The sequence below is a fragment of the Haliotis asinina genome, chromosome 15, assembly GCF_037392515.1.
Source record: "Haliotis asinina isolate JCU_RB_2024 chromosome 15, JCU_Hal_asi_v2, whole genome shotgun sequence".
NCBI lineage: Eukaryota > Metazoa > Mollusca > Gastropoda > Lepetellida > Haliotidae > Haliotis > Haliotis asinina.
The window spans coordinates 22,291,637-22,349,297 of record NC_090294.1 but is presented as its reverse complement, the minus strand read 5'-3'; the positions used below and the strand labels follow the sequence as shown (position 1 = coordinate 22,349,297).

Sequence of the window (57,661 nt, the reverse complement as noted above, 5' to 3'; positions counted from 1 at the left end):
CAGCCCAAAGTTTCATGTACGGGGAGGGATATCCTTATTAGGAACGACCCCGCTGTGTGTGTTTGAGGGAAATCTGACAAGTCAACGCTACACTAACATATTAGATAATTTTCTCCTTCCAAGTGCACATGTGTTTTATGGAAATGACTGGATTTTGCAGCAAGATAATGTTCCTAAACACACCGCAAAACATGCCAAGCAGTGGTTTCAGGAGAAAAATGTGACTGCATTACCATTTCCTGCATATAGTCCTGACTTAAATCCCATTGAGAACATTTGGGGGATGATGAAGGAATGTGTGAATCAAAAGGGGTTGACAAAAATTGAAGACATGAAGAGAGAAGTGGTCCGATACTTGGACAGCATAACTCACGAAACACTAACCTCTCTGATAGGAAGTATGCCTACCCGTCTTAGACTGTGCCGTGAAGCTCAAGGAGACTTGATAAAATATTAAATTGTTACCTACACGACATGAAAAGGTCAGTTCACTTTCACAATACATTCAATTTTATCTGATTTGTTCTCGTTTAATAATATGAAATGCTTTAGCTATTCTCAATAATTTTGAACCATACTGTATATGAGTGGATGTTAGTCTAACGCCGCTTTTAGCAATACTCAAGCAACGGTGGAGAAATCAAGAAATGCGGCTTCACACACTGTACCCATGTGGGTAACTGAACAAGAGGTCTTAGGCGTGACGAGCGAACGCTTTAACCACTAGGATACCCGTCCGCCACACATCCAAATCAGTAACCATCAGTGATGGTGAATCAGACTGAATCAGATGAACCAGTGATGGAGATAACTGAATTAACATCAGGGTAAGATCTTGGGAGAATGATCTGACCATCAAGCAGAGGTCCTGCAACGAACAAAAATATAGTTTGTGTCTTCCTTACAGCAACGTGTTTAAAGACAGAAGTGAAATTTGGTTCAAACACTCGACATCTCATCAGCATATATATCAAATTTTGGAATGGTGAAGTTACAGTCTAAGTAAACTTAGTCTCAGTGTATTTCGTTACACTCCTCCACTGAGTAACAAAACCTAGTAGAAGGTGGCGTCAGGTAACCCTTGAGCAACCAATGACAGTCCAATCAAATGCGAGACGGTTAAATAGATCTAATCAATCAGACAACGGTTACTATTTAGGGAACGGAGGGGCTTTCAAAATATTCAGGTCACCGACACAGATCTCTCCACAAACCAAAATCAGCATACAACACAGCTATTTGACCTGCATGCGCAGTATATACGCTTTGGGGTTTCTGTTGACATGGTTACCATTAGCAAATATTTCCGCAAGATAACATCCTTGAATATTGTCAAAAACACTATTTTCAGCGACTGTTTACTCACCGTTGTCATAGCAGTACGTACGCCGCGTGCATCACCCAGAAGTGATCGTACGCTAAATAGCATTCGGAATCGTTCAGGTACGAACCTTTTCGAGACAAAAAGTTCATAAGGGATGTGCGAATGTGCACTTTCGCGATTTAGTAAGCAGTGTTCTGTTTGGTCAATCTCAAAGGTTATCTGACGCGACCTCCCATAAGGTTTTGTTAGACTTAGTGGTGGAGTGTAACGAAAAGTACTGAGGATAAGTTTACTTAGACTGGGTGAAGTTAAATACCTGTCTAGAAGTCGCTTCGCTAGCAGTACGATAGAGAAGAGGGTCAGTGAAAAAGTGTTGGGGACAGGGTTGGGTACAGTTTTTTTTTTTTTTAGAAAGGGATGGGGTAGGGTGCAGGGAGTGCATAGTCTTGAGAAAGTAGGGGTACCCGCTTCATTTTCATGAGTCTCAGAGGTCATTTAATATACTTTCACGACAAAAGGGCACCCCTGCACCCCTAGTAAGTGAGTGAATGAGTTTAGTTTTACGCCGCACTCAACAATATTACAGGTATGTGGCGGCGGTCTGTAAATAATGGTGTATGGACCAGACAATCAACAGCATGAGGATAAAATCTGCGCATTTGGGTTACAATAACATATCTCTACCCGATCCCGTCAGTCGACTCTTACGACAAGCATGGGTTACTGAGGACAATTCTAAAGTGGATGTGCACGTACAGAATGACCGTGTAGTCGGTGACGCCGGACCTTGAAATACGCTCGTCTAGCCCATATCTGGCGTTCGTTATCCCCATCATTTGTAACTATGATTACTTACATAGCTTCATTATTGTAATCACCGACACTAATTAAGGAGAAGTATTTTCTGTAGATCAGTTCTCGTATTATTGCGACCGTCAAACAGATGAATCAGTCAAAGCTATTGCCTCTCAGTGACGAATGAGATCATGCATTTTCAAATTTGTACAGTATTTAATTAATAGGTATTTGTTCAGCCAAACCGAATGTCCGAGATATTTTTCAATTTGGAATTGAGAAAACATACAAGTGTGCAAACGTCACGAATAGCACTGAGTTAACCCTCACTGAATACATGTTATGTGATGAGCTTCGTCAATATTTTAAAACCGTATTTGGTAGGTTCATGTGCGGCAATTTCAGACTAGCCGTAGGAAGGGGCAGATATTCCATTATTAACTAGAATTAAAGGTACTGTCTATATTGAACATCTAATGGCAATTCATTAATTGAAGATGCATGACATGTATTTTATGTGTGTGAAGCTTACTCTAGTATCAGGAATAAATATATTAAGACATGTTGTAGTAACTTCCCCACAATTGAAAAATGTATGTTTATTCTTATATCATGTATACAGGAGACACAAACTGTAAATACTGTAAAAAAGCGTTGATTATCATGATTGTATTCTGGGCCGGAGGTTTGTTATTGATTACAGTGTCTGTCTGTCTGTCTGTCTGTCTGATCCTGTAATGCACTTACAGCACAGGCTCAATGAGAAAAATGATTCCCTTCTTAAAGTATTGGTGTTCCCTTCACATCCCGACTCACTCTTGGGCGTAGCTACCATTATGACAAAAAAACAGGATTGTCGCTCAAAATTCTGAACAGGCACTCAGTACTGTCTCATAAGGCTTTGCAACATATCGGGCTTTCACGAAATTGGCTTGCTACTCGTCTCTGTAACGCAAACGATTTGATAAAGAAATAAAATTTCAATTTCCCGTTCCATGGGGTTGACCCTTGGCAAAGTTATTACAGATGATATAAATAGTTTTGTGACTAAAAAGACTTAATCACGTTCAAGGTGGGGGTCGAACCAGCGACCTTCTGATCGCTAAATCCTACTGAATATCCGACATCCGGGTAACGGTGCATGAAAATCTAGGACACAATTAACCCTTGTTTTACATGATACTCCGTCTTTCCGTTATGTACATTTAATACTGTTCTTAAGTTGTTAAAAGCATAGCGCAAGGATTTGAGACCTGTATGAGTTCAAATTGATGTTGCCTATTATTCTTTTGAATTTGCACTGAAGATAAAGATAGTGTCTTGAAAATATTTCAAAGCGTACATAAAATCTCCTTGAAGTCCCTAAGATGTGCTGTGTGTGTCGCCTCACTTTTGAGGTATACAATTATTGTTTACTTGATATTTTCTTTTTTCTCACAACATTAATATCGCACGGATTTGAAAAAAAAACTTTTTAAAAAATATATTCGCAGTGATGTAGATATTGCCGTTGATACGGCTGTGCATGGAGAAAAACAGCCCCCTCTGTCTAGTATAGTGACAGGTTATAATATGAGTTATATTATGTTAAGCACAAATATTCATGGTAAATAAACGCGAAATAGGTGTTCGTGTAAACACCAAAGGGGTTAGTATCGCCTAATGCGTCAGGCATCATCAGCTGGTGGTAGACAACCCGCACATGACGTGGTGAATAAACCTACTTTCGTTTTCGTTTTAAGGAAAGGTAACATATATTTACTGCAATGGCGAACGCAGGCAGTCGCTCTTAGCTCCAGCACAAACAAGGGACGTCCCTAAAGGTGAGATCAGTCGTGTAATCGCAGTTCCATGAACTCAGGCTTCGTATATTTATAAGATTATACACATCATACGTCTTGTTATTAATCGTGAGCAGGACTTCCCGTAGCCAAGAGGACCGTCATATGATGATACTATTTGATAGCATCCGCCTAATGTAACTGGGGATGTTAGCTGGAGAACCTGTCATTCCAATTATACGTTTTAGGAGCATTGTGTGTATGTGTAATGGCTGACTTAGTTTCATTTCATTACATCCTTGTTTATCATAAGGTTGATTCATGTGGCGGTAAGTGAATGTTGGATGTCTGTGCTCTGCCTGTGGTTGGTAGGTTTCATTGACAGGGTTTAAGGGTTTAAGATGAAGGTTTAAGTTTAAAGGGATACTTTTTTGTGTGGACATTCTCTTATATTATATACTGCCCACCTTTCTCTTTGGCTACGTACCGCTATTAACAGACTAAACGCCAACTTTCACTTTCGCTTTCCATACCGATTAACAGTAGATCTCGGAGAGATGAGCATTCTTAAATAATCGAATAATTACCATCCTTGCTAGACGTGAGCATAAATGAAGTAACATTTGTTTCAATCGTAGAAACTTTGCATACCTTTGATTTTGTTTTAATTAAAAGTATTATCATAAATGTTATTTTCGAATACGATTTTAGAGGTTAGATTCTTATGTTTGTTTATCCGAGGAAAATGGCAGGAGAGGACAAGTGGTATCCATGGAAATGCTTACGTCAAAATCAACGTATTGTCCCAAATTGTACTTGAATGTCATCAGTGAGGATTTCACGTTTTATCGTAGACTTCAGATAACATCGACCATTTCTGAATAATTCTGAGAAGTGTTTTTGTCCCGAGGGGCATCTGGTCGAGGAGCTTTTCTCCTGAGGGACTTTTGACCTATAGCTAGACCCACAAATGGTCATCATGGTTACTACCAAATACTCCATAGATGACATACATGAAGCTTTCCCTAAATCAATCCTGGAGCATTGTATTGTAAACAAAAATGGAAAAATCAAATGATATTATTGCACATGGATTTTTTCTGTGACTACACACAAATACAAGTTGTTTGATTTTATGAAATTCACATTGCATCATTTCATTATCTCAGCCGTGATTCTGTATTTTAAGACAGTTTTCCCAAGAACGAGAGAAAACTATTAAACGTCAGTGCGAAAGAATGCTCATTTTGGCTATCCTAAAAAATATATACATTCGAAAGCCTTGGAAAAAGGGTATGACTGGTCATATGGGAACTCCCATCCCTGCCCCCAGGTGAAGTTTCGAGTGTGTATTGGATCAAGGCTTTAGTCAAGCTTTCAAGACGTTTTATGGTGGACATGTGGGGGAAATTTCCAAATCTGATGCATGAGTGACAAATTATGTCCGATGCATTTCCCTGTCTTCACCTATAGTCCGGAGGTGCAGATAAACTGGGCATCTGCGCAAATTACGCAGATGTTTATGTGAAAACGTATTAAACCTATTGCGTACAAGTAAACACTCAATAAATTTTATCTTGCACGCGCACAAACAAAATAGAAGAAATAACTGAGGTACTGAGTGGTCCTATTTAACTTGGCAACATGCAGTGTTTCCTATCGTTTCTCACATTTCAGATCAAATATGAATAACACATAAACCAGCATTTACACTTTATTTTTACAATTAATAGAAAATGACTCACTACCTTACTCAGTTTGAATGAGGCGGATAAAATTTATTTGTTTACTCAAGGGAAAATTATCATACCCAGCTGAGATGAACGAAAACGAGTACATAACTCCAAGAGCCAAAACCTCTGTAGCTCTGCTTATACCACACTTTCCCGAATTATTTGTGGCGAATAACTCCCAAGACTTAAAATACGTTTATAGCAGGTTTCATCGGTGTTGCAGCATTCCCTCACATTTCGCTAACACCGGGTATCATCACTATTTCATGGTGATTTTTATACGCATGCCTTGTCATTCCATTGCACGGTGACAATCACTGGATATTCGTTTTGCGCTGATCGAAACACAAAATAGGAATTGCTGATTGATATTTTCTGAGAAATAATACTCTTAGTTACTGGAGATGAAAAATCTGTTATAAGGAAAACTGCTGAAAACTAAAGCTGTGGGTCCGAATGGTTTTCGGTCGGCTTCGGGACTCAGGACTGACGTTAATTTCGAACGGTGACCTCTTACTGGTGTGTCTGTATACACTGTATACACTCTTGCTAACGTAGAGTTTAGACGACCTACATCCACCCACAAATGTATGTGATAACGACTTTTCTGTTTTCTACAACGTGTCAGTACAAAGCCATATGAGTTTATCTGAACATGACAGTCTGATAGAACATTTCAAAATTATCAATATGTCACCAGGCGTCGGTGCGCTATATTTGTCTCTTAAGTGTATCAAACACACAACGTTATTATTGGACAGGCGCAGAATAAGCTTTTTTCAAAGCTGCTGAATTTGAGTCGCGCATGTGCAGTCATGGTACCGCTGTTTGGTTCACTGAGCGAGGGTTATGTCAAGTGTCTCTCTATGGAAATGTCAGCTGAAGAGGATTTAAAGATCACATATACTCTAGTAGGGTACAAATACAAAATCACTTGCTGACATCGCTATAAATGTAACCCCGCCATTAAAACTACTCATTTCGACCTTTAATTAACCTAAATCGACTTTTTTGTCAACAGTGCACAATTCTCAGCCGCAAACGAAAGTTCAACCAATGAGAGCGGCGCGTCTCCGTGACGTAATTGTAGGTATAGAAATGAGGGTCTGTGCAGTAATGACTATTCGTGAACACAATGGATGTCCTTAGCCTGCGACAAACCAAATACAGCCTTCAACCAAACATACAGTGCATATAGGTTATTATTAGTAACACTGGAAAACACATACGTCAAAACAGTAGTCAAAATTATATGCACGAGTGAGTGAGTTTACGCCGCTTTTAGCAATGTTTCAGCAATATCATGTTTGGGGGACACCACGGCGAGTGAGTGAGTTTGGTTTTACGCCGCTTTTAGCAATATTCCAGTAATATCACGGCGGGGGACACCACAAATGGGATTTCATACATTGTACCCATGTGAAGAATAAAACCCGAGTCATCGATGTGACGAGAGACGCGTTTAACCCACTGTGCTACTCCACGGTCCCTTATATTAATGGCCCTCCAACTGACGACACCAAGGCATAGCATTTTTATGACATATGCCCAAAGCATCATTTTGACCTAAAGCAATGCAAGTCAAACTCTTTTTATCACCGGTGCGCATAAATATGTTTTTACAAACAAGGCAACAGCAAGGATGCATGGTGACAACGGTCTTGCAGAATAAGTGCAATCCTTCAATGGTGTCCTATCGGTGAATCAAGCTTTGGTTTGAAAAGACGTTCAAGTAATCAGGACACAAACAAAGCTGAATAAAACAGTGATCCACTTAACTAACACAGAGAAGACTGAATGCAAATTGACAAACAATTCTGTGAATAATAACCACATGATCGGCACAAACAAAAAACACAACAAATTTAGGCAGCATTCCATCCAACATACTAAACACACTTGCATTGAAACTTATGCCTGAAAAGTCCGACACGCGGTCTAATTGTTGCCATTACCGTTATCGCGGATTTAAATGGGATCTGCTACAGCAGACCATTCTGTTATTTTCCAGACAAAATAAAAGAAAATACTTATTTCTCGTTGAATGGGTTTTCCCAAAATACGTTACCGGGTGTTCTTTTAATGGTTTACACGGCTGTTTGATATATATACTTCAGCACATATTGTACCTTATTTTTTGGAAAAATCATGTTCCGAATGGGGATGATTTCAAGATTGAATAAAATTCAACACTTTTAATGTTTTTATTATGGAAAATATGAATCTCCGCGCCAAAAGACTAACTAACACTCAGTCGATATTTCGCTTATTAAATGCATTGGTGACGGACCATCTGTATATGATAATTATGTACTTTGTTATGCAAGTATTCATGTCTAATGTATTCCATTGTTTTACATCATATGAGATTGATAAATAAATCATATTCCTTTTTCTTGTTTATCTTTGTGAAGGGATGGATGACAACTGCTTTGCTTGAATGTTCATGTAAAGTTTTGAGATTCTTTCATGAATAATAAATTTCATTCAACATGCGTGATGTCACAAGCACTATACACCGATACGTATTATCTAAAGTAAAATGTCCGAAGTATGTATGATTGAGAACACAATAACATCTACCATAGTACTCGTTTATCTTTTTAGACTTTGAAAAAGTAAACTGTTGAACAAGTTACTTTGTCAAGTCCTCACAATGGCCGAGTCTCCCGATGAAAGTGGGAGGAACAACACGTCCGCATCTGGAAGCTACCAGCAACAACAGGGAGCGCATCAGCAGCCAGTGCATGAAGGTCATGGTCAGATTCCGCCCATCCATCCAAAGAGAACAGCCCCTGGCCAATACACAGATAGTCCTCAGCCTCCACCACCTTTCTACCAAGCCTATAGTGGATACCCGCTTACCCCGGGATCTTCTTCCAGAGGTGGGACCTACCAACAACCTTCCAACATGCCAGCATATCAAGGGCACTATGCCCCAATGCATCCATTTCAACCAAGACCACTGGTTCCTCATGGGGCACCTGGCGCCTTTCCTGGTCATCCGGAAGCTTATGGTACGGGTCAGTATGTTCCGCCTGGGTATTACAACACACCACCCCCGCAGCACCAGTATGTGGGGAATCAGCAAGGACAAACTCCAGGCCCGTTGGAAAGAAGAACCCCTGGTGGGTACGCTTCAGAAAACATCCCGAGGCGTGAAGCATTTGGTCCAGGAGAAGATCCTGTGGATACAAAAGGTACCGCTCACTAAGCTACATATTTCCTTATGAATAGGCGTGTCCATTTTACATGAAGGCTTCCGATACTTGTACCCGTGAAGATCCGGGTTAGAGTTGGGCTTCAGTAACCCATGCTTGTCGTAAGAGGCGACTAACGGGATCGGGTGGCCAGTCTTGCTGACTTGGTTGACACATGTCATCGGTTCCTGATTGAGCACATCGATGCTCATGCTGATGATCATTGGAATGTCTGGTCCAGACTCGATTATTTTCAGACAGCCGCCATACAGATGGAATATTGCTGAGTGCGGCGTAAAACTAAACTCACTCATTCCAATGCTTGTTTCCTGTTTCATAGCAACGTCAGATTATGGACGGAGCTATACTATCATCCATATACCTACTACGACTTGACCTTTACTGGTTGCATTGTTAACCTTCAGGTCCACCTAAGACAGTATTGGTGGAGGGAATTCATAAGAGCACGTCAAGGGACACTTTGGAAATGTATTTTGAGAGCAGGAAACGGTCAGGAGGAGGTGATATAGAAGATTTTCAGCTCAACTTGACTGAAGGCACAGCACTTCTTACATTCCAAAATCATGAAGGTATCGTGAAGCCTCGACTGTGTGAATGGTACAATTGTGAATTGGTTGGTTTGATGTTGAACGGCGCTCTTAGGAATATTCCAGCAATAGTGGCCGCCTGTAGTAAACAATTATGCACATATAATTTACACTGTATACAGAGGCAGGGTTGCCAGCAGCAATTTATACTTATCAGTCGATATCATACATGTACTCTGTATACGGATGCAGCATGGGTTGCCAGTGGCAACTGACACTTTTCAGTGTATACAATACATATACACTTTATACAGATACAGCACCGGTTGTTAGTACACCAAAAAATGTGTTGTACAGGAGATATCGCTTGTAAGATCAGGCGATATCTCAAGGAGATATCATTTGGACGGTAGATATTGCACAATGCCCTGACAATGCTATGACATCATGAACTTGATGACGTCACAATGCTATGACATCGTTGCACTGCACATCTAATGCCAGTGCTGTGTTCAGAGATGTACATTTATCACGGGTTGCCAGTAGCAACTGATATAATACATATATACATTGTATACAGATGCAGCACGGGTTGCCAGTAGCAACTGATATAATACATATATACATTGTATACAGATGCAGCCAGTAGCAACTGATATAATACATATATACATTGTATACAGATGCAGCACGGGTTGCCAGTAGCAACTGATATAATACATATAAACATTGTATACAGATGCAGCACGGGTTGCTAGCAGGACGACACACGATCACAGCGGACGCACATTGAAGGTCTCTCTGTACGACATATCCAAGATCACTGACATCATGGTGACTGGCCTTGATTTCTCTGTCAGAAAGGATACACTGGAGCTGTACTTCGAGAGCACCAAGCGGTCAGGTGGAGGGGAGATAGTTGGACTGGCGTTAAAGAAGGGCAAGGCACACATCACCTTCAAAGACGATGGAGGTAATGGGATTGTAATGACTTCACGTTTTTGAGTTTCCTTTTCTTATTTGTTGGTAGTCAAACAACTATTACTGGGTTAGCTGATCCACTTTAAGGACGTCATGTGAACGACGTCAGGAAACGTGATACTAATGGTTCTAGTTATCAGTTGTGTTTAACGCTGGACCAGATAATCCAGTGATCAACAGTGTAAGTACAGATCTACTACGATATGGGTCAACCAAGTCAGCTAGCCCGTTTGTTGCCTCATACTAGCATTGGATCAGTAAATACCAATATCAACCCAGGTCTCGGCTTTATGCTAAGAAATAACAATGCGTCCCATAATATCTAATGATTGCACATAATAAACAAATTTTATTCATATTTGTATATTTCATGAATAATTTCGAATATAGCGCTTGTGGCAAAGAAAATTTTGCATTTAAAAAGAGAATAACTAGCCTTCAAGGAAACTAAGACCTACTGTGTCTCTATCTCTTTCAGTCGCACAGAGAGTAGCGGCAAGATCATCACACACTGTTGCCGGTAGTGAGGTCACAGTGATACTTGGCAAGCCGAGACAGAAGAAACCAAGAACCATTGCAGTCACTGGAATTTCCAAACTTGATGTAGAAACCGTCGAGATGTACTTTGAATCCAAGAAGAAATCTGGTGGTGGTGAAATAGAGCAAAAGGAATTCAGCGAAGAAAAAGGCATTATGTACATCACGTTCAAAGCAGAGAAAGGTGGGATTTGGCTTCCCACATTTGTGAAGAAATTTCAGTAATCAGGATAATTCAGTACCAATGATAAGAAATCAATAGCAGGTTTCACACAATGTACCAGTGTTCGTAATGGAACCTAATATTCCAACTATATCACGGGTGTCTGTAAATAATCTTGATCAGACAATCCAGTGATTGACACCCTGAGAATCAATCTACGCCATAAAGTGATACATCTGATAACAACCGACCGTTCCGATGCATGAAAATGTCAAGTAGGTCAGCGCTCCTGATCACCCGACCATGTAAATGATAATCTGATTATCTGAATTTCTGCTCTGATGATAATGATAATTCATTTTTTCAGTGCCTAGTACCAATCTGACTAGTTGCTCACTGGAAGCTAAGCATCATAGATACTGTGAAAGCACGTAAATTTATTGATTATGGTGTTTCCTTTGTTAGATAAGGCTGCATAAAAAAGTTAGATGTTTCTCGGGCACATTTCTCAGGGCAGTAAGACTTTTAAAACATTTTTGATGGAAAAAAGTGACAAGGGAGGAACACATTTTATTTTTTCTTTCTCTCGGAAATATAGTTTGCAAAGTTTAGCGCGTGCTAATGAGTTATAGATTCAGTCACACTCGTTCTTTCAGACGCTCATTATAATAGTAAACAAATGAATGATTTTGTAAAGTCAAAATTACGTTTTTTAAATAACAATGCAGAATTGTTACGCGCACAAATAAAAAAGTGACGCGCCGATGCCCGAGAAACATTTCACTTTTTTGTATTCAGACTAATTTATTAGTATGAAGTATTACAACCATTCAGCCGCCTTTCTTCTGCTCAGAGCTATGTGCATGTGGTATATTTAGTCTATATTAACAGTGTTTGAGCGGGTACTTCAGCATCCATCACACAGCATCCAAGGCGAGCAGTTGAAAGTTGTCAAAGCCGGAGAGGAAGAGCTTGGAGATTCTACACCTACGAACAGCTCTGACGAAGAGGACACAAAGCCTTCAGCTACCGTTCAGATCCGCGGGTATTCTAAGGGTTCGTCAGACGACGCCATCACTCTGTACTTTGAAAATAGACGTAAATCTGGTGGAGGAGCCATTGAAAAATTCACACGTGATGACAAAAAGGGTATCATTATCATCACATTTGAAAATCATGAAGGTAAGATTGAAGACATTATGTCTAATTATTTCTAACCTTCTGCGTAAACGTTGCACGTAAAAGGTACAAAAACACCCCTAGTTGCAAATATGCCTTTCCACAATCTTAGGAAATCTCACAGGATTCCAACTAAATCTTAAGTTTGCTTCACTGGATGAACTTTTACCGAATGATGACACTAAGGATTGACAGTATCCTGTCCCAGGATTAGTACCCGTCACAAACGCATGCAAAGACACAGCAAGTGTTCGCCTGATGAAAGACATGTAGCTTGAAGACGTAAATTAATTTACAACGAAGCCACTGCTACGTATGTATAATTTCATGTTATAGCGGCCGAGAATGTTGCCGCTCGTCAGCACAGGCTGGGTGGGCAGGAACTGCAGGTGAAGATATCGGTACCAGCAGTGATGTGTCGGGACAAAGTCCTTCTCTCTGGAGTCCCTGACGGAGCATCGGAAGACAAAATCAGAAACTTCATAGAGGCCAAGACCCACCAGACCGTTCATCAGTTCCTTTATGGAGAAGAAGAAGGGGATATTCTCGTGTTCTTTTCTGAACCATTCAAAGGTATTTCATCAATCAATTAACAAGGCTTGCAATGATTGATTATTAATGTATTCTTTAAGTGCTTGTGCCAGCTGACATGCATTGCTCAGTAACATGAAAATTGCCTTCAGATTTCACAAGGCTCAGTGAATCAGTCAGGAAAAGGGAGTTTATGAAAGCAACTCTAGAGGTCAGAGAAGTCCCACAGACGACCAGTATCACAGTAAGAAACATTCCAGAGCACACGACAGAGGATGCAGTGTCCATGTATTTCGAAAACAGCAAAAGAAGTGGAGGTGGGGAAGTAGAGGAGGTGATCCTGAATGCATCAGAGCGATCTGTCGTTGTCAGATTCAAGAAAAGTTCAGGTACATAATGATGTCATTACGTTCTTGGATCCGTGGCGTAAAGCCTAATGGGTAAAGCCTTTTCATCTTCAGGCAATAGACCTCGGTGTGCAACCCACCGAATCCCCCACTGTTTCCCCACCGTATCCCCCACTGCCTCCCCCACTGTGTCCATTACTGGAATATTGCTAAAGTGGGCATAAAACCCAACTCACTCACTCACTCACTCACTCACTCACTCATTACTTGCTTTCTACCTTTTGACGCGTTTAATTCTCTTCAAATTATGCTCGTTCAGTTCACATTTTTGCAGTTACTGAGTTACAGTCCTAATTCCAGATGCTGACTCTGTATCAGAGCGTCCTCATACTTTGAGTGGAACATCTGTGGATGTGAGCCTGCATTTTGACTGTCTAGGAGAGTCAGGTGGCTCCAAAGAACCGCCTTCTACAAAGATTCCAGATCCAGAGCACCTCAAGATTGATGTGTTCAAGATTAAATATCTTGTGGCAAATAGGTCCAGACTGGAACAAATTAAGGATGAACTTTCCAAAATACACAGTGAGGTTGAAATAGATGTTGGCAAACAGGAAATCACACTCACTCCAACTTTCACTGCTGAGCAAGCTAGAACCATCAGTCGAACTTGGTCAAAACATGTAGTAAAGGCTATGGAGAAACAGATGGACTCAATCGTGGTGCAGATGATTGATGTCAATACTGAAGAGTGGCCCGATGTGGAGTTTAAGGTGAAAGAATTTGAAGTGGGAAATCTGAAAGTTTTTACAGAGGAGTCTGACCGTCGACTTGTTGCAGTTGGATCAAATGAACTGGTAGTTGAAGCCATTAGAAAGATGAAGGAACTTGTTAAGGTCATACAGGCTGAAAATGAAAGGCTTAAAAATCAGGTAACCGAAAGAAAAACGGTAGCTGTACCAAAACTTCGTATCTTAAAAGGAAAAGGTTTTCTGAACAGGTTTACCCAAGGATATGTAAGGGTTACTATCGACGTTGAAACAGGAGAGATTGTATTTGTCGGCCCAGCAGAAGAAGTACAGAATGCTCAAATGGAGATGTATGGTGACCTGAATGAAATTTCATCACAAACGATAACCAGTTTTTCGGGGAATATGACAGAGCTACTCAGGCGTTCCACTGTACAAGAATACCTCCAACAGAAACTGGAGCAACAGAACATGGCTGCTGAAGGGTCATGGGAGCCGGGCCTGGAAGGTATCATCATATACTACACCAGCAGTTCAGGATTGGAGGCTCTGGTACAGTTCTTGAAAACCTCCGTTCAGGAAGGAACTGTCAAGCTTGACAGTGATCAAATGTCTCTGCTAACATCACAAAGTTTTGTTGAAGAGCTTGAAAAACTAAAACGAGATCGAGAAGACAGATTGATCATCTCTCCGATGGTCGACAGGAAACGTCTCAGCATAGCAGCTGTCGCTGAAGATTACAGCTATTCCCAGTCTGCTATAATGGACTTCCTTCAAGTTAATACCATCTACGCAGAGGAAATGACTTATAGTCAGCCCGTTCTAAAGTTTCTTTATATGCACTGCAGAGCCAGCTTAGACAGCATCACCCAAGACCTGAAACAGTTCAGTGTCAGCTTCGTTTTCAAGGAAAGGCCACAGTTTTCTGTAACGCTGAAGTCTAACCAAAAGGGACTCACTCAAGCTAAGATGTTTCTAAAGGGCATCACTGATAAGATTTCATGTCAAAAGCAAGTTCTACAACGACCAGGTATATATGACTTCCTTCATTCAGGAGATGTCATAGAACAAGTGGAGAAGAATGCGAAATGTGTCATCTCAAGGAGGAGTGCCGATACTGACGAGGCGACACATAATCGACCCCCATCTGATGATGTCTCAGAGCTGAAATACGAACTGGTTTTTGATTGTGCTCCATGGCCAGACATGATGAGAAAGATCCATGTTGTGGTTGGCAGTATGGTTCGATTGGCGTCTGATGTCGAGGCAGTGGTGGTTGTCCTGAGGGAAGACCTTAGCCCAGATTCAAAACAAGCTGCGGCTGTCTCTGACAAAGGTACGTCATTTCGTACGTCTTTACGTACGTCTTTACGTGCATCATTTCGTGCATCATTTCGTATGTTAATATTTTAATGAACATTTGTCAATTGCTGTGGAGTGTTCAGCTACTTGAAGGTCTCGAGTAAACAATCCTGAAACTAACAGAAATAATACAGAGCTCTACGATTAGGACTCCAACGTTAGTGAAACTGACCACACGATCCCGTTAATGACCTCTGAAGACAATTATAGGTAGCCAGGAACCAATTCTTACCTGAATCTTTTTGTGTTTTATTGCATATAAACAGATACGGTGTCCACGTTTCTCGAGACGTTATTGTCGCGTTTAATTGGTAAATGATGATAATATATTTATCAGATTTTCGACTTTAGTATTGTACCAACAATTGTCCTAATGTTGTAGCTGGAGAAAGTGTAATGGCTGCTGTGAGATCCTCTGGAAGATGCAGCATGGAAGGCGATGTAATGGCAACATCATCCGGGAGACTTCCCTGCAAGAGGGTTATCCTCGCAGTTGGCCCTGCCACAAACAGCAGTTATGATGTGAAGGATATTATCAAATCAGTTGTCATTGCTTCTCTTGATGAAGCTGATCAGCAACGTTTGACTTCAGTGGCGCTCCCTGCTTTCAACACGACAGTCACACACAGGTCAATGTCTTTCGATGAAAGGATTAAGTTCATCTTTGAAGGAATCAGAGACTTCAACAGAAACAACATCACTGATGTTTACATCTGCTTGGAAGACTGGACGGATTGTCAGCCGGCATGGAAACAGTCTGTCTCCTTGTTTGGGGAGGAACGTGTTTTTGCAAACCAGAAGGAAGAAGAACAGTTGGGAGGTCCATCTGTTCGTAACCGTAGCCGCAGACGACGAGGGCACGCTCTTGGCGGTAAGAATTCAAATGTCCCTTTTTCCTATTACCAAAGACCAAATCACTTTACTGGTTAGAGGCGATGTTAAAAGTATTCTTCTAATATGATTAAAAAGGTTGTACATGTCATACCTTTCACGATGGTTGATGTGAGCGTGCACTGTAATCCACGGCCTTTTTTTTCAAATTCCTAAAAGAAAATCCCAATAAGATCACGTTAATAAATGATAAATATGATACGATCAGAAAAATGGTTGCTAGGTATGTAAAGGTTGAACCACTCCAAGGATGTGGCTAGAATGATGTCAATACGACGTTCAGTTTAAACCCACCCATAAACTTTCTTTACAGCAAGTCAGTCCCAGCTGAATCTGTCGACAATGTTTACAGCTGAAACCGAGGAGATACCAGCAGCAGCAGCAGCTCCGCCGGTTGCTGAAGCTGCAGCAGCATCTGTTTCCAATATGCCCAAACCTCGAATATTGTTGGTGAAGGCGGATATGGGAGTCGAGGAGGTAGCATATATGTTTCTTGTGTGCTAGAATAGACCTTGTCTGTGTTTCTATTTTTCCCTCGACCAAGTTAGGATCATGATTCAAAACCTTAGGGTTCATCAGATGCATTTCCGTTACATTTCAGAAAAGATGTCGCAGTACACTGTAATATCTTACTTTATGACACTATATGCACAAGGCAGCTGCGGATGTATGTCAGTGGGTGTGTGTATGGTTATATTTCATGGGCAGAGATGTATCCCTTTTGCCTGACAGAAACCAGGCTCACCATACCAAAGTTTCAAGATCATGTCAGTAACACACATTTGTAGGTTTCCCAGTAGCGGTACATTTTAAAGACCATGATTACTTCGGGTTTTCATCCCTCTCCGAACTGACACGCTGTAATTTAATTGAACTGGAGTTCAGATCGACGTTGTCGAACACTCCCCATCGTTTTCCATACAAGCATTAATGCCTAAAAGTAAATATAATGTCATTGAGTTTTTACCCCATTTCTTTTGAAATATTTACGAAATAAATTAGTGTATAATCGACTAAGAAATACGAAGTGATAATAACATGTTGTGGTCCTGTATCTGCGTACGGCTATAAAATAACACAGAAATGTAGAATACATGTATTAAATTTCCTATCCAATGGTGTAAATATACGTGAGACTACCCCGGCGGTTTGAGAAATAGACACTCCTAAATGTTTTCCAAAATTTCGTCAAAGTTTAAAAAATACCGTTAAACTTTTTATAGTGCAACGATAAAAGCACTCTGCTACGGCTTTATTAATTTGGCATCTATAGAGAAGGTGTGAGTAAAGAAAATGCAGCTTGATATCTGAACGACATAAGTGTATATGAAATTGGTTTATGTGTATATGCATAATGTTATACGCTCAACGTTAAAAATGCAATAAATATCAAAAATTGATTTTCTTCTATGACGTCGTTATAAGCTGAAAGTTCGTTATAACCTTGTTTGTTCCAGGCTGACGTCATCGTAAGCTCATCTAACACCAACCTGGATCTGGATCATGGCATGGTGTCGAAATCACTTCTGAAACATGCAGGTAGTGATGAACGATTGTCGAAAAATGTCTCCATGATGCCATGATAAGCTCTTTCCTTTTATGGGAGTGAATATGTTTTTACCCCGCTTTTAGCAGTTTTACTGCTTGGGACACCGGAAAAGGACTTGCCCATGTAGGGAATCGAACCAAGGTCTTTGGCTGGCGAACGCTTTAACTACTTGGCTACCCCACCGCGTCTCTTTCTTTGTTGGGGTAGCCAAGAGATCAGAGTGTTCGATTCCCCATATGGATACAAAGTGTGAAGCCTATATCTGGTGTCCGTAATGTTGCTGTATGTCTGATGTAGTACGACATTGCAAGATATATATATGTATGTATGTATATATGTGTGTGTGTGTGGGGGGGGGGGGGATGGGTGTGTGTTGCAATGTCTTACTACATCAAACATACAGCAACATTACGGACACCAGATGTTGGCTTCACACTTTGTATCCATATGGGGAATCGAACGGAGGTCTTTCGAGTAACGAGCCAACACTCTGATCTCTTGGTTAGTGAAAATTATGAAACGATAATCATATTACTCTGATAGATAGCTGAATATGTGTCAAATATCTAGGGTATCAACAACATGGTACAACCCAAAGTGTATATCGTTTTTTAATTACCTTTACAGGCCCGTCCATTCAAGATGAGTGCAAACAGAAGTACCCGAATGGAATACAATTTGGAGACATAGCAGTTACGAAGGGCGGAAGCATGCAGTGTGTAGAACAGATTTACCACTGTGTTTTGCCAAGCTGGGATGATAACACAGGGACACAGGTAGGTAAACAAGAGGAGTTGTGTCTGCTCACCATATCCAATATTAACTATAGGTTCACGGTTCACTAACTGCCGTGTATGCACACTTTTTCCACAATAAATGATTTATTCTCCCTGACAAAGACATAAACCTCTCTGGTAATTTGTTCAAGGTCACGTGAACCAATCAGATTGGACATTCTTACAGGTGAGGTAGGATAAAGAGTGCCATTTTACGTCACTCATAAATGTTACTTTCAGATGCCAATAGATGCAACCCGCTTACAACATTTTCTATGTCACACGCTGGAAATGTCGAACTGGGAAAATTCATTTGGCACTGGTAGTTGGGGTGTTGTTAACTCCGGTACTCCTTATTGTGATCCAATCCCGTGCTTCAAATAGTTCAAAATTTTAATTGCGGTGTTCAGTAAGATAAATACGTTGTTCCCTCAGGGCTCATGGGTCCATGTATCCTCTATGTTTGTTTACAGGGTATATCAGCCTTTATCTTACCTCACACATGAACGTCGCTTTCTAAGCGCTATTCTATTATTTTCAATGTACTCCGCTTACAGGCGATGTATTATTTTCAATGTACACCGCTGGGAATCCCGAACTCTTCTGGTGTTTCATGGCAGTACTGTTTTACCTCGAATAATATTGAATCACGCATCAAGCACGGAAATTACGATGTTTTGCGATTGAAAATCGATGGAAAGGAGGTAACTCTGAATCTGTTTACCTTGTGTCGTCTGCAAAATGGCGGTTCGCCTCGCATTCAACAGAAGTGCTTCAAACAGTTCAAAATTAAAATTCAGGTATTCGGTAAGATAAATACGTTGTTCACTGGTCCCTCGGAGTCCATGGGCTCATGTACCATCGAGGTTTGTTTATGTTCCCCTCGCCCTGCGGCTCGAGGGTACGTGAGCCCATGGCCCCCTCGCGACAGGTGACCAACTTATAATGCCATCCTTTGGAACAGTGAACAACATACATATAATAATGATTATATTTCCAGACACTCGTTGACACATTGACCGCCCTTCTGCTGAAGGCCCATCAAGGAGGCTGGAGGTCCGTGGCCATACCTGCTCTTGGAACAGGGAATCTTGGCTATGCCAAAACTCTGGTTGCCAAGGTTATGTATGAAACGGTGATCCAGTTTGGGAAAGACAATACCGACACCACAATCCGAGATGTGCTGTTCATTGTCTACCCTGGAGATGAAGAGAGTTGCAAGGTAAGAGACGTGCATGGGTTTAAGACATTAGGCCTTGTTGTTTCAAGGTAACTTTGTGTAAATGTCTGCATAATCAAACAAACACCAAAATAACCTGATTCCTTTGAAGCTGTTTCCTATTAAAGGGCGTGAGGTAGTCCAGTGGTTAGAGCATTCGTTCGACAAGACTTGGGCTCGGGTCCACCACATGGATCAGTAGAGATTTAAGAGTTCGATTTGTTCTGGTAGACTCGTATTTCGTGATATTCAGATATGTTTGCAGATCAAATTTCAGTTGTTCTCAAGTTTGTAAATGCTACAATATTTCTTTGGATTCATGTATATCCGATGCTAATAATAATATTGTTTGATGTATGAACCTATATTTGCACAGTTTGTATTATCAGTATCCCTGTTTAACCGAGAAAACTTACAGTATCTATTTGATTAGGATGATGACTTTCATGGATATACAACTTCTTTCTTGCAGTGGGTGTGCCATTTCGGTATAAATTCAACATATGCACACGGAGAAATATATACATGGCAAGGATCTGAGTTTATACAACAGAGGAGTTTGATGTATTGTGTGTTGACATGTATATATTTATACAACAGAGGAGGTTGATGTATTGTGTGTTGACATGTATATATTTATACAACAGAGGAGGTTGATGTATTGTGTGTTGACATGTATATATTTATACAACAGAGGAGGTTGTGTGTGTGTTGACATGTATATTTCTATACAACAGAGGAGGTTGTGTGTATGTTGACATGTATATATTTATACAACAGAGGAGGTTGTGTGTGTGTTGGCATATATATTTCTCCTTGTGCATTTGTTGTACATCGTTTGCTTGATAACAGTGTTAGAATCTACACCAAAACGCCGTATCCACTGCAAGAAAGAAGTTGTATATCCATAAACATCTTCATCCTCATGACACCAACTTATAAAATGCCACTTAAAGAAATTTTCTGTTTGACTAGATGAAATGTACCCTTTTTGTTGTTGTGTTGTAGGTTTTTGAGGCAGAGAACAAAACGTATGTGGAATCTATCGGTGGAAAGGTTGCTGACACTCAGAGTGGTACGAATATTATTGACTATCACATGGTGACTATAACAGAAAGAGTATTAGTGTCACTTCTGTAATGTTTAGACGAATGAAGCCACAGGTACATTGAGTGAAGATCTTCACCAGTCAGGTGCGTCCCCAGACCCCGTTCTGCTGCAACTCGAGTTCATCTCGCATCTTTTGTTGTTTCTTTTTATTCATCTTGTTTACTTTACTCAGTGGACTCATGTTTTCCATTTATTTTCAACAAAATTTAATTATGAAATGAGCTCTCGTTTCAACGGATTTTAAGGCCTGTCACACGATTGTTAATTTACAGATTATCGAAAAGGTAGTAAATGCGTCTGTGTTTTAATAAAAGTTGATGTTTTTCTCTAGAGATTGATGCCGAGAGAGAGCTTCAGTTGGAACAGTACAGAGAGGATCTGAAATCCAGTAAGGAAAGGAGGGATAATCCAACCCAAGCACCTGTATCTGGCGGTACCATATCTGGATTCTTCGGGGGAATTAAAAATTGGTTTTCTGGAAAGAAAACCAATGTTGCAAAATATGGTCAACAGCGTGAGCCGGATTTCCGGTCACATAGCGTCCCCAAACCTTCAGACAGCAGCTCGAAACCTTCTGAAGTGTCTCTCTGGTTCTATACAGATGAGCCACCAAATGTTCAAATAGCTGTTGACATGATATACAGCGAGCTGGATAAAGAAAAACAATTTAAAGTTATCAATGACGCCTCTCTAAAGAAATGGAGTCAAGAACAGGTATATTTTATCGGTTTTTTATTTGAATGGCTGAGTGTGTGAATGATTTATCCTAAACCCAGCTTTGAACAGTAACTGTAAAGTAGACCGTTCAGATTTATCCAACGTTGGAATGAATACAGTAAACGTTTACCACTTAAGCCAAAACAAGCATACGCTTAGTCCTAACAAATGTACCGTTGGCCAGATTTGGATTTACGGGCTGTTATTTATAGGGGTAGACTAGTTTAGTAATGTTTTTATGAAAAGTAGTACGCGCGCTGTAACGATGTATCTAAAGTGTAACCATCAGTTATCATAAGTATCATTGTATTTTACCTTACTATGTCCTATCGTGTGTTCTGTCAGATACTCTGTCACACCCCAGATCAGTTTGTTTCAACGTAGACTAACATCCAAGTAAAGACTTCAAGCTAGTGAAAACGGTGTTAGATCCTTCAGCGAAACGCATCTCCTCATTGAAGTTACCTTTAATGTTGACAAATGTATGTTATGAATGAAAGAATTAAGCATGAATATGAAGCGTATACTATATGTACCCAGAATCTTGGAAAGTGTCATAATCACTACATAGTGATAATAGTTTATATCCTGTACATAATCCTGCCATGTGCTCAAGATAACTAATAAGTATATTGTCAGTCACATGTAATTATTTTGGTTTTGACCTAATAAAATCTTGTGTTGTCTTGTCTTGTCCTCATTCTATATAAACAAGTTGTTCATTCATATATATTGTCCTTACTTCTCACTGCAACTTATACATGCCTGCTATAGAAGTTGAAACCAACGTCTAGTGATGGCTCTGAATATAAAATATACAATGCTGAGCACACGCCCCTTTACTCTTCGTTTCGTTTCAGATTGACAAATTGATCAAGCTCCAACATCAATATGGAGTAGACATAAGTGTGAATAAGCACATGGGACGCATCAAGGTTACCGGCCTTTTGAGCAACGTATCGGATGCGTATAACGCTATCTACCAGACAATCCGAGAAGTGGAGAAGGACATCGACGAACAACAGTATGCCGAGGAGCTTCAGAAGGTAGTTCAGTGGTATTATATTGAAACAGAGGAGGAGACGGCAAATAACGTCATGAGAGAATATGATGCTCTGACCAATGCTGTTCTGGAGAAAGCCTTCAAGAAAGGGCAGACCAAGAAACTTGTACATGAAGGTGTCGTGTTCGATTTCAATGACTGGATTGAATATCCTGTTGACGATAACGATGACCAGGTGCAGATTATTAGAAAAGATTTGGTGAAAGGTGGGTGTGACGTTTAGAATACTTCTCTTCAATTTCCGATAGTCACAACGTTGAAAAAGAACTCACACTACATGTTATCGATATATATGATCGTTTCACATTTGCCTATAAATTGTGTATTGTTATTAACATGTAAAGTGTATGTTTGCATTCCAGTGTCATGGAAATACACGATGGCAATTATGTTGCATATGTCATGTTTTTGTCCTGGTATATTAAATCAAGTTGAAAATATTTAACGGTTCTGTTTAATGGGATTCTACTGTGGTATCCTGAATCCATTGACCCAACGCGGTAACAATGCCTGAACTTGTTCCCATGCTCGTGAATATTCGGGTTAGAATTGGTGGTCAGTAACCCATGTTTCTCGTAAGATGCGACTAAACGAGATCGTATGGTCAGACTCGCTCACTTAGTTGACACATGTCATCGTAACCCAGTTGCGTAGATCGATACTCGTACCTGCGGGACATGGATGCCTCTAATTATTTTAAACTACCGTAGGTTCCTCTTCGAAAGTCCCAGACACGTGGGAACAAGCAGGGGATGAAGTTTCGGTGAAACAGGTGGCTGCAGGGACGCCCGAGTATCAGGACGTCTTGAAGACAATCACAGACTCGTTTGCTGGAGGAACACTTCAGGTCATCAGGGTAAGTCAACTGGACTAGGACAAAAATGAACTTTAGTTGACATGATTCTTAATGCATCATACGTTGCATATGGTTGTAAAGACCCGTGAAGATGGGGTTATAAGTCGGTCTTTAGTAACCCATGCTTACCCAGAGGCGACTAACGGAATTGAATGGTCAGTCACATTACCAAACTTTCCCGGATTAAGAGTTTTAGAAAGGCAGCTACAATTAAACCGTGAAATATCTTTAGAGACACATTACCAAACTTTTAAGAGTTGTAGACTTGAACACTATAACAATAATACCTTCAAAGATTGTTGTAGTAGACGTGGGGCAAGCAGGAGAAAATCGATAATTGATGTTCGTGTTGTAGATTGACCGAGTCCAGAACAATGTCCTGTACCAGCAGTTCCAGACCAAGAAGAACCAACTGGAGAACCAGAACCCTAACGTTGTCGTGGAGAGGTCTCTGTGGCACGGAACCAAGCAGGAACACACAATGAATATCTGCAACTATGGATTTAACAGAAGCCTCTGCGACAAGAGCCGTAAGTTCTCTCGTAGTGTCCTTTGTTCCTCCACCAAGAATGGTTCTCATTTTGTGGTGTTGGATATCTAGCATTAAAAACCAAAACACGTTGAATATATAAGTAGCTCTACATAAGAAACATCAAATGATAATGTTTCCATTTGTCAAAGCTTGGAAATCTAACCTGTGTGTAAGGAGAATTGAAGGTTTCACCTGTTAACAAAGCGCGTGATACGTGAAGATTCTGTTTTCAATAAGTCTCCAGAAGACATATATGTCATGGTCAGGATGGCTGATTGTCATCGTTTTCCAGCTCTGTGGATCGATAACCATGATATCAGTAATTGGATATGTTTATTAATTCACAGTTTAAAATATCTATCCTTGATATCTACTTGCTTTACTGTCCTTCGTTGGCGAGCGTTTATACTTTAATTATTAGGGGCCTAGTTGTTAAAGCGTTCGCTCGTCAGGCCGAAGACGCGGGTTCGATTCCCCACGTGGGTACAATGTGTGAAGCCCATTTTCTGTTGTCCTCCACCGTTGTATTGCTGGAATATTGCTAAAAGCGGTGTAAAAGTAAACGCACTCACTCACTCACTTTAATTATTAATCATTAAATATGTATACAAGTACGTTGTTTTAGTCACGATATGGCTGAGATATTGCCGATGTGACTTAAATTCTTAACTCACTCACTCGGTTGTCAGATAGTGCTGATTATGTGTTACTGCATGTGTTCGAAGAGAGTGAGTGACTGAGTTTAGTTTTACGTCGCAATCAGCAATATTCCGGCTATATGACGGCGGTCTGTTAATAATCGAGTCTGGACCAGACAATCCAGTGATCAACAACACGAGCATCGATCTGCGCAATTGGGAACCGATGACATGTGTCAACCAAGTCAGCGCGTCTGACCACCCGATCCGGTTAGTCGCCTCCTACGACAAGCTGAGTCACCTTTTATGGCAAGCATGGGTTGCTGAAGGCCTATCCTACCCCGGGACCTTCACGGGTCTTCGAAGAGAGTGAGGATTATGCGCTATCGCTTGTGTTCGTAAAGAGTGAGAATTATGTGCTGTGACTTGGGTTCTCAGAGCAAGGAGTAAGGAGTGTGGGTTATTGCTTGTGTTCACAGAGTGAGGATTGTGTGTTATCACTTGTATTCGCTTACAATTAGGATTATGTGTTAATGCTTGTGTTGACAGAGAATGAGTTTGGGGAGGGTGTCTACTTCACCACTACCGCCCCTGCAGCCGCCCAGGACAGGTATGCCCCTGTGGACGCCAACGAGAAACGATACCTCTTCCAAAGCAGGGTCATCACGGGGACCTTCACGGCGGGCCAGGCACAACTAAGAGTCCCACCCCCTCGTGATCCCGCCAAGCCCGAACTCCTGTACGACAGTGTTGTCAACGATCCAGCAGACCCAAAGACCTTTGTCATTTTCAGTGATACCCAAGCGTACCCAGAATACTTCATCACGATCAAGTGCTAGGTATTCATGTCACAGGAAGTCAGTGACTGGTATTTTCTCTCTTGTCTTCAACAAATAATAGCAGTGCATGCAAATATACTCATGGAAACAAATTAGGGAACGCATGAAAGTACAAGTGTTCCTTTAATTTTTTCAGGTTTTTTCACAAGGTGTGAATGAAGGACTCTTTGAATGAAATTCTGGAAATAAATAAAGGAACACTTGTCCTTTCATGCGCTCACTTATTTGTTTCCATGAGTTTATATATTTATGGTTTTAGCTCCATAATTTAAACAGTGTTTTACGTGGATTTAGATGGTAGTGAACCTGTGTTAAAAGCAAGTGGCAAGTGATTTCTTATAGATGAACACAGTGTTTGTGTGCTGCCTGTTGCCTTTGTTGGGAGATTTACGCATTATGCCATTTGCAATGTGGAATATGAGGTTGTCATAAAAAACTGTTTTTATCATGATGAATTATTTGTGCATCTAGGTATATATTGGCACATTGTCACCTTCCCTGTTTATTTCCATAGTCTTCTAGTATATGTACAAGAAATCAGGTACCTGTTCAGATCACCTCCAGCTGTACAATCCATCACCTTTGTTTTGATAGGAGAAGCATGTATGTTTCATTGTGGATGAGAGGAAACCATTTGGCTAAAAAGCTTTCACCATTATTTTTTCTTCTGGAGATGCTTCAGTGGTAAATATGTCTTTCAATATATTCAAATAATTGTCAACTTTTGGAATTGGATGGTTCTTTATATAGGTTGTGTGATTCAGTAATAGGGTTCTTAAACCAAATCAAGTTCTATGTCAAAATACATGTTTGGATACGTGTTCAAGTTTCCGCCAGAAAGTTTTAGTTTCACCACAGTCCCAATATACGTGACATAAGGCCTCATCAGAATCATTACCATGATAACAGACTCATTATAAAAAGTTCTTTTTGGTATAAACAATTCCTTGGATAAATTTATATTGAAAATCTTTTACATTCTTTCTACAAGTATCAAAAATCAAATGCCAAGCAAAGTCATTACAATCAAATAATGTTTCCCATTTAGCACATATGAGGTTTAACATTTTCAGAAAGCAGTTTATCATAGAAGACTCTTGGACTTGTTCTTGAGGATATGAAATCCTTTTAGAGAGAATTTATGGCAAGATCATTTATGTTTATGTATCCATGTTTCTTTATAGTCTTTTTCAGGTAAAATATATATATCACATCAAAGATCTAAATGAGTACTTCTTACATCAAATTTAAGCTTAAAATGATCAAAGGATTATAAACCCATGTGCATCACACAGATCTTTAATTGTCAAGATTTCACTTTTAGCCCACTGACTAACAATGTGGTTAGTTTTGGAAATTGTAAACATGTAAATACGGTTTGCCATAGGCGATGTTCACTTACAGTAAATGTAGTATGAATCGCATCACATTCCTGTGTTGGCAAATTTTCCAGTTATCTGAATCATGTAGGTTTGTAATTTGTATTTTTCCTTATATACGGCAGTTTGGTGATGTTCGCTTACAGTATATACAATTTGAGTCGCATCACATTCCTATGAATCATAACATTCCTGTGTTGACAGATTTTCCAGTTATCTGAATCATGTAGGCTGATTGTTCATTCACTGAATGGCCCGTCTCTTTTAATAACACAATATGAAATTGCGTTTAAAATGATACTGTGTCAAAAGGTTAAGTTGAAAAGAGTCTGCAAAATATAGCCTGGCTTTTGTATATCATGTATGGTATACATTTGTTTTGTATGTAGGTCTATTTGGATATATTTGTATGTCACACGTGACTGTTATTATTAGTAATCATGGTATTCAAATATTCAAAAGATTTAATTTAAACTTGACACCATATATTCTTGTTTCTTGTTACTGCCTGACCCCAAAATTCGACCGACCCTAAGATGTTTATTTAAATGTTTACACGAGAGAAAACGCTTATACTCTCAAAATGTGCATGAAGTTTTCACTTTAGGGTTTCATTTTCTATAGGAAAATATTTTGGATATAAAGTAAAATAAAATGTAACAATACATCCACCCACCCGAGTAATATTATTTTTTGAAAAGGTGATGAGAAACAAGAATGTTTTTATGTGGTCTATTTTGAAATAAATGTTAAGCAAATGATTCTATCCGTGTGTACCTTGATCAAAGCATGAAGGAGAATGGATGTGTGTGCTTATGTGCGTGTGCGTGTGCGTGTGCGTGTTTATTTCAGAATATTATCATGCTGTGTGAGTGATCTTGGTTTGATGGTGCATAGGGTATTCCAGTGATACCAGCTCACCAGTGCCAGCCTAATGTTGGAAAGCCTACAGTGACGCAGGCCTCTGACTCGTGGACTTAGGTATAACTCTCTATCACGTCAACAGCGCTGACAGACGGACATAGGTGAGCGAAATACGAACCCCAACAGGTATAACTCTCTATCACGTCAACAGCGCTGACAGACGGACATAGATGAGCGAAATACGAACGCCAACTATCATTTGTCACCCTTTCCTAAACACATGCGTACTGAAGTCAGCCGTTCACCTACCAAGGAACAAGGTGACATTTAGTACCATTCTAAATAGGGCACTTATCGAACATAAATTTAGTGACTGGTGTGTCGTGTTTAGATTGTTTTCAACCTGCCCACTAATTACAAAGGCCTTCAGTGATTTAACCTTCATAAACATTTGACGCCTTCATTGTCTCATGTCATCTTTAAAAATTCTTTACAATTGATAGGTTTTGTTTAAAGATACAGTGTTGAATACAATGTTAGATTTTTAATTGGAGTGAATTGGGGTTTTACGCCGCTTTCAGCAACATTCACGCAATGTCACGGCGGGGACATCAGATATTGACTTCACATAATGTGCCCATGTAGGAAATCAAACCCGTTCCTTCGGCGTGACGAGCGAATGCTTTAACTGTCATGCCAACCCACCGCCTCCACTGTAATTTAAGAATCCGTTCTCTAGCCCTAGTATTAGTACAATGACGAAGGTTATTTTGTCTGACTGTTTGCTTTTCAACGACGCACTCCCAGCTGTTGAGTCTTAACCATACACAATCCAGTGATCAACAGCATGAGCATCGATCTGCGTAAATGGGATATGTCTCAACCAAGTCAGCTGGCCTGACTACCCGATCCCATTATCCGCTTCGTACGACGAGCATGGGTTGCACGAGCAAGAAGAACAATTCTAACCCGGATCATGACCTGCATTATGACGAAGTAGACATTGCGTCGATGTACGGTGCCGAAAACAGTCCCTACCACGAGGTCTCATCTGCATATTGATCATGAGACCAGGTTTAGTGTATTGATTTATCGCGTTTATAACACTTTTATATGATAAAAGGAATTTATCCTTTAGCTGTTAATCGAGTGAGACAGCATCTCACTCAGTTAAAATGGATAATATAATGAAAGAAACATGAATATAGCTGTGGAATAAACATACTCTGTAAACTGAAAACACGGATAAAATGCATACCTTTTTCAATAGAACCGTAACGGCAAGGAATAGCAACACACGCCGTGATTTGACATGAAAAGTGTGCCGGGTAGGTATCTTTGCAATGCGAGTTGTATGGGGATTGTATCTTAGATTTATGTGTGGCTATTTCTATTTAACGTGAAATCCATTTGTTTCCGGACAGTGACGGGATACTCGCTTAGAGAGGAAAGGGAGGTAACTCAAGGCAGTTTCGCGTCGAGTGTTTACTTCCTGGTATCGGCGTGTCTGAGTCATTTACTATTCGCGGTACCAACACATGTTGAGGTATGTGGGAAATCGGAATGACACATATAATCAGCATACAGATATCGATGTGATGAATATTCCCACAAGATTCAAGTCTCAAGTTTCATTTTCGACTAAGTGATCGAGTGTGGCTACTGTGATCAGCTGCTGTTCTCTCCATGTAATTTGATAACAGGGTAGGTGTTAGTGTGTCGCATTTGGTCCGGAACATTGTTAAATGTTAAATGTCTCTAGAAAGCAACAGTTGTCATGTAACAGGTAGCATTCCTCTCATTCCAGTGTGAAAGAAGCCCAATTTATCCCAAGGAGTGTCCCCTTATGTGACGTCACTTCCTTATTAACAATCCACCCCGTGTTATTACCATATAGCAACAATACATATACACATTTCATGTACACAATACATGTACAGGTTACCCTAGCTACACTCAGTGATACACCAGCCCAGTGGTATAGACTAGCTTAAAGGATAGTGTCGCTTATAGATAACATCGCAATAGACTAAAGACTATTTATGTCCGAACTGGGACTGAATAACAGCGAACAACAGATCACGGAACTTCCGCATATCTCAAGCTTTAACACGAGGTAAAAAGGACACATATATATTCACGATGAAGAGACGAATGATTCAAATGAATAATCCAACCACAGAATTGTGATTACCAACACTGGATAACAAATCACAAGGCTGTTACTTGATAACATATTACTTTATCTCCCTACTAACCATTTTCTGTGGCAGAGCTGAATCATGAGAAGATGTTGAAGTATTTTAGTTCCACCTATACTGTATATAACCTACCGTGTGTTTTACATTCCTGTAAGTGTAGACACGTGACAGCCTTTTATAGATCTTAGGTATTTCGCTTATATGTGGCCTGTTTAGAGATGTTCAAGTGTTTCAGTTCTACCTCGTAGACTCTGTATAACCCAACGTGTGTCATACATTTCCATACATTATATGGTTGGGTTTTCTGTTATAGTAACCTGTTCATAGACTTACAACCCTAACCACACTCCCCACCCATGGCCCCGCTAACAACGATTAACTCTTCAATGTGTTGAGGTATTTTATGGACACTTCAAGTTTCATCCAAGTATTTTGTGCAATACGAGATTTTTGAGTATGAACTGTTACATTTGTCTACAAATGAACTGAGTCTCCTGGGGATAATGTATTAATTCCTAATTATGTAAATAAGTAGTAGTATTCATTACATTTTTCTCAGAATTTCAAAGAAATGTAGGAGTGTAAGACTGACCCGACATCCAAGTATCATTACATTGACTAATACTTATTGCAGCATTCATACTGGATTTATTTCCCAGCAGTTTCCAATTGAAAGAAAATACTTCTGTTAAGCATGCCGCAGTGTGCTTGATATATTATATGTATTTAATGTAAAGTATACACACTATTAGTTGTTGCAATGTATACTGACATTTTGAATTTTGTTTCTTCAGCTCCTCAAATGCGTGCTGAAATATCTGTTTTCCCCATACTATGCTCCTCAAGCAAGACCTCCTCCAAGACATATACCCGGGGTAGAATAGGCCTTCAGTAACCCATGCTTGCCATAAAAGGCGACTATGCTTGTCGTAAGAGCCGATTAACGGGATCGGGTGGTCAGGCTCGCTGACTTGGTTGACACATGTCATCGGTTCCCAATTGCGCAGATCGATACTCGTGTTGTTGATCACTGGATTGTCTGGTCCAGACTCGATTATTTGCAAACCACCGCCATATAGCTGGAATATTGCTGAGTGTGGCTTAAAACTAAACTCACTCACTCACTCCAATGATGGTTGGCAGTACCGCCTTTCATTGTCTGGCGTTTCAGATAGTAGTACCTTCCATGTAAACGATAGTGGGTGAGTTTGTTTTGAACAGTATGCCACATATCATGCCATATCAGGCTTTGTGGATGGAAAGCCAAACAGTTTTTAGTACAGCATCCCCGATAATCTCCAGGGTACACGTTTCGATAAGTATCCACTGTGCCCTGGGTGCACCTACATCTCGGCCATATGGTTTTATAACCTCTTTATCCAATCAGGTGTCTACGCTGGGAAGTTGAGGCTACCAATCACACCTTATTTTCGCTTCATAAAGTATGTAACCGATTAAAATTGGTAAATCAGTTTATGCAGAGGTACTCGTAGACGCAGAAGGAATTCGTGCATATGTTTTTAAGTTTTAGACCAATTTGTCTGTATGATTTGCTGTATGAGTCGCACTGCGGACAAACCTTCGAGGCTGCGATGGCTTTGTTGACACTAGCAAGCTCGGTTGTAACGGTGGCATAGCTCAATGGCTACTGTCAGAATGTGGAGCCAACGAAGGGAGGTGATGATATTACCCGGCAGAGCCGTAGATGCGTCCAGGGTACTTGTGGGGATTTCTCGGAACATATACCATGCATATTATCTTGGACGCGAGTACAGGTTCGAACCAAGATTCGAATTGTACATTTCTGGCGTTAAAACTCTCTGCCTTGGAAGAACTAAAGTTGAACAGGACAATCGCATGCCTCAGTTCTTCACCATCCACGGAGTATGTACTGAGCTATAAAACAATGAACATGTTTATTGCCTTGTAACTTTCAGATGGACCGTGAATGTCCTTGTTGCAGACGTGTAAAATGTTCCTTCGCTGAGGCATCAAGTGAGCCGTACGTCATTGTGCTTCATACTAGCAGATCTGTTCTTATTGGAAGGAAGAGCAAAGAGAAAGTAAATCTTCTGAAGAAAGTTGCTAAAAGGGCAACTGCTCTTAGGAATGCATCAGGCGGTATTCTCCTGGTACATGTTGAAGGTCAAGAGGCCTGGGATAGAGACCTCGAGATATTTGATGAAGCGATTGGGAAACGACTTGGAGAGCTCATTGAGGATGGGTCCTTATTCACAGATTGCTTTTCCCGTTCATGGTTGTCCGACATTCATAAGTTTGAAAGGGAAACTGACTTTCTTGTATATACGATCGCGAAAACAAAATGTGTATCAACGTTGAATTTCAATACTAAAATACGTAATGACTTCGAAAATGAGAGACCATCCTTTCTAAATATTGTTAATATTTTGTTAAGAGGCAATACAGACAAGTACTCCCACTTACGAACGTTACAGAGACAGCATGTGACCCGTGTCCCCGATTCCATACCTTTGTTTGAAAACAGAGCAATTGAACTCAAATCGTTCACTCAACATCAACGCACCAAAAAACCCGTGTCCGTTGACGACATAACAGACTATATGTGGAATGATCTTAAACTGAAAGACAATATCAGTTCAATGTCTAAACTGCCAGAAGGTGGCTCGGTTTATGTTGGTGTCGCAGAATCAAGTCATAAAACTGACCAATACAAAACGAAGATACGGAAAGCAACAGGCTTTAATCCTCTGGTGGACATTGACCAACTGACAAACAGCCTGTACGAGAAAACACGATCCGAGATAGTAGTGCTCAGTGCTGGAGACAAGGCGTTTCACGAACCCCCTCGTGATCTTGTAGATGTGTTGGTACACTGTGTTGATGAACAGGGACCACTGTATGTACTCCAAGTCGTCATCAACAGCTTCGATGGTATTGTTTTCCATGACAAACAGGGGCCTGAAGCCTATACCATTACAGATGGTCAGATCAGCACCATGTCTCGGGATGAGTGGCTCAACAGACTGATGAATTGTGAACTGTGGAAGGCATGCGAACGTTTCACCAAATAAACGTTTTTATTGCTGTGTTGGTTTGATATGTGGGTAGTTTCAGACACGCAGCAAGCCAGTTTTTCGTGTAAGCACGAAAGGTTACAAAGCTTTACATTGAGTAAATTGCTTGTATTTTGCTGCAATTTGCTTGGTTTTTTTTCGCTTTGCCTTAGCGAAAATGACATTCTTGTAAATTTGAAAATTAGGCCTTTGATAAGGACGTGGTCCCGTTAAATTCAGCCCTTGTGAAGGATCTGGTCCCTTTCCGCCATCGCGTATACTACTCATTGAGATAGTGTTTTTAGAAATATCATGTGGGGCTATATTCTATAACAGCTACGCCCCTGCTGTTTTGTTGTCAGAGAGAGGAAGGGGCGATGCGGTAGAAACAAATACTGTAGCGTCTCTCTCTTATTATAGATAAAATAGTTTCTCATTACACGTAGTTAACATCGGCGAGGATTATATTACCTGAAATACACGTGTTATATCGATGTCTTGATCATAGCGTATTGTGATATAAATTACTTAATCGTCGAGTTACAGAATGACGTCATGTAATTTTAAAATTAGTCAATGTGTCAAAAAACACGTTAATAAAACAAGTAAATGAAATGTTTGTTTACAAAATTAACGAATGACCGGCGGGTTAGCCTCGTGGCCAAAGGGTTCGCCATCACGCCCATGGCAGGCGCTCGATTCCTCACACTGGTACGATGTGTGAAGCCCATTTGTGGGCTAGAGTAATGCTAGAGTATTGCTTGAAGCGGCGTAAAGTCACTCACTGTACGAATGAGTACGAATCCTTTATATTTGTCTATACTTTCAAGTGATTCTTATTTTCTATAACAACATTTCTATACAGAATTTTTTTTTGTTCAGTTTTTAAACGTTTCCGATTATTTCCAAAATAATTTCTGTCCTAGGAAACGGATGTATTTTCACACTGTCGAGAAAATGCGTAACTAATGCTAATAATAACAATAGAGCCTGTAAGTCTTCCCGACACCCTTTGCATGCGCCAACGTGCGATATGCATCACGGGCCCAGCTTACTTCCGGTACCAGACAAGCCTACATTCAAGAATAAGTTCTAGCACCATATTGCGCGACCGCCAAAATCTGACCTTACTAGACCGCACCAAAGCTCTGGACAGTCGTAATGGCTGGCTAATTTGGGTATGGTTAGATCGGACATTTGTTGTTCCTGGGTTCCAAGGGTTATCGGTTCCTTGCCGTCAACTGACAACCAAGAGACTATTCTAAAAGGCATGAAACGTCTTTTGTCACCGGAAGTATTAAGGTCTCGCGCAGTACCGTGACCTACTTACGGGCACTATTGCTGGAATATTGCTATACGCGTAGTAAAATCATACTCACTCCCTCACTCATTCACTCACAGTAAATGCAACTCTGGAGTCAATGCTGTACGTGTTTATTCCACCGGTAGGTGATGTCAGGTATGACGGTAAACAGGTGCATATATTCCCAAATACTTGTGATACAACAGCCTCGTCACGAGGCAGGATAACAATGTTTGGAAGAACAGCTTCTGTATCAGTGTGAGAATGACAATGACGTCACTGCAATCAAGAAGTTGTTCATCCATACATTCCTATCCTTCCTTACTGCCCCAGCTTCTAACTGCCTCACAAAGAAGTCTAGTCATGATTTGATACAAACATCAACATTGACAGTAACACTGAAAAACATTCACATGACTTCTACTTCACATTACAACGTTCTTAAATGCATCACGGTTTGTGCGTAAAGACAATAAGGGGCAAACTCACATCTGTCCAAGTTCTTGTGAGAATAAGTCGATCATTCTGATGAATACGACGTGTGTTTGTCCATAAGGCTTTTGTGATAATAATGTTGTGGTCCATAAGTCGTGTCCATAAGTCCAATGTCGTGGTAGTACATCTTTAAACGTGTCCGTAAGACTTATGTTATAAGAATACATCGTTCAGCCGGGTCCATAAATCCAAAGCTATGTGAATACATACGACACAAGGTTCATTAGACATTTAGATTGTGTAAACGTAAGTAATTTGGCAGAATCGTCCACTGATGTATGGCTAATCTTGAACGTCTACATGCAATATATATTTTGGTAAAATAAGCCATGAAATAGAAACAAACCTACCTGGTCATACCATTTGGAACACGAAGCATTCTTTATATCGAGCTGAAAACACTTAATATCATACTATAGTAAGCGTTGGTATTACAACGACATTACACAGTGCATAACGGTACATAGCGTGAGTGAGTGAGTGTGTCATGGACCACTATAAAAAGTGCTTACGTTATCACGGTTGGGATGAATAACCAAAAAAATCATAATAGGTTTAAGCAGAATTATAAGAAAGCCTGTTACATTTCATATCTACAATAAGGCACTTTTGCAACTGAGATCGTGAGAGGAAATACCTGAGGGTTTCGCAATCACACAATAATAACACGTGGACAAATATAAACAGTTATATACATAGTACTCCACGAAACATACACAGACTATTGACACCAGTCAAGTGTCTCACACAAGGGAGAACACTACTTGAGAAAGCAGTGTCTGAATACACCGGCAAAATGCTAAACTCTGCAAGCGAAAATTATGTTATAAAAGATTTTGTTTAAAATATACCTTGTTCCTGAAAAAGCTGGGAAAATTCTTATGCCTTGCTGGACAATGTCTAATCTGTGCCCGCGTGGGAAGGTACTTTCATTTACATAATACAGTATAAGATATTTTTATGTCTATATGATTTGATCTCGTTTCAGGAAACCTCGTCCTTGAACTTCTAATCACGGTGTCTCGAGTTGAGGATTTTACATCTTTCCCTCTGCGATTTTGTTCTTATTTCTGAATACATAATCCACGTCGGATAGAACAAAAAGACAAAATACGAAAGCCAGACAAAAGACCCCTGTCGACCCAATAGAAATAGCAGAGGGGCGTTCATCCAACACGCTGTAGAACCGACGTTTGAACTTGGACACGTTTCTCTTGTCCACAGCAAGACTTCTGAGGTTCACCGTGGAGATGGCTTTGTTGGTCTCGTTGGGCGCCTTGCAGTAGCAAGAACACAGGACGATGATGGAGCTTATCTGGGTGGTAAACCCCTCGCTCAACATATCCACGCTCTCCACTGGTTGGATGGTCGAGTAGAAGAAGGCGAGGTCTGAATCGGACGTGACCTGGAGTCCTTGACTGGATGGCTGGATTGTCTGATGGCTTATTGGGGTACTTGGTTCGGGTTTCGGGATAGTATCGGTTTTGGGGTATGTGGATGTCGGTGTTGGACTGATGATTGGGTCATAGGCTGAAGTGGGCTCTGTTGTATGAACTGTGTTGGTTGGTCTAATTGTTGGATACGTTGTCCATGCAGGAACATCAGCTGTAGATGGGTCGTCATTTGGACCGATTGCTGTGTTACCTGTAAATGGAAATGTATCTGTAGAAGAAATGATTGATTTGAAGTGTGTTTTGTGTTAGTATAAATGTTATGGTCTTTGTTGTGAAGTCATTTCGAAAAACGTTGAACGGTATGTTGCTTGTAACACAATGACAATCCAATGACAGGGGAATTCCTGAAGTTCGATTGTTTGTTTCTTTTGGTGTTTAACGTCGCAGTCAACAATGTTCAAGCCATTCCAGCCAGACTGGTCACCCAGTGATCAACAACATGGGTATCGATCTACGCAACTGGGCTAAGATGACGTGTCAACCAAGTCAGAGAGTCTGGCCACCCGATCTCGTTAGTCGCCCCTTACGACAAGTATGGGTTGTTGAAGCCCAATTCTAAACCTGACCTACACGAGTATCGGATCGGAGTCTGACCCGATGTTGAATTACATATGCATGAACAATATTTCAAACGTAATCAGAACCATGTCTGTAAAAAAGAATGTCCACCACCCACTGGTTAAATCCAACCGTGAAATTGCTGGTGCATTGCTCATAGTGGCGTAAAACTACACTCACTCACTTACTAGTTCGACAGTTAACTTACCTGACAGACTATTATTTGGGGAAGTCGCATAGTCGCTATGTGCTGTTGTCGTAATCTGGCTTTCTAACGATGCTGGTGGTTTAGGGTCAGTGTTTGCTTCTGTTGTAGTTGTAGTAGTAGTAGTAGTAGTCGTCGTTGTTGTTGTTGTTTCTGGAGTTGTCAGCGGCGAAGTCTTATTTGAAGATTCTGCTGAACTGTTATTATGGGAATTATCAGATGAACTGGTTACGGTACTGCTTAGTGTTGTTGTTGTTGTCGTTGTCGTTGCAGCAGCTGAATCGGTTACATTGTTGCCTGGGGTCGTTTCATTTTTCTTGCTGCGGGTTGTTGTCTCATTCACGGTGGTTGCGTTGTTGTTTGGAGTTGTTATCTCAGGTACTGTAGTTGCGTTGTTCCTTTGGGTCGTTGTCTCGTGTGTAGTTGTTGCGTTGTTGGTAGGGATCGTTGTCTCGTGGGTAGCTGTTGAAGTTTTGTTTGGGGTCCTTATCTCCGGTGTAGTAGTGGTGTTGTTGCTTGGGATCGTTGTCTCGTGTGTGGTTGTTGCGTTGTTTAGGGGCGTTGTCTCGTGGGTAGTTGTTGCGTTGTTTAGGGGCGTTGTCTCGCGTAAAGTGGTTGCGTTGTTACTTGGGGTCGTTGTCGCATTCGCAGATGTTATGTTGTAGCTTGTGCTGGTTGTTGGAGTTGAAGTGGTTTCGTTGTAGCTTGGTGTTGTCCAAGTGTTGTTGGTAGCACCAGTGGTGGTCTCTGCATAGGTTACATTGTCAGCTGATCCTGTAGACGTAGTGGGATCTGTAAATGTACATGTATACACTTCTTCAAACACCATGTAGACATTGACCACAACGTCAACGTTGGAGAATAACTAATCTCAGTTATCTTCCTTTCAACATATTCCTATGCAAGTAAAAATATTTGTGAAAATTATGGGAACGAGTGAGTATGGTTTTACGCCGCTTTCACCAATGTGACGGCAGGGTACACCAGACACAGGTTTCACACATTGCACCCATGGGGGTAATCGAACCCTGGTTTGGGTGTGACGGGGGAACAAACTCCTCTATGAAAGTGTCAGCTGCCACGGGCAACTCTATTTCCATGACCAAACTGTCACAACCTATATCAGGTATTAAAGGTCAGTTTCCAAAACTCCCATTGCAAACATCCAAAATCCCTTTAAGTGCTGCACCCATGAAAATAGGGTAAGAATTGGTCTCCAGCTGCTCATGTGAACGACAAATTACAGTTATGAATTACCGTATATCAAATACTCGTTAATACTAAATTTCTTCATCCCAACAATTACATTGTAGCGTTACATGTTAAATACCTACCATAATATACCATAACTTTGACGTCACACAGAATTAATATGCCCTGCATTTTCAGGGCAATTTTAACGTATCGTGCAGTAGTGTTTGCGCCGCAAGTCAGGTAGAAGTGATCTCCCATCTCTGTGCGTTCAGCACATATGTTGTAGCAAACTTCATCAGGCCAACAATGAACCCCCACGTACACTGTGAGGTTTTCTAATGCATCACCTGCAATGGAGAAGGTCTGCTTTTATTCTTACAGCCTGCGCTTCGTTCTATGTAGTGTTAAGATATAGATCGAGTACGATTTAAGGTTTCAAATTAGTAATATTGAGTGAGTCAATTGGCTTTACGCTGCTTTGAGCAATAATCCAACAATATCACGGCTGGGGACACTAGAAATTCACATCTTGTACCCATGTGGGCAGTCGAACTCGGGTCTTTAGCGTGACCAGCGATGGTTTTAACCATTAGGCCAATAGGCCTACACTGGGAATATAACGTTTCGGAAGTACAGTGGAAGCTTTCAAAACCGGCATCTGTCCAGTGTTGTCAACACCGGCATACAATCTCGGCCCCATCCATGGCTGAACATTTAACACCAGCTCTACATTCCAGCACTTTGTCTAAACCGGATTTTTTCTTCAGTCCCAATGACTGCCGGTTTAGACAGCTTCCACTGTAAATTATGTATTCTTTCAGAAAGTGACTGGGTATTTAGTAAGGATGAAAACTGACAAACCTGTTTCTGTAATTATTTGTTTAAAAGTTAAACCTCAACGAAGTCAATCTTTTAAGTGAAATGATATCCAGTTATTTATGCTGTGTGTACACAGGTTAATGTAATATTTCAAGCCTTTTTTGATGTCCCAATACAATGGTGTCCTATAACTGCCATCGCGTAGCGCTTAAAAAAGAACGTCATGGGTGCCGTCGCTTGAAAAAGAACGACGTCATGGGTGCCGTCGCTTAAAGAAGAACGACGTCATGGGTGCCGCCGCTTGAAAAAGAACGACGTCATGGGTGCCGTCGCTTAAAAAAGACTACGTCGACATCGACATCGACGTCGTGCAGAAGTACACAGTATTGATCTACGACAAAACAATAGCAAATCGACGTTGCCCACGACGTCGGGTTTTTTTTGTTATGTTGTATTGGGGTTTTTTTTGTATGTTTTGGGTTTTGTTTTTTGTTGTTTTTTTGTTTTGTTTTGTTTTGTTTTTTGTTTTTGTTTTTTTTGTTTTTGCGGTTCTTGGTTGTTTTTGGGTTTTTTTGTTTGGTTTTTTTAAGGGGGGGTGGGGGTTGTGTGTGGGTTTTTTTTCTTGCTGTTGTTGGTGGTGGTTTTGTTTGTTTGTTTGTATTTGTTTGGGGGGTGTTGGTTTTGTTTGTTTGTTTGTTTTTGTTGGGGTTTTTTTTTGTTGTTTTGGTTGGAGGGTTTGGGGGTTTCTTATGGGGGTGGGTGGGGGTTGGGTTGGGTTGTTTTTTGTGTTTTTTCGGGTTTTTTTTTTTTTTTTTGGTTGTTTTTACACATTTTACACGCCATGAGATGGCAATGATAGAATACAATACAGATGTTCTTCAGAGACACACCCGTTTCACCCCAACTGTGTTAGTGTTCAGTCATATGCAGTCACAATTACATTTTTCGTGTATGTTTTCGTACCATGTATAATGACAAGTTCAATATCTTTTTCGGATTCCAGATCAACTTGCCACCAGGGGTCGCTAGTGTTCCTAGTGGCGCTGCAATACGACTGGTTCTGGTTATCGTTCCCGTCCACTGCCAGCCAGCCGGACCTTGAAAATGTCGTATCCTGCACAGAGCTCTGATGTGTGGCCTGGTTCAACGCTATGTTGTGCGTTACATCTGAATTACAAGATAAAAGACAACAATTATAGAAAGTTCGGAATATTCAGCCTGTAGACCTCTGAAATCATTACCCTGTGTGAGTTAATGAGTTTAGTTTTACGTCACATTCAGTAATATTCCTTCTCTGTGGAGGCGATCTGTTAATAATCGAGCCTAGAGCAGACGATCAACTGATCAGCAGTATGAGCATCGATATGCACAACTGGGATATGATTACAGGTGTCAATCAAGTCAGCGAACTTGACCAACCGATTCCGTTAGTCACCTTATAATCATTCGTCATTGTATGTTTTTCTGAAGTTGATCGGTGGGAACTGTGTTAATATGGTCTTGTCTTACAAGTATATGACATATAGTATATGACATACTATGTTCGAAGAGTCTTTGAAACCGACTGGCTCACTTGGTTTTTTTTCATCCATGGCGTCTCCACCGTTAAATTGCAGGAATATAGCATTTAAGGTCGTCAAACCACAGTCACATTCGAAGACATTTGACTGACAATGGAAACTATTAACATTCCACATAAAAACATTATTCTTTGCTAGAATGCAGATATTTACCGGGTCGTTAATGTTTAACGTAACGGCGTTTGGAACAGTTCTACTCTCAGAGTCGATACCCAAATGACACTCCTCAAAAAACTCCTTCTAACACGGACAATGGACACATACCTACTGGGGAATACACCTCCACTTCACACACGGACAATGGACACATACCTACTGGGGAATACACCTCCACTTCACACACGGACAATGGACACATACCTACAGGGGAATACACCTCCACTTCACACACGGACAATGGACACATACCTACAGGGGAATACACCTCCACTTCACACACGGACAATGGACACATACCTACTGGGGAATACACCTCCACTTCACACACGGACAATGGACACATACCTACTGGGGAATACACCTCCACTTCACACACGGACAATGGACACATACCTACAGGGGAACACACCTCCACTTCACACACGGACAATGGACACATACCTACTGGGGAATACACCTCCACTTCACACACGGAAAGTCGCCTCTTCTTATTGCCCAATAATCGGATGCGAATCTTTTTTGCATAAGTTCCTCCAGTCGACCCACCTATAGGATCACATTGTACCTGGATTGTCTCCCCTGGAGGCACAGTTTCGTTGGTCTGGTAGCAGGGGGTGTAAGAACAGACGCCGTTATGGCAAGACGTTATCTCCACGACAAAGTCACTAAGGGGATACTCTGTAATAGGTGAAAATGCAATATTTTATTAGGGCTGAACATTTGTACAGTGCATATTTCATATGTCTTATGTCACGAGAGTGTGTTCCCTATAATTGGATTTATCATTGATTAAGTGATAGTTATCATTGGGTCACAATGTTTAGAGTTTTGTGAGTGAATTGTGGGTCACTTTTGATATCATATATGTGCATTGGCAATAGTATTTTTAGCGGCAGGCCTTCTTGATGACGCTCCATTTACCGGCCCTTGCTAATCTATTGTTTACTTCCTCTTCGCGAATGTTCTGACTAGATGATACAGCCATACTTTGCTCGAATGTTCCCGGCGTTGTTTCAATGTATATAAAGACTGGTTGTTGTGTTGATGGACACACATGGACTTTAAATCTGGAGTCAAGAACATCATATTCAAGACTGACAGTAACACTTATACATATCGTACTTTATACTGGCTGATGACTCGATGACTGGCCTGAGAAATCCACATGTGTATGTCTTAAACTCATGAGGATCTTGAAGATCAGCTTATCTAGAGAGCTACAAATGTTTCAACCTTATGATTGTTTGTTTTATCCGTCAAAAGTTTCCGGTTTAGATGTTTCACGCCGCCTTTAAGCTACTAAGAGCCACGCAAACTCTACAGGTTTATATCGCCATTCTGTGTTCGGGGTAAAACGTATTTTTGGTCTCAAAACAGTGTTTGCTGGGACGAACAGGTTCCACTGAGTTGGGTATTCGACACACCCATTTCGACACAAGTGGGTTGGAATAGTAACATTTAAGACAGAGTTTGCTCGAACTGATGAGTTTCGCGTAACCTGGTTTTCAAAACTTGTGAGTGTGAGTGAGTGTGAGACAACACACATAATAACCTATGTGTGCGAGATGGTATTTGTAGCTCTTTACCATAGGATGTCGTGATGTTGATGGAGTTGATGAGCTTTTCTGTGTCGAAGGTGACTTTCCAGGTGGAATTCGTCTGTTCTTTGGTGGTGGAGCAATTGTGAATGACCTGTGCCCACTGCGTGTCTCCTCCGTCCACTCCCAGCCCACTGTGGAGCTCAGCGAAGATGGTCATTACTGAACTCTGCGTTGTATTTTTCAGAAGGGCTGCGTTGTATATATCTGCAATTAAACATGTAACATCAGCAAGTGTTGCGCTACAATACTGAAGTGAATAAGTTACGTTTTACGCCGCTTTTAGCAATATTTCAGCAAGATGACGGTGGGGGACACCAGAAATGGGCTTTCACACAGTACCTATGTGGAATGATCGAACCCGAGTCTTCGGCGTGACGAACTAGCGCGTTAACCACTGGGCTAATCCCTACAGTCTTGAAAATTGTAAAGATCGATTATGCCTTAGTGCTATGGCACCTTAATGCATTTCAGTCATGTATCTCTTCATAAACAGTTCATGAAGAAATCCCGAATGGTAAAATCTTAAGATACAGAGAACATTCTATAGCTTGAAATTGGATAATGGAATAATAATGTTCAGTCCATGAATGGGAACAAAGATAAGTGTTATAATATTGACACGTTTTATGGATAATCACATATTGACACGTTTTATGGATAATCACTTGTTTTGTTTCGTGAGTGCGACGTTTAGGTAGAGATTCTTGTGCCCTAGTCAAGCTGGAATGGTAACTGTTGAGAGACGTAACATTTAAGCACACCCGACAGTTCGGACGTTTCGCACACAGTAGCGAACACACGTGTTCGAATTAAGTTTAGTTTAGTTTTAGGTACCTAAAACCTGAACTGTTGACGATCGACATTTAACCGTGAATCGGTTGTGATGTGGAGATGACATTAATAGGACACAGCTAATAGCGATCAATATCGTGCAAAGACGGTCTCTTAGGATCACCATACATGCACTGATTGCAAGTCTGAAGACTCTCTATTATGTTTACGTTAATGGAGATTGAGTTGTGGCTGTCAGTGAAATCATCACCTCAATGAAGTCATGGCATTTGAGGACAAAGGTAACGCTAAACTACCAGCTGAACTGATGTAATGAAACAATTAAACAATTACTTTAACATATTTATATTTTTATATTCATGCCTTTTAGATGTACAGAGAACAAACTATGTAAATCGCTGTAGCGGATAAACACGAATTGTTCTCAATTAGGATATATCTAAAAATAATGTTCCCGGCGCTGCGTCAGTGTTGATGACTGGTTGTTGTGTTGATGGACACACACGGACTTACACTCGGACTTTAAATCTGGAGTTCTACCTCTGTCTAACATCGTCTGTTTGTAAAGATTCATGACTGACACTCCGGTTCCTGACTGCTCTGTGTAAACAAGCTTCATCTAGTATTTCTGCTCTCTCTAATACCAGGACTATGGTGAGTTAATATTTTAGATTTGTGATCCATTACCTTAGTTATGTGACTCAATTGCAGTGTATTAGAAATCTGAATTGTGATTCACTGTAACTTGATCATTGTTTGCTCAATATATTATTGTATATTTTAGACTTTTAGATATAAAAAGCCGGAGAACAAACTGTGTAAATCGCTGTAGCGGATAAACACGAGTTGTTCTCAATTAGAATAAATCTAAAAATACGTCAGTAATAATGTTTTCACAATCTGCCAATTTGATCATTAACACACACACATTTGTCTACCATAATAGAAACAGGTGACGTCAATCAGCTCAGTGAAAAATCCTATCCTGTTATCAGTCGACATGGAAACAGTATAGTGGATATAGTTTGTTGCTTTTCAGTTTATGTGCATGAATAGACACGCAAAACAACATGCTCATTATCTGTCTCAATGAATCGTTCCTATTTAATATATTGCCCATTTCAACTTGGTTTTCAGTTAGCTAAGCTTGTCATGAGACAACTAAAGGGACCGAGTGCCATCGCATGAGCATTCCAAAGTGCGTAGATCAGTGTGAATCACTTGATTTTCTGGCCCAGACTCGATTATTTGCTGATATGTATCGGGGGTATTGCTGGGCGTGGTATTGAACAAGACTGAAACAAATCAGTGATATGATATGTCCTCAGGCAAATGCTCTCTTTTTTTCGAGGTATGCCTCTGCTATTCCAGCAAACAATGTGGGTACCCGGTAGGATGAGATTGACATCCGGTAGGATGACGTTAACATTCCAGTGCGACGTTAAACAAACAAGAGCTGAGAGGTTTTTCACCACAAGAACATCAGAAGAGAACATTTCTATTGATCGCGGTTCCAGCATGAAACCCTGAATTACTAGTAAATTATAATCTGACAGTGGATGTGAATTACTGAATAGCTACACAATCATAATTACGGTGGCTAGTTTCGTATTTGATACACCAGGCCTTCAAGGTCCTTCTTGTGAAGTTTTGACTTTGCTTGTTTAGGCACAGGAAACAAGCTGTCATCGCTGTTTTAGTGTATCAAATATTGATTTCCTCAGCAATCACGATGGTTACGGCGAACACACACTTTGATGATCGATCTATCGATCTGAACAATAAAGACCGAGTTATAAGACAATTTAGCCAAGACAATGTTCCGTCTTACTGGGTGATGCCGACGACAGTGGCAACATTTATGTCAATGTTTGTTTGCATAACCTCTGTTGTTTGCCGCATTCCTATGGGCTCCTATTGTTGGCGTTTTCATATCTAACGATAAAGACTTGCACAAGTTCACGTAAAGTAGAACGCTTAAAAAGAGGAAGTAGACAGCACTCTCTTTTGCCTCCAGGTAATGTTTAAGTTGGGTTTCGAAATGTCAGAAATGCCCTTATCATTTCATCGACCCTGTTCAAACTCTCAATAATGTCTGAACGGAGCAAAAGAGAGAATTAGCCTTTGTAATAATGGTTAGAAAGGTATCACACATGAGTGAACGAATGTGGTTTTATGCCGCCCTTAGCAATAGTCCAGCAATGTCACGTCGGAGGACGCCAGAAATGGGCTTCACACATTGTACCCATGCGGGGGACTCAGGTCTACGTCATGACAAGCCCTGACCAATAGGTTACCCCACCAACTCCATAGGTGCTAATATTGTTGGTGATATGTGACAAGCCATTAGCTGTCTTTTACAGTAACAATTCTGTTATTTGTGACATGTTCAAGCTCGGAAGAATGGAGAACAAAACAGGAAGTAGCCTCCACATTAGCCACGCTGAAGACCCGGGTTCGATTCTCAACATGGATACGATGGGAGAGTTGTGGTATTGCTGGAATATTTCTAAAATTGGCGTAACCACATGTTTAGTCTTTCTAGGTTTCACAAAGGAACACGTAAGGATTCGGACTATTAAAACATACGTGCTTCAAGTGGCCTCCCCACGAGCTTCCATGCCTCAAAACAAAACATCTGTGTTTGTCGGCTATCAGGTTTTGTGATAAGTCCCAGCTACACAATCCTCACACTCTCATGGTATTCTGTCTGCTGCCCTTTCTGGTGTCTCGAGTCAGATTACTCACACGTTTTGTCACAGAGCCAGATTTGATGACACCTTGACCCATAGCCAAGCCTCGCTATCGCCCTCCGCCCAACGTTATTTATTAACATGATATTTGAGCAAAACAAATTGCACATTGCGATAGCGGCAATTATTGTTGTCAAAAAAATTATAAGCGACTAAGGTTACTTAATATCCCAATTAGCGGAGTGAGAGGGTGAAGATGGTGTCCATGCTCCCGAAAATTGGATATTTGGATGTATATATCCTTTTGGTTAAAGGAAAGGATCGAAGCGGGCTGGATAGTCGAGGCAACAGAACAAGTGGTCATGCCGACCTTTTTTGATGTCACGATTTGGTTTCACCCATTGTTGGTTTAACATTTCAAATATGTATGTTATGTTGTTGTTGTGACGTGCTTGTGGTCCTTGTCGCGACATGTTTTTGAGATTGGCTGACCCAGCCTGCATTATTTAAGGACGGCTGTCACATCTTCTGCTGGCTGCCTTCAACAAGAAGAAAAAAGAAAATATTTACTTGAAAACTAAACAATTATTAACAGTCGCCGTGTCGTTAGAAAGGTTGAGACAGAAGTTTGAAGAATGCTGTATCAAAAGAAGAAGGGAAGACGAAGGCGTTATTAACGGCGTTTCAACGGCTTTAGAACTCTCAGCTGCATCCTAAGGATACAAGGACTCGCATTCCGCACCGTTCCCAGACATATTGGTTTCCGGGGTTCCTTTCACGAAGCAACCTTCTTCGGTTAACCCAGCTCCCATTCCTTAACATTGCACTAATATGACCTTAGTGACCTATGATCACCTTAGGGCTTTGTGAGAGGATACCCTGGTCTCCCCGTGGAATTCTGGGTTTAAAATTGGTCTTCACGGGTATGTCGCATGTAACATGGGGTCTGACGTCAAGCTGACATGTTTTGTCTCTGCATGATAGCGTAAAGATCAACCGCCACACAAAAAAGACAAAATTAATAAAGTTTGATGGTGGTTAATACGAAACAAGCACGAAATGGTTATTCGATATCTAGTACCTGCCATAGATTTAAAAACAGGTAATACGGGCATCTCACACATCCTAATCCCACAAGAGGTCAGAGAAGTGATGTGTTTATAACGTTCTGGTCAAATCCAATGGCCTTTCGACGGCAAGTACACATCGATGCCATCTCACAGTCTTTGGGTTACTTCATAATGACTTCGAATGCGATACACCGAATGTGATCGGTACAGCTATGGGCCAAAGAAATTGTTTTGTCAATATATGTTAGCCGTCAAAACAGCTTAGTGACTGGGTACTGAGTCTTGAGCCCTAGTATGGAAACCAAAACTAGCGGAGAAAAGAATCTGAACAATAAGATATTTTAAACTGTGAAATCAACTTTGCTTCTCACCATAGATGAGGGATTGTTTACTAATAGTCAATACAAAGTAAATGTTTGTTGTTTCTTGTTGCTGTGCTTTTGTTTTGAAATAAAATAATTTATCTTATAAGTTAAAACTCCCCGCTGAGAAAAAAATCATGGAACAAAAACAGATAATGGAATGACTGCTTAAAGACGGACTTGACACGACGCCATTGCTTTGGGCTCAGATGTGTTTTGCATTAACTAGCTTAACAGTAACCAGTTTTCGAATCAAATGATACCGCAAGAAATTATTAAACCCGCCTTGGTTGTTATCAGCACGACCGTTGCTGGCAGTGATGATATTTTTGCAGCAGGAACTCGGATCTGAAGGGGGCTTCCGTGCGTGCTACTTTCAATTAGCGGAGCGAGTATTAAAAGAAAACGAAATACATGACCCCATGGGACATGTTCCGAGACTTGTAATTCATGTTGGATGTCAAACACGTTGTTCGTCATTGGCGTGTGTCATGTTTAATTATCTATGTTTCTCCATATATGTTCACTGGAATATGCAAGCAGCTGTGGCGCGTTTAGAAAAGACATCACATTACAACCAATTGTGATCAGTACAGACATGCTTCCTGCTCTACATGTAGACGGTGTCCAAGTCCCCAGTTTCCTGCTCTACATGTAGACGGTGTCCAAGTCCCCAGTTTCCTGGACTGATGACCTTTTTGTGCCTGCTAGGCATGTAGTATTGTGATAAAGGCAATGGCATGAATGAACGTATCAGTGAAGACAGAGCGAGGATGAGATGTACTCCAACATTTTACTATTCGGCAAACTATACTGACGACACTGGATAAGTGAGTATGGTTTGGTTTTCTCTTTACATTTTTCGCAATATTTAGTGACATTCCTTGGGAACTTCAGAAATGAGCTTCACACATTGTAGGCACGTAGGAAATAGAACCGAGGGTTTTGACGTGAAGGGTGACCAGGGCCCTGATCCTACGATGTCGTAGTGCTAAGAACACTTTGTGGATCGAGACACAGACAGGCATCCAATACCGCTCAACCAACGGCGCTGATGCCTCTTTTGTTTTGTCCCTTATAATTCATCGCGATTGGACTTAACACTTGGAAAATACCCTGTGATTCATTGTGTGTGTGCGTGTGTGTTTGTGCGTGTGTAGAGAGTAGCCAGTATTGCCGATGCTGTTATGGATTTCATCTTGTTGGCCAACAGACCTTTTGGTTATGTGGGTACACGGGAAGTCAGTGTCTTCGATAATTCCCGTGTGTATCGTCAATATTTGATCATAGGATTGTAAAATACTTCAATAGAATAACTTTACTATTAGGAAGCAGTTAATGTATTGCTGGAATAAGCTCGGCTATAGTGATTTCAGCAATATTTCAGCAACGTCAAAGCAGGGTCACCAGCCATGGCTTTACACATTCATACCCATGTAGGGTATCGCACCCGCCCTTGTTTATCTCACTTCTAGCTACCTTTCATCATACCTGTAGACTTTCTATTGCCTTGGAAGATGTTTAACAGTGTACTCCTGACATCGGGGATGTCGTTTTGTCATTTTTAAAAAATATGACACGAGCGTCTGTTTACTGTTTCCGTCATATCCCATCCCTCTGATGTAATTTATTTCCCTGACTGTCTCTGGAGATTAAATACAGGGACAGTGTCATGAAGCTGTGTGTGATGGTGGATGATTTAAAGTAAGTAAACGTAATTCCATGTGAACTATCAGGATTCAAGGATTTGTGTAGTGATATTCTATCTCTGAAAAGACCCTAATTAATCCAAATGTGTAATTATTTAACACAATACATCATTAACCAAAACATAAAACGTACGACAAAGCGTTGTTCCTTAAGCCATGGGTCACGTCTATTCTCTTCCCACAGAGGTTACTTGTCACATCTTCCTACGAACCTCTGTTCTAACACGGCTCTTTCGTAAGCGAATGTTCAAGATTCGTGCTTGGTTGCCATCTGATTTAGTTGTGCAATCAGCGACGTTTTTTCAACCTCGGTAATTTCCGTATGGATCGGGAAAACTAGAACCTCTTCCCCAACACGAGGCGCAAATATTTCTTCTAGACAGAGTACATCCGTGTCACATCAACACAAGTCGCCATCTTGGTTAGTAAAACTGGATGTAAGTCGGTGTGTTACGCGTTCTGATTGGATAGAAATCAGGAAGACAATTCGAGCTGCGATTATTTGCCGCTAGGGGATTTTATGAGAACCAGCAAATATGGCCGTATTCAAACAGAAGTTTGTATGGAGATATGACAAGTAACCACTGTGGGAAGAGAATGGGGTCAAGTCACAAAACGTGCAGAACACAGATACAGCCACATCTCTGTCTTAAAACGACAGTTTGTCAATAATGTAAATAAATGACGTCTGATGTTAACTGCTAAATCAACGCGTTAAATGTTGGATTTCTTCATAGACGATACAAATCTGAAAAAAAGCTGTTTCCCGCGTGAGAGGGCATCTCATTCATAAGTATCTGAGAGAAGTTGACCCTTTGTAACTATGTCATACGAATGACGAATTACTTTCGCAATGTCAATTTCTGTTTGTTAATAATAATGTAATGAATAAACATGTTTTTGGAAAACTCATTTGGACTTTGTACTTAAAGTGTATGAAGGCAGACTTGGCCTTGTCACTGTATGCCTGTAACAATATATATGTAATAATCCATATGTGACTCAACTCATAGATAACATCCATGGACATCAATTCTGATCACTTATTTTGTGATCTCCTTTATGCTTTCGGGGAAAATTCTCCTTCGTCAAAAGTCAAAACGAGCCTCTTTTGTCAAGATTTTCAACTAAAAGTTCGAAAACAGTCTCTTCTACCATGTTACTACGAGGTTATTTCTCAGTGATACATTAACATAATTAACACCATAAAATCGGAAACTCTACTTATAGAAGATATCGAATTTAATGAAGATGCCAATTCAACATCTTTGTCACAAGTGTGTCTGTCACCCAGACCTCCCGGCGCGGCTGAAGCATTTCTCCCGTTACTATATAATACACAAATCCCGGGATACATCGGAGTGTTCATGCCTGTCACTGAACAAAGTTTTATGTACTATATTCTGAAGTTTAGGGTAATACCATAGAAACGTTGAAAGGTATCTAACTGATGAAGCGCCTGTCTTTAGTTATGCGCTATTCATAGGATTCACACAAGAGGTTGTTGGTGCTGTGAATTATTACAACAAAGATGACTGGTCCATGAATACACATTGTGAACATTACTGTTGCAAATAAAGATAGAAACAATTCTGTCTTTTTTACACGTCATTCAATAACTTTACAGACAGTCGAGTCTTTCACCTGACAATCCAGTGATTGACACTATGCGATACGATACCAGAGCATATCTAAATTACTTCTGATATGTGCATGATAAAAATAACAATCATATTGCAAAATGGCTTACATCATTCACATAAACGAAATCTTGGCATGCTCATGTTGCTTGTTTCCGGTCAAGTGAAATCTAATCACACCTACCCCCATGGGTACAGGGCAGTCGTAACGTTTTTGGTCCCGAAGGCCCCTCGGTGAAGCACTTTGAAGGGCAAACTGACAGCTGTGCTTGGGAATTCTTGCCCGTCATCTCCAACCATCAAACGATGGGTGAGAAACTTCCAGTGCGGTAGAGAGTGTCTCGAAGATGATCCTGTCTTATTCGGCCTACAGCCAGCGCCGTCCTGACAGCACTGACCAAATGCACACTGTCGTAACGAGCAACTATCTAATCCCCATCAACGACTTAGAGCAGTCAAGTGGCATCTCATTTGGATCAGTTGTAAGCACTCTGAATGAACATCTCCATATGCCTAAGGTTTGCTCCAGATGGGTCCAAAGAATGCTCACCTGCAGAATGAAGCTCATGAGGGTCAGCATAAGTAGTGCCATGAGAACAAGATAAAAACAAAACCCAAATGATTTTCTTTTTTGTTTGGTTACTTCTGATGAAACGTGGATCCATCATAATGACTCTGACAGCGAACAGGAATCCATGCTGTTGAAGCACGGCAAGACTTAATCTCCTCTGACCAAGAAGTTCAATTCGTCCAGATCGACCAGGGAGGTTATGACCACTATATTTTGGAACAGCCAAGTCATCGTCCACATAGATTACCTTCCACGAGGACCTACGATGAATGGGGACTGTTATGGCACGCTACTGAAGAAAGTGAGACAATCCATCAAGGAGAAGCACCGTGGCAAACTCAGTTGGAATTGGAGTTTTTCTTCATCAGGACAATGCCCCACTCCATACCACTCGTGTTGCCCTGGTCACTGCCGATGAATATGGGTTTGAAATCCTACCTAACCACGCACTAAGTGACTACCACCTGTTTCATTATCTGAAGAAGTACCTTCGTGGTAGGAGCCTCGAGGGTGAAGACGACCTCAACACTGCTCTGAAGACGGCGTTACAGCACCAAGAAAAAGTCATCTATAGACAAGGCATAAATGCCTGACAGACAAGGTGGACCGAGTGCATCGACTTACAAGGCGATTGTGTTGAGAAATAGATGGGGATTGCATAAATGTTCTCCCTCTAAATATGCTAGGCTCCCCGTACACTCAACGAATGGCTGAGTGATGGTGTGTAGCTACATCAGCATTGATGAAGTCTTTCAAAACACAAGATCTCGTGTATGACTGACTCCGGTGTTCTCACTGGATACATTCTCACCTGTAGCAAGACAAAGATACGTGAACCATGGGTTGGTGCCATGAAAAGACCTTTTCATTAACAAAGTACCGGCAATAGATTAGAGACACTGATGTACACACACTGATGTTATACAGGTCGTGAAAGAAGTGACACACGATCGAGTAGATGCGTATTTACACACTGAACAACAAAGGAGACGCAAGTTTCGAAAAAAACTAAGTCGCGTTTCTTTTGTTGCTCAGTATATTAACGTTCTTGAAAGGCATTTAGAATTTGGACGAACATGAATACATGACACGTCTTTATGGATAACAATTTATTTTTATTCTTTGTACGACGTTTCAGAGCTGATGAAGGAGTAGCAATTAGCTCTGGAAGAAAGAATATAATCCATAAAAACGTGCCATGTATTCGCGTATTGATACTGTATGCCTGAAAGCTGAAGTGCGAAAGTTCTGGCTGAACACAGGCAATGGGTTATGTTTGAATGAGTGTATGTTTAATCTAACACGCATCGTGCTGGTATGAGGTATAACTGTACGCAGTGTACATAACGGATGTTGATACAACGTTCGCCGTTATACTTTGAGTCACATTTGTGTACATGTTCCAAATGCTTTACTTCAAACCAACGACATATTTTTTCTGCCAGATCCATGTTTGTAGTGTCGTTTAGCAAACTCTTGAGATAAAGAAGATCGACCGTGGTAATATCAAGGGACGAATATGTTTACATTGTTAAAGCGATAGATTTAGGACAGGTTACTTTTTCGTTCTGCTTCATGTTGGTTACAGCTTGAGTCGTCTATCATGCTGCTTGTAACAGATTTGAACGTCAGTTCAAGACGTGCCCAGTATGTAGAGATATGTACCGGGCAAACAAACTATCCGGTCGTCATGATATTAGATTCCAAAGGAAAACTAGTGCTTATCCACGCATCTAATATTCTGCATGGACAGGTACTTGGCTGAACTTCATGAAGACCTCTAACCCATAGAACACTACGCTCCACTGTCTTGGTAAAAAGTCGTGGTCTTGAAATTCTAATTGTTGCCATTTATGAACAAAAATATTAGCACTGGGTAATTCCGGTAAGCATGAATTTATTTATATTTTGTTATCACTTTAATTCTTTATGACTGGTACATGTACAACCGAAATATGGACACTGGTGGTAGGTAATTTACATGAAGAGGCCATGGCTGGATGACCAAAAGGTGAATTCAGCGTAGTTACAGTGCGAGAAGACACTAAGTTTGTATATTTCATACGGGGTGTGTAGGTAATTTTTAGTCCAACATATTGAGCAACTTAAAGTTAGAAACGGATTCGAGTTTGAGGAATCTGCACCAAATTCAGATTTGGCATTTTAATCCCGAATGTGAACAAAAATTCAGAATCGGGATCCGTATCCCCAGTCCGCAATCTGGGTTGCCAATAAACTGAGGATGCGAATTAGACCTCTTTGTATGTAGTATGTAGTGTAGTATAGTATAGTATAGTATAGTATAGTATAGTATAGTATAGTATAGTATAGTATAGTATAGTATAGTATAGTATAGTATAGTGTTGTGATGATAATTAGGTTTGACACATCATTTTGCTTTTCTTTTATCCAAGGATGATATATTTTGCATGCAGAATTAATTTTGTGCCTGTATCTTGTTCAGTAGAGGCTTTTAGTAGCTGCCACAAACTTTTTACACACTCATAAAATATCTGGATAATTTTGACTTCAGTATTTTTATGAATGTGTTCTAGTAAATGATGGTTATGGGAAACCCAAAACTAGTTTTAGTTCGTTATAACCAGTGTGCGAAATGCACTGTGTGTAGTTTCCAAAGTTTTGGTAGTTAGTCGAGCTAGCTATGCCTCAAAGTTAACTAACCCACGAAATAATTCACTAGTCCGAAATTTGGGTATAGAGACTAAGCAAAACATTACAAAAAGGTAAAGCACCATAAGAAATGACTCCATGAAAATTCACTGCCCAATCGGGCCAGTGACGGTGGAGATTAAAAGATCCGACATTATTTGTACTAGCCACGGGCTAGAGGGCCATTGGCTATTTCGCACACTGTTTTGGCCGTAGATCGATATACACATTTCTGCAGAAAGGTGTCCAGGCTATGTTCGTTATATCAACCAGTTTCTTATGAGCGCCTTCGTTTTAAGCGTAGTTTGTTTTAATACATTTAAGATACCTGGGCCGCGTCTCACAAAGCTGTAATAAGCCAATGATCTCGTAACTTTTCTGGTAGCATTCGTACCTCCTATGTTACATTATTGGAGGTACGAAGGGTACGAGAAAACAATTAAAGCCATGTTTGAACCTGCTACGACTGGCAGAAAGTACAAGACCTCTAGAGCGAGTGAGTGAGTATGGTTTCATGCCGCTTTTAGCAATGGTCCAGCAATATCATGGCACCGGAAATAGGCTTCAGACACCTTAACCATGAGGGAATCGAACCAATGTCTTCGGCGTGACGAGCGAACGCTATAACCACTAGGCCCTCACCTCTGTATCATCATTCTAAGGTAAAATCTCTACTGCAGAAAATCGAGACTGATAATTCTCTCGTAACCTAATGACGTTTTGGTCTTCTTTGCCTTTTCAGCAGATGATGTTTATGAACATTGATTGATACAAGCTCGTTTGAGCGGCTACAGGTTGAAAAGAAATCCATATTCAGGTTGATTGTACTGGAACCTTTGCTGCGTACCTTTTCGCGAACACCTGGTGTCATCGGTATTTGATAGTGATTTATGACAACATGCTCATGCTCGGAACCGACTGTGTTTTCAGATATCTTGAGGTGTTTTATTTAACCTGTTCTCGTTTATCAACCGATACTGCATGTACAATTTTCATTTCGGTAAAACATGGGTTGCATGGATTGTTTTGCAGAAACATATTTGAACAGTTTGATATAAACGACAGATGGTTCCAGTACCTCCATGGAACGACTCTATGAAGGTAATTAGACGGTCAAGCTGAATACCTGTGAAGACTGGAATCAACTCACAAATCACTGCGATAAGACATAGCAATCAAACCAGGTGGTCGCCATCACACCATCAGTTGAAAAGATTAGTCATGTCATACACAGTGCCCATGCTGTCAGGTAGGACTTTTATGTTTTCCTCCCTTTTTGGTTTTAACATTGATGTATCATCTGTGGTTATATAAGGCTGTGAATATGTCGTAATACCGTTAAGATTTCATTTTTAGAAACCTCTTTTAAGCACTGTGTACAAAATTATCTTGGAGCTGAATGAGGCATGATAAGATCGGTATTGGGTTTTTGGTAAGTTAATATGTCGTCTGTAATCGCCTTCTACGTTGATTCATAAATACTCTTCTGTGTGTTTGAGTTCGTACACGTGTTCAAAATCTAATTAAATCTTTAATTTAAGTCAGAGTAAATGTCACGGGAACGAACAACGGGTGGTATACAACTATACATCGTCCGTTGATTACCTCGGTCACTATATTTCCTGCGTCGCCGTTCATCTCCACTTACGTTTTACCGAGGTACTGAAGCTCACATTTTAGACAATGTGAGTTAGACAAGTGCTATTCTATATTCTACATAATTCAATAATTCGTGATCATGGTCCGATCATGTTAAAGTTTACATCAAATAGTGATGACATCAGGTGTTCGCGAGACTTGGGGTGGGGATGGGGATCTACTCCCAAACCGAAGTACCTGTCACAAACATATGAAGCGTGTCACTTGTTTGCCTGAAAAGAAAATTCCTGGAAACGTATGTTTTTGACGTTTTACTTCCGATTTTGCTGTGTGTTTATACGGTCGCACCTGCTCACTCAGCAAAGTGAAGGATGACCAATCTAATGTCATTAATAATTCATGTAAGGGAAACTCGCTTTGTGCATTGAAACTTTCAAATGAATATTTAATTTTAAAAAACTGATGCATCTTAGCAACTCATGTCAACATTCGCCGACCTTACGCCGGTCTGAATGTAAAGGGGAGGTAATCTTTACGCCTTCGGTCAAGGACAAACAAGAAAATACGGCTCAGTCGCACATGCTTCCAGGAAGGATTCGCACCTGCTGGTGGCTAAGCATTGTCCACGCTATGTATTATTATGTTGGGTTCCTGCTGTCTGACAGCGTCTTATTGTTCAATCATTTTCATAATTTGCAAGGATGTTCAAGCCAACGTGACGTCATTTCAACGGACTGCCATATACATACACTCCCACATCCTCTGCACGGCGGGGACAGTGGGATAACCTAGCGCTTAAAGTGTTTGTTCATCCGGCCGAAGGCGCGTGTTCGATTCCAAAATATGTAAAATGTGTAAATCCCATTTCCAGTGTCCATGGTAGTGATATTGTTGGAATATTGCTATAAGTGACGTAAGACCTCACTCACTCTACATAAACAGTACCCGCGTGTCCCGAGAAAAAGAGCACAGCCAATGCCTATATACCTAGTTGTTTGTTCAACAACCTGGGTGTACACATCGGTTAAACTGATCTTCCTGTAGATTTCCAGATAAGTAACTAACACTGGGTCAAATATCGATGAGGGATAGTTGTATATGTAGATAGTGCCCTGTCCATACTGAATTATTCACATGAGTTACTGAGGTTCATCCAGTTGCCAAAACATTCCAATACAAGTATGTGTCATGTACCATGGAACACATACCTGGCATACCTCCTGATAACAATTGTCATAAAGGACCAGGAGTGCAAGAGTGAGTGAGTTTTAAGCCGTACTCAGCAATATTCCAGCTGTATGGCGGTGGTCTGTAAATAATCGAGACTGGGACAGATAATCCAGTGATCAACATCATGATCACCAATCTATGCAACTGGGATACGATGGGATGAAGCAGTCAAGTCAGGGAGCCTGACCACCCGATCCCGCTAATTTCTCTTACAAGCATGGGTTACTGAAGAAAAATTCTAACCCGGATCTTCACGTGTGGAATGCAATAGCCAATGATCGAACCATTTATACCGTCACAGCCGAAAAATTATAAATAAAGAAAGCAAATGAGGTGACCATGTGTTTACTTCGAGTCAGCCGTATGTTCGACACACCAAAGTTAGACCCAACCTTGTTTGTCTGTACGTGTGAGTAATGGTTCTGCGTCCCGCTGCTACGCTCATAGAATGAAAACATTAAAACTTAGTCATCAATATTCTGCTTCGTTATAGAATAATGTTTCACTTCTGAACCAACAAGGTTATTACTCGTTTCCTGAATACTCATTTTTCAGAAATATTAAGTGTATGTACCTTAGTGCCATGAGGTATAATGGCCCAGTCGTCTATCAGAATTCCGATGACGGAAGTACTCTGAAACCTCCTTTCGATACTTCTTATCTAGACGGACATGACGGAACCAGCAGACCATGCAGAGTACATTCATGATTACAGGGAGAAACAGAGTACTATACTTACTGCTGCCACTTCCGCACGTTACCACAGGGATCGAGCACAGGCACACCAGCAGAGTAAGCATTGCAACTGCTGACAACGTCGTGGACAAAGTCGGTGCACCGTTGCCTGCAACATAAAGACATCTTTCAAACAGAGAGTACATGCATGCTTTGTGATAGGTTCCTCTAAACAAGGAAGATGTCGTTCCACTTCAGTCGAGTGATTTGAACGTGTTTCGATCATATCGTACACATTCCGGAACTGGTTGTGATGGACTTCAGGGAAGGTCGAACTATTAACACGTACATGTAGTTCTTAATTTCAGTAATGTACAGTTCGGTCT

The 57,661-nt window shown here is 40.7% G+C and overlaps 3 protein-coding genes across 5 annotated transcripts; 2 read left to right on the top strand and 1 right to left on the bottom strand.

Moving 5' to 3' along the window:
• The first annotated feature begins 3,847 nt into the window (after positions 1 to 3,847).
• On the top strand, positions 3,848 to 27,555 carry LOC137265551 (protein mono-ADP-ribosyltransferase PARP14-like). The gene is made up of 20 exons (XM_067800968.1): positions 3,848 to 3,942; positions 8,241 to 8,833; positions 9,259 to 9,423; positions 10,121 to 10,354; positions 10,841 to 11,083; positions 11,954 to 12,244; positions 12,578 to 12,814; positions 12,925 to 13,161; positions 13,480 to 15,201; positions 15,610 to 16,098; positions 16,432 to 16,595; positions 17,576 to 17,657; positions 18,295 to 18,443; positions 19,444 to 19,665; positions 20,671 to 20,737; positions 21,104 to 21,486; positions 22,350 to 22,758; positions 23,263 to 23,408; positions 23,764 to 23,938; positions 25,128 to 27,555. Exons 2-20 carry the CDS (start codon positions 8,290 to 8,292, stop codon positions 25,415 to 25,417), a joined length of 6,249 nt encoding a protein of 2,082 aa, XP_067657069.1. The 5' UTR covers positions 3,848 to 3,942; positions 8,241 to 8,289; the 3' UTR covers positions 25,418 to 27,555.
• Positions 27,556 to 29,118: 1,563 nt separating this feature from the next.
• LOC137266175 (uncharacterized) lies at positions 29,119 to 36,434 on the top strand. 3 transcript variants are annotated; one of them, XR_010954967.1, is made up of 2 exons: positions 29,119 to 29,364; positions 35,683 to 36,434. XR_010954967.1 is itself a non-coding variant. In XM_067801661.1 (2 exons), the coding sequence occupies exon 2, from the start codon at positions 31,799 to 31,801 to the stop codon at positions 32,912 to 32,914; it is 1,116 nt and encodes a 371-aa protein (XP_067657762.1). In that variant the 5' UTR covers positions 29,119 to 29,364; the 3' UTR covers positions 32,915 to 33,511. The 3 variants fall into 3 exon arrangements, 2 of the variants coding, with proteins under 2 accessions (XP_067657762.1, XP_067657763.1); XM_067801661.1 differs by lacking the exon at positions 35,683 to 36,434 and adding an exon at positions 31,799 to 33,511; XM_067801662.1 differs by lacking the exon at positions 35,683 to 36,434 and adding an exon at positions 31,799 to 33,511 and having other exon boundaries at positions 29,130 to 29,206.
• Positions 34,317 to 57,402, bottom strand: LOC137266174 (uncharacterized). The gene is made up of 7 exons (XM_067801660.1): positions 57,340 to 57,402; positions 42,250 to 42,468; positions 41,105 to 41,341; positions 39,888 to 40,091; positions 38,246 to 38,452; positions 36,915 to 37,703; positions 34,317 to 36,338 (listed from the first exon to the last, which is right to left on the bottom strand). The coding sequence occupies exons 1-7, from the start codon at positions 57,398 to 57,400 to the stop codon at positions 35,731 to 35,733; spliced, it is 2,325 nt and encodes a 774-aa protein (XP_067657761.1). The 5' UTR covers positions 57,401 to 57,402; the 3' UTR covers positions 34,317 to 35,730.
• Between the last annotated feature and the right edge of the window lie 259 nt (positions 57,403 to 57,661).

Excerpts from the sequence above, each read along its gene's own strand:
- LOC137265551 (XM_067800968.1), top strand. The coding sequence starts at position 8,290 with ATGGCCGAGTCTCCCGATGAAAGTGGGAGGAACAACACGTCCGCATCT. Across the intron at positions 12,815-12,924 it reads CTTTTCTGAACCATTCAAAG|ATTTCACAAGGCTCAGTGAA; the intron begins GTATTTCATCAA and ends AATTGCCTTCAG. Across the intron at positions 20,738-21,103 it reads GGTTGCTGACACTCAGAGTG|AGATTGATGCCGAGAGAGAG; the intron begins GTACGAATATTA and ends GTTTTTCTCTAG.
- LOC137266175 (XM_067801661.1), top strand. The coding sequence starts at position 31,799 with ATGGACCGTGAATGTCCTTGTTGCAGACGTGTAAAATGTTCCTTCGCT.
- LOC137266174 (XM_067801660.1), bottom strand. The coding sequence starts at position 57,400 with ATGCTTACTCTGCTGGTGTGCCTGTGCTCGATCCCTGTGGTAACGTGC. Across the intron at positions 41,342-42,249 it reads CAACATCACGACATCCTATG|AGTATCCCCTTAGTGACTTT; the intron begins GTAAAGAGCTAC and ends CACCTATTACAG. Across the intron at positions 38,453-39,887 it reads TGAACTTGTCATTATACATG|GTGATGCATTAGAAAACCTC; the intron begins GTACGAAAACAT and ends TCTCCATTGCAG.